This window comes from Schistocerca americana, chromosome 3 (assembly GCF_021461395.2).
Source record: "Schistocerca americana isolate TAMUIC-IGC-003095 chromosome 3, iqSchAmer2.1, whole genome shotgun sequence".
Lineage (NCBI taxonomy): Eukaryota > Metazoa > Arthropoda > Insecta > Orthoptera > Acrididae > Schistocerca > Schistocerca americana.
The window spans coordinates 726,450,957-726,523,045 of record NC_060121.1 but is presented as its reverse complement, the minus strand read 5'-3'; the positions used below and the strand labels follow the sequence as shown (position 1 = coordinate 726,523,045).

The following is a 72,089-nucleotide window of genomic DNA, read 5'->3' as shown; positions in this document are numbered from 1 at the left end:
TCTCTACCCTAGGCAGCCTCCCTTTAGAAATCAGTCCATCCCTTGGGCTGCCTCTGGTGCCTGTAAATGGATTCCCACACCACCTGGTACAGTTCTCCACCACTTCCTCTACGGAGATTTGCAACTCATTAAGTCAAGAACATGCAACTTAATACTTGGGTGAGGAATCAATCTCCACAATTATCATCATTACTATACATCAACTATGTAAAAGAGAAATATGAAACATATTAGCCCAACATTTGGCTGATACGTTTCATCACCTGTGACACTGGGATAAAATAATTGTGTACCTGATGTCGCACATAGGAAGATCCTGGCAGGACAAATCATGCATTTTTTTTCTGTTGTAGGAGGCTATTGAAAAACTGGGAATGTGGCACACCAATACATCACTCGCTTAACAACACCTGATTCACTTAACCCTATTGCCACCAGTATTCATACATAATGCTGGTGTGTAAACCTCTAGGCTTTATTCCTGTTAACAAAAAAAGAAAACCAGCTTGCACATCTCATTCACTCCTTTAAAGAAACTTTACAGTGATGGTTACTTTAATTCATGGCCACTCTTTGATTCTTTACAATCATGAAAATTTATATCCCACAATCACTCTATCAAACACTCTCATAACGGCTTCAGTGACTTCCAGACTATCCTATTTTTGTTGTGACAAGCCAAAATAGATCCAATTCGTTCAACGATTATACAATTTGACTTCTTTCTCAAGCAGGTGCAAATGGCTTTGAGCACTATGGGACTTAACTTCTGAGGTCATCAGTCCCCCAGAACTTAAAACTACTTAAACCTAACTAACCTAAGGACATCACACACATCCATGCCCGAGGCAGGATTCGAACCTGCGACAGTAGCGGTCGCGCGGTTCCAGACTGTAGCGCCTAGAACCGCTCGGCCACTCCAGCCGGCTTTCTCAAGCAGGCACATCCACAGTTGCACTTGAGCAGACCAATTCACTCCTTAGTTAACAATGCACCATTAGAAATTCTTCTCATTAAAACATAAAAATATTAAACATACTCAAAGTAATTGGCATATACTTCAGAAAAAGTATCTATTGTCTTTTACCTTTAATTTTCTAAAGAAGGTAGCAAACACAAACAAACAAGGCAAAGATCAAAGTTTTCAAAATTCGTTAAAAAAACTTGTGTTTAAACAGGAAACATGCCTATAGTCACACATTCTTTTTATTGAACACTGTACATAGCATTTGAACATACTAATTGAATTTAAGTATTATTTCTTGTACAGAGATGCACATCTTCAGGATTTGATCTTCAAGAAATCTTTATGTATGTAAACTATAAGTCCATCTCCTATAGTGGAGAAACACAATTAATGATGAAATAGATCACAAAAGTTTTCCTATGTGCATCATCAAAAAGATGTGTAACATTTAATCAGTGTTTTATTACCAATAAATGTAAATTCTTGTTAGACATGCCAGAAGTTTTACAAAAGAAGTTTAAAAACCAAACTAATAAAAGGTATACATGCACATGTGAAACATACTTCTGCATCACGAATTTTTGTCTGTCCAGCTGAAAGAGTAAAAGCAAGTCTAACATTTCCTTACACTCTACCTACAACCAAATAAAGGCTTTCAATGTTCTTCAACCAAATTTCGACACTTAACCATAGTCTACTAGCACAGACAGATCAACTATGGCATTGTAGTTCAGTTCAAAAGGTTTTATATTACAATTACCTCTTCTTGAATTAGAAGATTTGCATCAGGAGGTTGGTATCAAAGTTCAAGTTCATGGCAAGGTCCTCCGAGAGGGGAACCAAGAATCTTGTCGCTGTATTTCCAACAACGAGATTGGGGTTACTGGCACTGTGACCATAATAAGACATAATAAGAAGGGCCTCTGTGACCAGTATGACAGTGGTTGGACGCTCATAATTCTCAACAAGAGAGAAGTATCATGTATGGTGTAACTCTACTATGTGCAGTAGGCTGCACAACACCACTGATAGAAAGGAAAGGCTTCTGTGTCCTTTCATTAGTGGTTAGAAGCTCGTAATTCCTAAGAAGAGAAAAACATCATGTACAGTATAACTTTACCATGTGCAATAGGTAGTAAAAAAGCGTTGATAGAAAAGAAAGGATGCTCAGATGATGCATGACACAGCCGTCATCCACATTACATTTATCTGCAGTGACATAGTTTAATGTACCTGCTCTCTGTTGCCAAGGGGGCTCAGGACAAGGGACCTTGACCTCTGCAGTACGCACCTCAATGCGTCTAAAAGGGTTGCAGTCACCATAGGTGTAGCTCACCAATCCCTCATGAGCACACACTCCAGTTGCGACATGTTGCTCGCTGCAGTGAACGGGTTGCCATGTTCTCGTCCATTCAAAGAATCCACCAACAGAGGATCGCCTCCCCTTTGTGACTCTGCTCCTAACACAGACTGGATGGCCCATGGATCGCTAAGCCCTTCTGAAGAAAAGTGAGAGTGCACATTATCGAATTCTTAGTGTGGCCAGTTTCTATCTCTGTGAACGCAAAGCAGTGGCCCTAGACCCTTTTGAAGAACTGATCTATTCATCATGATAGGTTGACCATTAATACAGAGTGAGTCAAAAGGAAACGTACATGCTTTGAGGAGTGATAATATTGGTGACTTTGAACGAAAAACTTCATATGGGCATCTGGTCTACTTGGAAAGATTTTTGAGACAGAAAATGTTTAAGGCAGTATACTGCCATTGTTTACAAGGTACCACAGTATTACACAGGAACTCGAGATAGACAATATGATATGGAATACTTGTGGTCCATCAAGCTAGGAAACTACCTCAAACCTGCCTACAAAAACTACCTACGCTATAGCGCTCGCACGTCGCTCGAGATTTTCAGTACTCTCTCGTTCTCTTCACGCAAGCTATTACCATGAGAGAAAAAATGAATAAGACATTTCTTGTAGGAAGTCTAATGTAGCTAAATATTGCATGCTGTAACGTGTTCGCTAGAGGCCAAGGGTTTCTAGTTACACACGAAAAACGTACAAAACTGAGAGTAAAGATGTTCTATCTTGGAAACCATTTGGAATTGGACGTATGCCCATATAAGGTTACTTGTTCAGAAACACCAGTACTATCAGCCCTAAAACCATACATCTTTCCTCCTGACTCACACTGTATACATATTTACATAGAACGTTTAAAGGAAAAGAAAAAGCTACATTCTTGGCACTAATTACGGTGGCTTATCTGTGTATGTACATCATATTAGCAAGCAACATAGTTGTCATGACAGTGACGTGACTGATGGCTTGACAGTAGTCTCAAAAACCGTTTGGATTACAAACACATGTTCGTCATTAACAAAAAAATAAAAATTGAGTTGGTTAGCCACTCTGTTACCGAACTACTTTCTCCAGACTCAAGCCCCGCACAACATATTTTAATATTTACAAACCTAAGCAGGATGATACCCAAGCTACAAAGGAAATTCTACATCCAAACCATATTCAAATCACGTCCATTGCGTCCTTCTGATTCCCTACTTTCGTTCTCCTTCCTTGATTGCCCTTCTCTGTTACTTTTCCTAAAAAAAAAATGATCAAATGTGTGTGTGTCTTCCTAATGCACCAAACTGCTGAGGTCATCGGTTCCTAGACTTACACACTACTTAAACTAACTTATGCTAAGAATAACACACACACCCATGCCAGAGGGAGGACTCGAACCTCTGGCGGGAGGGGGCGCGCAATACGTGACTTGGCCCCTCAAACCGTGCGGCCACTCTACGTGGCTACCTTACCTCACATGTGTCAATTCAGTCACCTCTCGTTTTTTCTGTTCCTCCTTTCGCTTTCTATCTACACTCCTTTCCGCCCCTCGGAGTCCCCTGTTGTGTTGGACGGTGGTGTCACCTTAGGCCAGTTTCGAGTAATATTCTTAGGAAAAACAAGATACAAGATTTCGATTGTTTTTTACATTTAGTAGTAAATACGCCTGGTAATGACACTGAAAATTCTGATACTATTGTTTCGGTACAGGACGTACTAACCTCTTCGTTCTGTCGATCCCATGGCCCCTCTCGCCGGAGGTTCGAGTCCTCCCTCGGGCATGGGTTTGTGTGTGTTTTTCTTAGCATAGATTAGTTAGTTTAAGTAGTGTGTAAGTCTAGGGACCGATGACCTCTGCACTTTGGTCCCTTAAGAACTGACACACATTTGAAAATTTCTGTCGGTCCACAAATGTGGACCTTTGGTCATTATTTTTTTTTCTCCAACAATAGACGTGTTTTTCCACGTACAGGCCGATGGGCAGCGAGCATGGATCTTCCTCATTTTAAAACGAGAGCGCAGCACCATGCAAGGAACGACTCGTATGTTAGTTTACATTTTGGCGTGCACTTAAAATGACTGTCTCTACAAATAAGAAAGGTATTTAAATAATTGTTATGCCCAAATATTAGACGAGTAATCTGTGTTTTTTCCTAAAGTGTGGTAAGTGTTCTATATATTGAAAATTAGTTCGGATCTGAACAAATTTTGTTTGTTACCCATGAAATAACACATTGTATGAGAGTCCTCGTACACGGACCTGAGTTCATAATGCATATGTGCTAATTACAATTTGATCTTCATAATGTAATACATATAATACTGAAGTAACAGTCATTTTTATACTTTACAGAAATGCGTGAAATCTTAACAGATGAGCAACTAGAAGTTCTTCTTAATGATAGCAATGGAGATTTATCTGATGGGGAAGATGACGAATTGTGGTTTTTGACTGAAGATAGTACTGTTCAGCTCGAAGACAATGACGAAGATGAATCTAGTGTAGACGAGATTGGGGATTCTCGTGATGAATTAAATCATGGAAATGGTGAGTTTATTGTTTACAGGAATTATTAACAATAATTGAAAGTTATGTAGTCCCATTACTAATGTTTTGTTTTAGATGCCCCAGACGAAATTCTCGTTCCACCTCATCTGCCAGTACGATCCATGAAGTGGAAGAAGAAACAAAAGACCGCATATGAATCCTTGTGGGAGTAAAATTCATCTTACAGATTATCAAGAAGAGAAAGGAATTTTTGAATCCTTCCTAGAATACGTTCCAGTGTCATTCTAGGAAGAACATGCCCTACAAACAAATTTATATTCGATTCAGAAACGAGAGCTTAGAAGAAATTTAGCTGGGATACATTTTGTAATGGGAGTCCTGGGTTATGCACAAAGTAAGCTTTACTGGCACATGGTACTCAGTTCTAGCTATTGCTAAGTGTATGGCAAGAGTCAGATTCTACAAACCGAGTAACTACATGCATTTTGTGGATAACACCACTAAGCATCACGAGAAGCTTTGAAAGGTAAAACCTTTTCTCGATTGTGTGAAGAAGAAGTGCTTGACCCTTCCGAAATCTCATCATCTTTCCATTGATGAACAGATGGTGCCATTTTCTGGGAAGTGTGGCTTTCTGACTTATTTACCATCTAAACCTAAACTGTTAGGTTTAAAATGTCTCATTTTGGTTGCACCTGATGGTCTTGTGTTGGATTTCATGTTTATACTGTAGCAGCTACTGTGTCAACTGAAGATCAGAAGGAATATGGTCTTGGTGTAGCAGTTGTTAAGATGATGACTGAAAGTGTTCCTAGAGACAACCAGCATTGTGTATACACTGCCAGATTTTTCACAATCACAAAATCTGTAGACATTTTACTGGAGAGAAACATTTATCAGAGAGGTACAGTCATGAAGAACAGGGTGGGGCCAATTGTGAAGAAACTGAAAAAGACAGACTATCTCATCAGAGGGAATCAGAAGAATGTGCTAGTGAAGCTTACAAAATTTGTCTTATTAGGAGGAAAGATAGTAAAAGTGTGCTGCACTTTCATCATGCCTTTGGAAGCAGCCCTTCTACAACATGTAAGAGTTGGTCAAGAGAAGAGAAAAAAAATTAGATGTTCCACAACCAATGGCAGTGAAACTCTATAATGAAAATATGGGTGGTGTTGATCTCTGTGACAGATTTCTGTCATATGACAGATGCTACATTCGCACAGGAAAGTGGCCTTTAAGAATGTTCAGTCATTTCATAGTCCTTGTGACTGTCAATTGTTGGGTTATGTACTGCAGATAGTGTTCAAACAATCAAATACCGAAACAACAGAGTATGTCACTGATGGATTACAATATTCATGTTGGCAAAGCTATGATTAATTACAAATCTGTTGTGTCAGTGGCTAGAAGAAGACACCACCCTTGTACAGTGAATTCCTCTGACAGTGAAGATGTAGATAAAGCAGAAAATGTAAACAAAACGCCAAGAAGAGCTCTGTCACAACAAATTGCAGAATGCATCAAAGTGCTGGAAACCTGGCTGCAATTCCAAGACAAGAGTCATGTGGATCAAATGAGAAATTTACTTATGTGTTGAGAAAAATAATTGTTTTGAAGCCTATCATAAAAATTAAAGATGTGTTCAGTGTCAGTAGAAAATTATTACTTGCCAGAAATTATTGTATGATTTTTATTTTCTTGCATTTATGGAATTGTTACAGAGGATCAACAAATACCTGATTACAAACCATATTTTTCAAAAAATTAATATTAAAATACACATTTTCCATTTACATTAGCATATGTAGTTAATTGTTAAACATTAAATAAATATTTTGCTAAAAAAAGCTTTTGTTGAAGAAAGGGGAGAGAAAATACAAAGCAAGGACTAGTATGTTTTCACACATGTGAACCTCCATTTATGCACTAGAGAATAATCAACAATATTTCTTTTGCATTTTTGTCATGCTTGTGTACTCGTTTTTTGGAAAAATTTCCTCTGAATTTTTTTTATGTCAAGAGTGAAGAGCCTACTAAAAGAAGAAAGCAGTTTAGAATATACAGGGTGATTCAAAAAGAATACCACAACTTTAGGAATTTAAAACTCTGCAACGACAAAAGGCAGAGCTGAGCACTATCTGTCGGCGAATTAAGGGAGCTATAAAGTTTCATTTAGTTGTACATTTGTTCGCTTGAGGCGCTGTTGACTAGGCGTCAGCGTCAGTTGATGCTAAGATGGCGACCGCTCAACAGAAAGCTTTTTGTGTTATTGAGTACGGCAGACGTGAATCGACGACAGTTGTTCAGCATGCATTTCGAACGAAGTATGGTGTTAAACCTCCTGATAGGTGGTGTATTAAACGTTAGTATAAACAGTTTACAGATAATGGGTGTTTGTGCAAAGGGAAAAGTTCTGGACGGGCAAGGACGAGTGATGAAAATGTAGCATGCATCCAGCAAGCATTTGTTCGCAGCCCAGGAAAATCGACTCGCAGAGCTAGCAGAGAGCTGCAAATTCCACAATCAACTGTATGGAGAGTCCTACGAAAAAGGTTAGTTATGAAACCTTATCGTCTGAAATTGGTTCAAGGCAGGCAGCCCATGACAGAGCACTTCATCACTGGCCTCCAAGAAGCCCTGATCTTACCCCCTGCGATTTTTTCTTATGTGGGTATGTTAAGGATATGTTGTTTCGGCCACCTCTCCCAGCCACCATTGATGATTTGAAACGAGAAATAACAGCAGCTATCCAAACTGTTACGCCTGATATGCTACAGAGATCGTGGAACGAGTTGGAGTATCGGGTTGATATTGCTCGAGTGTCTGGAGGGGGCCATACTGAACATCTCTGAACTTGTTTTTGAGTGAAAAAAAACCTTTTTAAATACTCTTTGTAATAATGTATAACAGAAGGTTATATTATGTTTCTTTCATTAAATACACATTTTTAAAGTTGTGGTATTCTTTTTGAATCACCCTGTAGTGTAGTTACAAATGCAGAAACTGTTATGGTATATACCAACCAAATGGAATATTTGCTAGAGGAACTACAAGCCATTGTGGTGCCATCTGGTAGAGTTACAAAACAAATCATAATGAACATTTAGTAGATAAGCCACTTTTTTCTATTAACACAGGTAAGCTACGATCGTCAGTTACTGCTCACAAATTCTTAATTTATTTTCTTTCATAGAACTTACTAGTATCTGTAGTTAATAAGAGTGTGCCAGCTTCTGTCACTTTTGAAATTTTATCATCATCAGTTTCTAATGAAATGTTGCTACTTTGTTTTACTATTAAGAATTTATCGGTTCTCTGACTACTAAGAATTTACACACATTCGCTATTATTAATAAGTTACTATCTTCAGTTATTACTGACAGTTTCTCTTTGTTTACCGTTAGTAATAACTTACAGCCAACAGAATGTGCTATCAAAATACCGTGTTATCCTATGAGAGTAACAACTACAATTCTTTACTTCATACTAATAATGACATCTTACATTAATGATATCTATGACAGTAGCTGAGGTTGATAGCTCATTAATTACATTAATTATGATAGAAATAAAGAAAGTAACAACAGACTATGAAGATCTTGACACTTACTTCACCTTTGATAATGTTATGTGTGAATTAAATACACAGATAACTTATATTTGAACATAACATTATTATAATAGATTGTTATTAGTAACATGAAGAAAATAATGAGAACATTTAGTATGTTGTTGTTGTGGTCTTCAGTCCTGAGACTGGTTTGATGAAGCTCTCCATGTTACTCTATCCTGTGCAAGCCTCTTCATCTCCCAGTACCTACTGCAACCTACATCCTTCTGAATCTGCTTAGTGTATTCATCTCTTGGCCTCCCTCTACGATTTTTACCCTCCACGTTGCCCTCCAATACTAAATTGGTGATCCCTTGATGCCTCAGAACATGTCCTTCCAACGGATCCCTTCTTCTGGTCAAGTTGTGCCACAATCTTCTCTTCTCCCCAAACCTGTTCAATACTTCCTCATTAGTTATGTGATCTACCCATCTAATCTTCAGCATTCTTCTGTAGCACCACATTTCGAAAGCTTCTATTCTCTTCTTGTTCAAACTATTTATCGTCCATGTTTCACTTCCATACATGGCTACACTCCACACAAATACTTTCATAAATGACTTCCTGACACTTAAATCTATACTCGATGTTAACAAATTTCTCTTCTTCAGAAACGCTTTCCTTGCCATTGCCAGTCTACATTTTATATCCTCTCTACTTCGACCATCATCAGTTATTTTGCTCCCCAAATAGCAAAACTCCTTTACTACTTTAAGTGTCTCATTTCCTAATCTAATTCCCTCAGCATCACCCGACTTAATTCGACTACATTCCATTATCCTCGTTGAACATTTAGTATATGACAGAAAATAAATATTTGTACCAGAGGTGAATATCATATTTTGTACTTAATCAGATCAGAGGCACTTTAGAATTTTTTGGTCCACACCCTTCTGGCCAGATGGTGTGACAATTGTGAAATTTTCTGTGTGATCTGCGGTTACTGGAAGGGATAGAAAAATTGTTGACTGCTAAGTGCGAGAAAAATAATTTAATAATTTTGAAAATCAAATATTCCCACAGTTTGAGGATGTTTCTCGATGGAATCGTTAGTCACAGCACACAAAAGGGATTTACATTAGCGACAGAGGTACGAATAGATTATTTCCTAATGCCCCATTTCATGATCATGGTTAGTTTCACGATCCAGAAAAAAATACCTGTCTCGTTTTAGATTGGCATGCAGGAGGCAGAGGGCTAACCTGGAGAAAACTGTTATTTCTTTTATGTTTTGACCATGAAATTGGAAAGTTAAAGACCATAAACTTTTGAAAAGGATGAGAATTATACTCGCTTGATTTTTATTTACCACTCAAGTGCCCATTTTGACACAGTCCAAGCCAGGGAGGATTAATCCATTTTCACTTACCTCCTTTAAGAGCGTCGAAGAACAGCTAAACTTCTTCGCCTTCTCCACAGTGAAAAGTGCCTCAGGACAATAATTGTGTACACTGACTTCTTCACTTTAATTGTTATTATTAAATAATGAACAGCATACTCCCATCAGCCCAAGCTCTAGTCAACGCTAAAAAGGTAATGATACAAGAATATGACAAAACAAGATCAACCTTAACATATGTACTGTTTTTCTGCAGAGATCATAATATTCCACCTGGCACTGAGATTATTTATTGTAACGCTTCACAGCCCCATTGGGCGAAGTCTATACAGTTCACACTCACACGGCTGAGCCCAAAGATTCACTTCACAAAATGTTTGAAATGTTTGTTATATACTGTCTCTCACTTGTGCCAGAGTGTTCTCAAGGACTTTATAATCTTAGTATTCATTATTGTTCATGTTGCTTTGAGGTTCAATGACCCCACATGAGGTTCTTTCACATTCTGCCATCCCAGTGACAATTGCGTCATAAAGACATTTAAAACAAACAAACAAACAAAAACTTGGAACGAGAAATGCATATCACGACGGAATAAATGTACAAGAACCTTATGCGTTTCACCAACCGCATTGGTGGCGTAGAATATCCATGTTTTATCGTAAAAATTAAATCTAACCGTAGTATGAAGAAGTAAACTCTTATGTAATAACTTCTATGATATTAATAAGGGAGAGAAACGCTCCTAGATTGTTCCTCTCTTCCTCTTCCTTTGCTTGTTTCTGGTGTTAAGAAGCAGACATCTTGTAGCACGAAAGGAATTTAAGCTTTTATGCTATTAACCTTGTTAATATACACTCCTGGAAATTGAAATAAGAACACCGTGAATTCATTGTCCCAGGAAGGGGAAACTTTATTGACACATTCCTGGGGTCAGATACATCACATGATCACACTGACAGAACCACAGGCACATAGACACAGGCAACAGAGCATGCACAATGTCGGCACTAGTACAGTGTATATCCACCTTTCGCAGCAATGCAGGCTGCTATTCTCCCATGGAGACGATCGTAGAGATGCTGGATGTAGTCCTGTGGAACGGCTTGCCATGCCATTTCCACCTGGCGCCTCAGTTGGACCAGCGTTCGTGCTGGACGTGCAGACCGCGTGAGACGACGCTTCATCCAGTCCCAAACATGCTCAATGGGGGACAGATCCGGAGATCTTGCTGGCCAGGGTAGTTGACTTACACCTTCTAGAGCACGTTGGGTGGCACGGGATACATGCGGACGTGCATTGTCCTGTTGGAACAGCAAGTTCCCTTGCCGGTCTAGGAATGGTAGAACGATGGGTTCGATGACGGTTTGTATGTACCGTGCACTATTCAGTGTCCCCTCGACGATCACCAGTGGTGTACGGCCAGTGTAGGAGATCGCTCCCCACACCATGATGCCGGGTGTTGGCCCTGTGTGCCTCGGTCGTATGCAGTCCTGATTGGGGCGCTCACCTGCACGGCGCCAAACACGCATACGACCATCATTGGCACCAAGGCAGAAGCGACTCTCATCGCTGAAGACGACACGTCTCCATTCGTCCCTCCATTCACGCCTGTCGCGACATCACTGGAGGCAGGCTGCACGATGTTGGGGCGTGAGCGGAAGACGGCCTAACGGTGTGCGGGACCGTAGCCCAGCTTCATGGAGACGGTTGCGAATGGTCCTCGCCGATACCCCAGGAGCAACAGTGTCCCTAATTTGCTGGGAAGTGGCGGTGCGGTCCCCTACGGCACTGCATAGGATCCTACGGTCTTGGCGTGCATCCGTGCGTCGCTGCGGTCCGGTCCCAGGTCGACGGGCACGTGCACCTTCCGCCGACCACTGGCGACAACATCGATGTACTGTGGAGACCTCACGCCCCACGTGTTGAGCAATTCGGCGGTACGTCCACCCGGCCTCCCGCATGCCCACTATATGCCCTCACTCAAAATCCGTCAACTGCACATACGGTTCACGTCCACGCTGTCGCGGCATGCTACCAGTGTTAAAGACTGCGATGGAGTTCCGTATGCCACGGCAAACTGGCTGACACTGACGGCGGCGGTGCACAAATGCTGCGCAGCTAGCGCCATTCGACGGCCAACACCGCGGTTCCTGGTGTGTCCGCTGTGCCGTGCGTGTGATCATTGCTTGTACAGCCCTTTCGCAGTGTCCGGAGCAAGTATGGTGGGTCTGACACACCGGTGTCAATGTGTTCTTTTTTCCATTTCCAGGAGTGTAGTACGTTAAAGTTCATGTGTGTATTATTTCGATGTACAGTGAGCTCTCTGTCATGTTCCTTGCATTGGTTTAATTTTTCTTAAGATGTTTACAGCTCCACAATTACAGCGGCTACTGCTTCAAACGCACGCCATTACGCGTCAATCTAAAAAGCGAAATCATAGCGGAAGCGCAGATTGTGCCCGCTTTAACATTTAACGAACATTTTGTCACAGCTGTGAGCTGTAGCAGAGAGCAGCATTAGTTTTAAGATTTTACTTTCCAGCTTACACCGAGAGCCAGGATTCGACTACCACAAACCGAATATGATGGTAAGAGGAGTATTCATCAAGTGTTGTGTAGGTCCACCATAACTTCAATATTTGAGTCCATGTTCTTTAAAGTACAAACACGCTGAGGCTAATTATCACTCTGTTATAATTTCATTCTCACGTAACATTCTTAGAAGTAAAAATCAGTTAACAATTTTTTCATATTGGACCACACAATTACATTTACGAGTGTTTTTAACAACATTTAACAAATAAATAAATAAAATAAATAAATAAATATGCTCCTCTAGAACAGCCACTTCAACATATCAGTTTTTCCATTAATATGGTCTTTCATTCTGGTCTTTCAACTGTAGTAACACACACAGTATTGTCTTTATATATAAAAACTCATTCTAACTTATCTAATTACATAGCATAACTTATCTCTTATCACATTAGCTTCATTACAAGATGATTTCGCTCTTTATACGTATCTTACACGTTCGTATTTCAATAACACAGTAAAACAAATGTTAATTAAAATCCTTTGTAAATGTAACGGAAAAAAATACAAGACGAGATTCACAAATGGATGTATGGTCTCTTCAGATGACTTATAATGGATGTTAAAGTCGTAGGATGAATCAGGAATGGGTTGGGTATTTGGACTGTCCTTTGAGCCATCCATGAAAAGGCCTTCAAAGCATACTTTTTTGGTACAAGAAACGCCCCATGGTACTCAGTGTTTTTGAGGAATGTCCACCTATTTCTCAAATGATATTCACATGAAACAGGAATTAGATAACTTCTTATAGAATGCATATATATACATAAAAATACTATGTTCTCCTTTATTACATCATCATTTCATTTACGGTAATCTTAGGTGTGGAGTGTCCCGAGATTCCTCCTTTCGTGTCAATGTATGAGCTATTAGTGAGGATACATTTATCCCTTTCTCTACAAATTACCTCAATGTGTACATACATAAGTTTCTTTGTGAAGTTCACTTCTTATTTTTAAATTCACATTGTCTGTTCGACGACAAGAATGCTGGTGCATACATGAGTGCATATGCAACAATCAGTACAGTACTACACTACAGCGTGGCAACTGGTCTTCTTATCCACCACAGTGGAGCAGTGTGGCACACTTTATAACCATACATGTGTTACGAGCGGGGGTTGCCGAGTGCTTTCTGGTGATTTTATGTGCACAGGGCTTCATCAGAGAAGAGTATCAGGGTCTTTATTATTTACAAGACAATTTTTTGAGATATTGCTCCTTCTCACTATTATTCAGGGCGTAAGGAAAAATATATTACACGAGACATCCTTGTGTTTCCAGCATACCGAAAGGTGAATCACATGTATATGCAAGTCATATGGAAAGAACGCCTTGTAAAATTGCGGTGCTCATTTTCCTCATCGTAAACGCGCTTTGCTTAATTGTTTGGTTACATTCACATCAAAATTTCGGAGCTCCGTCAAGTGCTCAGAACCGTCTCAAATTTAAGACGTGAATGTTTTTGCCGTGAATTTACAGTAGCGGGGGGGGGGGGGGGGGGGGGGGCGACCACTGTATCTATGTTCACACTGACCATGTTGTTTCAGTTATGTTTGTGATTCATGTACCTTTCATTGTGTCTTTTACTTAGTGTTATGATAGCCCGATGTCTTTGACTTGCAGCGTAGATCTTACTGTTCTGTAGGTTGGAAATTGTTTTTCTTTCCAGTTCCAAATTTTGTTCCTGAGCACTCTTATAATTCTCCTAAAAATAAAGGTAAAATTGAACTCTTCTACACTATGTTGAATCCTGCTTACTCATCAAATATGAGATGCCTAGGAAACCTGCTGTCTCGGATCGCTAGGCAACAATTCAAGCAAATCGTATTAGTGAATTTTATTGCAAAAGGTAATGGCAGAATACTTAACTTTGTGTCAAATAGATGTGTCGCAAGCGAAGCGCGACAGACAAAATAAACAATGTTCGTTGGTATATATAATTCGTAAGTCGCTGGTCTTGAAGTGCGTAATCTCGATGCTTCTGTAGAAGTGGGCCACAACCAGTCGGCGCGACGCTTATGTCCTCTTCCCATAGAGGTCGCGTTGTCATTCTGGAGAGGGGTCGGTCAGCGTGCAGTTGGCGACGTCTTCTTCACAGCCCTCTCTGCTCTCACGTTTCCGACTGGCTTGCTGGCACTTGGCTTTGCGCCCTAACATACTACAATCCAACATCATTTGTCACGTAAATGTACCAGTAGCAATTTTTTGTTTTACTTAAGTACTATGAGCACGAGTAAGTTTGTGTTGTGATTTTGTTCTTTAATCTTGTGCTTCGATCTGTAGCGTTATTTTCTTCTTACTATTTTTTGGTCTTAGTGTTATCTACACAAACACTGTCTCTGATGTTAGTTTTCTTTACGTTTTCCTACTGGAAGTCCTTCTTCAGGTGCGATATGTGTACAAACATTTTTCGAGTAAATAGCTCCCATTGTGCGGTATTTGCGCAATACAAAAAGGACCAGCATACATTAATTGCCATTTCTTTTTTCCCTTTGTAACAATGATGGTTTATAGTGTTTCTTTAGCAGTACACTTACCCACCAGAGAACTGATTACCCCACATCGCTGCTTGTCATAATGAATCTTTCACACCTTGGCACTTTCTACTAAGGATATTAATACTTGCCTTACCTCTTCCTCCCAAGGCATACTGGAGGCAGTGTATCCCACTTGTTCTTTTCCAAGTGTTTGTGCATTACATCTGATGATGAATTATACAATGTAATGTTGTTAACGATTTTCTCAAAAACGCTAAGAAACTCCACCCATTTAATCTGTTTGTTGGTTGCGTGCATTCTCATGAATCTATTGAATTTGCGAAAAATTCTCGAGATAGGGTTCGACTGTGGACTAAATTTTGGGATTTAAATTTCCTCAACTTGCTGGTGCCTCGAAAACTCCTTTCATGTCTTGCTGGTAACATTTGATGCGATATCTGAAAGCATAACCACAGGTTAACCGCCCCTTGGGGTAGTAATCACTTGCAATGCACTTTATTGTCGATGCAGCAGCAGTAGATTTTGTAGCCAATAATTTAACAAATTAGAAAATACATTATATCATTCAACTATTTCACTTTTCTCTGTGCAGGTGGTTGGAATCCAGTTATGTAAATACATAATAGATCCAAGGGGTTTCTTGGGATGATTGGATGTAGCATTTTTTACAGTTCTGATTTGATGGCTTAGCCTTCTGACAACTGATGCAGGTTTTTAATTTTTGCAATGTATGCCAAAACATGTTTGGGAAGTAACACCAAACACTAATTTTCTGCAGCATTTACGAGCACCCTAGTGTCCCCAGGTGTCATGTGTGTGGCAGATTAGTTTATTTTTGCAATATGCCTGTGTACATACACACCAATGATTGTTAGCTGGGTTCTTTCTATAAAACAATACATCTCAATATAGTGCAAAGTATAGTGAAATTTTTGCGTGATTCTTCTCATTCAAGATCGATCTCATACTGTATTCTTCCATCAGGGATCCTCTGCTTGCAGATGAACCATGTTCCTACACATGCCTAAAAAATATTGTCTGTGCTTTGTGTCTTCCTCTAACCTAATTCTAAATTCTGATGTTTGTTCTTCCAATTCCTTGAATAAGGTATCCTTCGTGGTATGTGTAACAATGGATCAGTTACAACAATATCTTTGACTCTCACATGAATTATTTCAAAATCGTGATTGTAGGAACATAGTCCAACATGTCTACCAGCCATGTAACAGTTGGCACAATAATAAGAAAATTATGCCCTGATGGTAACAGCATACCTTATTGTGTTTTCCAAATAAATAATTAAATTTCTTGAATGCCCAGAGAATGGCTAATGCTTCAAGTTCAGTTGTGGAACAACCTCTTTCACATTTCAACAGTGTTCTACTTACGAAATTAATAATTCTATTATCTTTCACGCCCTCTCCTTATGGAGTTGGAAAATGCATGTCCCTAGTCCAGAAAAAGAGTGTCAGATGGCACACAAAAAGCTTCTATCTTACCAGGGTGTTCCTATGGTCACCAGAGCATATTCTGTATCGTCAAAATTCCTCTAGCACTATGGTGACCAAAACCACTGTTTGTCCTTTTTCAGTAGCCACTATAGTGCTTCACTGTTTAACAGCTGGTCTGGGATGAGCTTTTGAAAAAATGAGCATAATGCCAAGAAGCCCTTTAACTTTTTTCTTGTACATGGAACTGGAAAGTTACTAACTGCAATTTGCTTACCCAGATGAGTTGTTATACCCTCTCTCGAGATAACATGTCCAAGAAATTTTATTTCATCCTTTACAAATTTCGATTTTGCTAAATTAGTTGTTACACCTTTTGATGAAAATTTTCCCAGCATCCACTCCAGAAATTCTGTATGTTCTAGCCAAGCAGACACAGCTACTAAGATATCATCTACATATAGTGGGATACTGCCAAAGTAGATTTGCTCCAAGTATTGTGGCGAGAGCACTTGTTTCTTTACACCACTGATGACGCTCAAGCCAAATGGTAGAACACAGTATTCATAGAGCCTTTCAGAGAAAATAAAGGTGGTACATTTCCTACATTGTTTTGTCAGAGGTACTTGCCAATGGGATGCTCGGTGGTCTGTAGTAGACATGTACTGTACTCGATACAATATTTGCAATTGTTCTTCTAGATTGTCCACCTATGTCCAACCGGTACTATCATTTTGTTAATCTCTCGTGAATCGAGCACAAAGTGTACTGTTCCATCTGCTTTAAGTGCAGCTAGCAGTGGAATATAGTGTGGAGCTAGTAATGTCTCTATAACGTTTCATGCTAACAATTTAATCTCTTTACTTATTGCCTCCTGCTTTTCCTGTGGAATTGAGTATGTGCTCCTACAATTTGTTTCACAGGGTTTAACTTCCATGTGATATTGATATGTTTTATTACTCCTGGTTTCCTATCAAAGACCTATTTGTCCTTCAAAAGTAGTTCCCTTACCTCACACTTCTACTGTTAAATTTCTGTGTATTTGTATCTCCTATCATCACTATTAGTAGTGGTTATTTCTCCACAAAATTGTTCAGGTGCCTCATCAAGGTTCGGTTGCTTTGCTTTTACACACTTTGCCTGCATACTACGACAGAGTTTCCCATGTATTGCCTTTAACTTGATCATATCCTCAGTACATTCATGCCTGCTAAAATCTAAATGGTATCTTCCTGTCTGTAGGTTAATCTTTGTGTTCTTTTCTCACTAAAGATCGTATCTGTATATATAATTTTCAGTTAATCCTTCAACTACTCACAAAATACATTCAAATGTCATTCCTTGCAATTGAACTTCAACTGGAGTCTGAATTTTAATCTGCTTTGATTTCCCTCCTATTGCTCCTACCACACAACAATTCTGTACCAGATATGTAAGCAACCATTTAATTTCATTGATTTCTTTGAACAAGTAGTGTTAGATCACATTCACGATCACTCCTGTGTCAACCAAATTGGCTATGGGTAGAATCCCTACTATTGCTTTAACACTAACTTGCAGAATCCCCTTTGACTTCATTGGACACTCACAATACTCCTTTGTCAACTCCTCTCTAGTATCGGCATCATTGTTATACCTTAACAGGTTAATATTGACATATGGAGGGTCCCCACTCTCTTCCACGGTCAGGATCAGAGGATGTAATATCACCAATTCTAGTTTGACACATTTGTAGCCACTGAATGTGTATTATCAGCGACCTCGATTATATTCACTGCTGGACTTGGATTTCCCCATTGCAGCTCTTAGTTTGAATTTGGGGCTGATTTCGATTGCTGGTAAGTGTACATGGTTTCCTTCGTGGTATAGCCACTGTGGATTCTGAAAATACCAGTCTGTGCAGCACTATAGGTGACTATTTGGCGCAGGTCCCCACTGACTTCTATTGTTCTGATCATTCCAGTCATCATTCTTACATCTTCTTTTACGATTTGAAGAGCTGCCGCCAGCTGGACCAGGCACTGACATCAGGCAGCTTGCTGTGTGTTAACAAATGCAGGATATTCGTCAAGTACTCACCCACGATTGTTGCCGTTATACTGCAGCCGGGTGGGGATAGCTTGTCCTCCGCCACCACCATTACAATACCCATTCTGGTTGTTATTGTTACTACCAGTCTTCATATCTTCGTTTATAAGATCAGTAGAACCGAGTACAGAAAAAAATTTACTACGTTAGTTTATGGGACCTGCAGCAGGTTTCCTCTAATGCAAAATGGAAGGTTTCCTTTCAAAACGTGTAGAACATCACTAAGAGCCATGGATTAATCCCAGAAACGAGCCTTATTTATGTTCTTCTCGGAATATATTCTTAATGTTCCCTGCAGCGCTTGACACAGTCACGTCGATTAAATATTTGGGCGTAACATTGCAGAGCGATATGAAGTGGGACAAGCGTGTAATGGCTGTTGTGGGAAATGCGGATAGTCGTCTTCGGTTCATTGGTAGAATTTTGGAAGATGTGGTTCATCTGTAAAGGAGACCACTTATAAAACACTAATACGACCTATTCTTGAGTACTGCTGCAGCGTTTGGGATCCCTATCAGGTCGGATTGAGGGAGGACATAAAAGCAATTCAGAGGCGTGCTGCTAGATTTGTTACTGGTAGGTTTGATCATCATGCGAGTGTTACGGAAATGCTTCAGGAACTCGGGTGGGAGTCTCTAGAGGAAAGGAGGCGTTCTTTTCGTGAATCGCTACTGAGGAAATTTAGAGAACAAGCATTTGAGGTTGACTGCAGTACAATTTTACTGCCGCCAACTTACATTTCGAGGAAACACCACAAAGATAAGGGAGATTAGGGCTCGTACAGAGGCATATAGGCAGTCATTTTTCCCTCGTTCTGTTTGGGAGTGGAACAGGGAGAGAAGATTCTAGTTGTGGTACGAGGTACCCTCCGCCACGCACCGTATGTTGGATTGCGGAGTATGTATGTAGATGCAGATGTAGATGCCTGGTGTTCTATGACTCTGTACTAAATATTTCTTTTCTTAGTCTTTCCTGCACACTGCATGACCAATATTTTGCAAGAAATGCATTTTCAACTTGTGCTAATGTGACAGCTCTCTGCCATCTCAAATGCTCAAACTGCGGCCTCATCTTGTATAAAGCTGGATACGTACTGTATCTTTTGCTGTTCTTGCCAAGCTTTAGGCAATGCAGTTCTAAAAGCAGTATGAAAATAAGTGTATGAACACATTTCGTTTCTGTGATGGACACCTGGAATTATAGGTTTCTTAGAAGACTTTCTTCTATAAGTATACCCCAACATTTCATGTAATAGCGTTTGGTGGTACTATGTTTGTGCTAGTTACTTCTGCACACACGTTTGCATAAGAAATTGGATTGTGGCATTCATCATAACTTTTACCTGCATAGCTACTACCATTCTTTGCTTGGTCCTTAATGGTATTCCATTCTCCTTCAAATTTCTCCAATTGTGTTCCTTTTTGAGTCTACACATGGACCTTCCACTTACATAGATCCTGTATAAACGTTCTTTGTATCTGACCCAACTCAATTTATATCCTTAATGCTGATGTATTCTGCTCTGTGTAAACATTGGCAATAGTTTGCTCAACAGCCTGCTGTAGCTCTGTCACAACCTGTTATGAGTTAAAGTCTCTTTCTTTTGTAAAAAATCATCAACTTGTTTTTCATGTTTTATTGCTATGTCATTCACTTGTTTGAGTAAATTTTCAGCTGAGGACTGTAGTGTTGTGTGTTCTAACTGCATTCTATCAAAATAATTTGTCGGATTTTTAATGTGTTTTCTGGCATGTCTCTTGCTATAATTTTCAGTGTTGAAATGCCATTAGTTATTCCTTATAAGTAGCTGTGTATCACTTGAGTGACATTATTCGCAGCGTCTGTTTTCAAAGTTTTCAGCGTCTGAGTAAGATTACTAACATCATTAGTCAAAGCCTATAATTTTGCTGGAGTGTAGTGGTGTAGCTTTGATTGTTTTCGTCAAATCTTTTATCAAGTTTTTCATTGTTTTCATCAAATTTTTGATTGAAAAAAGCGTCTATCCTTTGATATAACTGTACCAAAGGGTCAGGTTTGGGATTTGCTTGTCTGGAACTGGTACTGCTCACCTTCTGTGGTGATGTATCACTTGGTGGTGAGGCAACATCGACACTGCAACGATCGAAATTTTCAATATTACTCTCAGATATAGTATCTAAAGTGTTCTCTTCCTCTGAACTTTCCATGATTGTTGTTTCAAACAGTTTTAACCATAACAATGTGTATGACTTTCCTAAATTACATAACCTTCCCTTTTTTATTCGTCTTATGTTCACTATGTAAGCAGTCCAGAGACGATGTTTAGCTGTAACTTACTTGAGCTACTGAAAAATATTTCTTTCCAGAACACTTGTGTAACACTAAGCATGTTTGCATCTCACTGCAAGAATGTTTCCGCTATCTTGTGAAACATTACACCAAAAATAATAATTTTCGAAACTACTAAAAAGAAACAAAATTCTGTGTGTAGCACACAGTGGGCCTCATAAAAAACAATTCTACCCTCCAAATTAAACTTTAAGGAGAGCTACGAATGACTACTGATGTTTTCTACCTGATGTGCTGCTTTTCTACTGTTTGTAAAATATTTCAGAATCGGATTTTTTCGGAATTTTTCTGTTCTGGTTTTATTGTCTCAGAATTTTGGAAAACATGTCCTTGTTATTTTTGTAAACATGCACAAGCCTCCACTGGCCATCGCTGGATTCGAACATAGGTTCTCTGCTGGGTGTAAGGAAGAGGATGGGGAGTGAGAGTGTCCACGGATGGCTCCTTAAGACAGAATAACAACATTTATTGGTCAACTGCAATACATTGATTGTTGCCCCTCTGGGTAAGGTTTCCTCCCACTCATAATATTCTCAGCGGTGATGAAGATGGTCGATGGATGCTCACGTGTGTGCCAGTTGCTGAGACTGTAGCTGCACTGACGCAACTGGAATCTCCTGTCTCGGCAGTGGCGCTATGGTCTTGCTAGGCCATGCTGCAGTTGATAGATACATGCACCATGTGTCTCTGCTGTGGTTGTGGTTGGGGGAGGGGGAGGGGGTGTGGCGGAGACAGCAGTGGGACAGGTCAGCTCCCTGTCTCAGCAAACATCCTCGGCTGTCACCCTCTAGTGTCAGCAGACCAAGGTCCCTGGTTCTGGCCCCAGTCATGGTGTTTGTGGAGGTAGCATCCCAGGATGATGGCGACAGTGTGATACCACAACACACCCCAGGCAATGACTCCCATTACAGGCGGCTGCTTGCTGACATCGTTCTACAATAGTGACAGTGATGACTGCAGTGGTTGCGTCACTCTGGCGCCTTTTAGGCGACGACCTGCATCACGACAATGACTGCAATGACAGTGACGAGGCCGCGAGGAGTAGCCGTGCGGTTTGAGGCACCATGTCACGGATTGCGCGGCTCCTCCCGCCTGAGGTTCGAGTCCTCTCTTGTGCATGGGTGTGTGTGTGTGTGTGTGTGTGTGTGTGTGTGTGTGTGTGTATGTGTGTGTGTGTGTGCGCGTTGTTATCAGCATAAGTTAGATTAAGTTAGTCTAAGTAGTGTGTGAGTGTAGGGACTGATGACCTCAGCAGTTTTATCCTTTAGGAATTTACACACATTTGAACATTTGAATATTTGACAGTGACGACTCCAACCTGGCGATGGCACTGAGTGACACATTCTCTGTGTCACTCCAACGCCTCACGATGGTTGATAATGATGAACCAGCTGCTGGTCCTTAAATATGGCTTCCTGCCACTGATGTTTGCTGTACTTCCTCCCAAATAGGTCAGAGTAATATTCTGGTGTTGCCCAGCTGGCTGCCCTCGATGTTGAAAACCAGGCATGTGGCAAGCTGCTTCTTGTCACAACCTCCCCTGTTTGGTGACACAGCATTCTCCTTCATGTTGCTTAATGCGGCCTTCCACCGACCCACTTACATCATGGTACCATACCACTGAGCTGCACATCAGAATGAAACACACATACGACATCTGGCTCCCAATATTCCTTCACAATTTAACTAATCTGATTACTGTAAAACTCCTTCCTTTAATTAACTTAATCACTCTAACTGTTTGACCCTCTACATATGGTTCCTGATGACAGAATAACAACCAATGTACTGCAGCTGGTCAATAAATGTTATTATTCTGTCGTCAGGAGCCATCTGTTGGCACACCCCACCACTATCTTCCTCAAGTACAGCAGCGGATCCATGTTTGAATCTGGCGATGGCTAGTGGAATCCTGTACCTGTTTACACTATAGTTTGCTCGGTGCAATGGGCTCAGTTGCATATAGCATGAAACAAATAAACATTTATGCAACGATAGTACAGTTGCTTTATACATATGTATATAGCAAATATGATAAATATGTATTTATTTATTTCATGTAAACGGTCGCTAGTCCTTCTGTGTGATTTGCATTTACTGAGGGGGATAGAAAAATTTTTGATGGCTCTGTGAGAGAAAAACAATTTAATAATTTTGAAAATCTGATGCACCCAAAATTTGAGGACAATTCTCGATGGGATTGTTAGACAGAGCACACAAAAAGGATTTACAGTAGCGAGAGAGATACAAATGGGTTATTTGCTAGTGCCATATTTCATGATCATGGTTGGTGTCACAATCAAGAAAAAAAATACCTGTCTCGCTTTAGATCAGTGTGCAGGAGGCAGAGGGCTTCTCTAATGAGGTGACCTGGAGAAAAATATTATTTCTTTTATGTTTTGACCATGAAATCGGAAAGTCAAAGACTGCAAAGTTTTGAAAGGGGTGAAAATTATACTCTCGACTTTTATGTACCATTCATGCACCCATTTTGGCATAGTCCAAGCCAGTGAGGAATTAATCCCTTTTCACTTACCTCCTTTTACAGTCTCGAAGAACAGCCAAACTTCTTCGCCATCTCTACAGTAAAAGGTGCCACAGGACAACAATAATAATTATGTACACTGACTTCTTCACTTCAATGATTGTTATTAAATAATGAATGGACATACTCCCAACATCCCAAGAACTACTCAACGTTAAAAAGCTAAAAACACAACAATGACAAAACAGGATCAACCCTAACATATCTACAGTTTTTCTGCAGAGATCATAATATTCCACATGGTATGAAAGTTATTAATTACAGCGCTTCACAAGCACTCTCACTCCCACCCATTTGTGTAACCGACTCACAATTAATGGCAAGAGATATTATAGATGTCATTGACATAAGACATAATTTCAGATTTATGACAATTGTTATGAAGCCTTACTAAGTGATAAATTTACCCAGTTTCAAAATTTTAGGGTACTAATGTACCTCCAGGATCTTCAAACTATAGTAGGTCATTTGAGTAAATAAACATTTGACAATGATATGATTTAGGAAAGTAATTTTGAAGAACTTTTATAAATAACAATATAATTTTCTTTAATTGCTTGGCATTGCTAAAGGACTAGAACTTACTGACTAATCATAGTGATAATAATGTAAACATTAATTAGAAATAAATGAAATGCCAATGGTTGTTTAAATGTTACAGGGAATAGAACATCTTCTATGTCTGCACTATAAGGGTCATACAATACAATCCTGGTTAAGCCAAACTACAGGAGGGAAGTCATTTTGAATAACAATTTTTTCGGTTAAGCAATGAACATCTTCTCTGCACTACACTACCTTGTATTGCAATTACAGGACATATTTTTGAAAGGTCATATGCATTCTAAAATCTCTTTGTAGCTTACACTTACATTCTTTATTAAACTTAAAATTACATTTATGGGATTATTGTGCATGGTACAGTATGTAATGGTTTGTAGCAAATCAATAGTTTATTCAGAAACTCGGTATTTTCGATTATTTTTTGTTTTTCTCCACATGTTCTTGAGCATCAATGTCCCATCATCGATTCATTAGAAGTACGGCAGCCAGTGCTGACTCACTGGATTGTTCAACAAAGCTTATGGAAACCTATAAAAATAACAACACATGTACTATAACAAATCTTATGGCACTCTACAATAACAGTAGCACATGTATTGTAATTTCTATGTTGTACTATAACGAGTAGGTTTTTGAAAGATAAATTCTTAATATAGATATACTACCAGTGCTTGGAAACCATTGTCGACTGTCACTCTGTCATCCATTTCATCCACTTTGGGTTCTTCGACTGCATCAACATTTGACTGCAACACTGTTTCTACAGTTTCTTAGTTTGTGGTTTCTTACGCACCATCCATGACAGCCCATTCATCCATATCCCATTTATCCCTGCCATCACATGCAGAAATTCTTTTTACAATACCTGTCAACTTTTCCAAATTTTCTGATCCATTTTCTTCAATTTCGTCATACAGTTTTCTCCAGCACTTTTGATGCGTTTCTGCCTTCACATTACCCAAGGCTTGCGCATAGCAATTAATTATTTGTTTCATGTTTACTATCTTCAGAGCATCATTTACGTTCTTGTTTTGCATGTCACTATCTTGCAGTATGGTTCTCAAAAATATCGCGTGGTAGTGGTTTAAATGTCACTATTACACCCCGTATCCAGCGCCTAAATTAGAATGGTATTGCTTGGGGCAATGAAACAGGCAACAACATAACTATTTTTTTACCCCACAAGGATGTGGAAGAGCAAAGATGGCTTTTTTTAGGCAGACCTCTTGCAGTTAAAAACTTTTCAACTTTCAGTACAAACTGATCACTACACCATTTGGCAAAAGGTTCCCAAGACATCCAGGAACTTTTCTGGGCTCTATAAAAAAACTGATAGCTCATTTCGGGCCACATCCTTCAAGGGTCAAGATTTTTTTACTTGCTGATACACAATGGGGACAATTGTGAGTACCAGAAGTGTTTGATGCCAGAAGAACAGTTATCCATTTTTTTTTTCATTTTCTGTCCTGGGAGCAGACATTTCTTTCGAGTAGCTAAGGATTTTGTAGGCAAAATCTTGAAATTAACTACCACTCCATCGACAATGTAAGTTTGGTCCTTGGTGTAGCCTAGGGTGTATTCTTCAATACACTGCTTTGAACACATCACCTATATCTGGAGCTGCAGATATCGTTTCTTCACATACATTCAACTACCAAATGCTGTATCCGTTTTTGAGTCTGTCCAACCATGCAGAGCGTCAAGAAAAATCTTTTCCTTCCTCACCTATCAACTCAGCTAAAAGAGTAGTTTTTCTTGCCGTATCTGGCCAGTCAAAGGCATGGGCTTTTCTCATTGTTGGTGAACAGAAAGATAGAGAACTTCACCTACTCTATTAAAGTCAGGTGTTTTCAGTGTTCCGCTATGAGGTTTTCTCACAGATTGCTCCAGAAATTTAGATTTCGGCTTCACCCATTCTGGACCGGTGGAAACACCAACAACATAATTAACCACAACAGTTTTCAACAAACTTCCTTTTTCAGCCACCTGACTACATGATTTTTGACAGTGTACTTTTAGCATTGTTCAGACTGCTAAATCGCTGGGTGGGGTAGAAAGTCAAGGGCATGTGTTCACCTCTGCATGTGTTCACCTCTCCTTGCTAACAGTGGTCCAGCACATTCTCACCTCTAATTTATTTCCCTGCAGTATAGTTTTTGCGATTTTCAGATGCAGTTTGGAAAACCCACCTTTTGGTTAACCCGAATTACGTTAATAGGGGTTTTACAGTACATTTTAGTGAAACTCCCCCTACAAGTTTAAATTAAGACTGTTAGCTAAATAATTGTTATTTATCCAGCAGCAGCACTTTATTAATTGCCAAAAACAGGTGAAGTTTCATACTTTTTCCTACTGGGTAGTAGTATTATCAATGTTAAAGTGTTTTGTATGAGCTTATTTGTACTGTTTTGAATATAGTAAATCCTATAGTTAGGTTTGTACATAATTTTTGTAAATAATCAAACTCATTACTTACCCTGAGTCATCTAAAGTACTTAGGATTAAACTAGTTGTACAGTTTTCTATCAGCCCTTATTGTAATTTAGTCCAAATATAGGATGGTAGGAACACTAAAGTGACTAGCATACAATTTTTTTGGATCTACTTTTGAATAACAAACTCAGGAGAATTATGTATATGGAATGGATTATACCAAAATACTATTCAGATCATCACCATAGGCAAATACTTTATTACAGTAAGTAGGACTGAGATAATTTGAATGTGGCCAGTACCTCAAATTAAAATATATTTATTACAACAGGTGATCTGAATGTGTGGGAATATTATTACATTAAACAGATTAATCCAATTAACAGAACTCTTTAGTTGAAAACTATGATACAAAATATGTACAAATTCACCTAAAATATTGAATTTGTAATCTTTAAGAAACAAGACACATGGATACAAAGGTTTTAAATAGATAGACAAATATCTTGTAACTGGAAAAGGGAAATGTATCTGACAGCAAGAAAGAGTAGTGACCCAGAAACTATCAAACATTATAAAAACTGCTGTGCTATATTTAGAAAAGTTATTAACAAATCCAGAAGTATGTGTATCATGTCTGAAATCAGCAACTCTGATAATAAAATTAAAACAATTTGGAATATTATTAAAAGAGAAATAGGTCAACCAAAAGCACAGGAAGACAGTATTACCATCAAATTGAATGAAAATGTTACGAACAAAAAGTCAGAAGTTGAAAATATTTTTAATAATCATTTTCTAAATGTTGTGGATACAGTAGGATCCACGTCTTCATTAGAAGATGCAAGGCTGTTAATGGAAGAGGCGATACCTATGCAATTCGATACAATTGAAATCTCACCCACTTCTCCCTCTTTAATTAGGAAAATAATAAAGTTGCTTAAACGCAAAAACTCACATGGAATTGATGGCATTTCCAGCAAAATACTAAAAGCTTGCTCTCAACAGATCAGTAAGATTCTCAGCCACCTGTGTAATAGCTCTCTGGAACAGGGCATTTTCCCTGATAGACTGAAATATGCTATTGTTATAGCTTTGCATAAAAAAGGGGATAGATCTGATGTCTACAATTACTGTCCATCTCCCTTCTAACAGCTTTATCCAAAATTTTTGAGAAAGTAATGTATTCAAGAGAAGCTTCACATATCTGTAAAAATGAAGTACTAACAAAATGTCAGTTTGGTTTCCAGAAAGGTTTTTCAACAGAAAATGCCATATATGCTTTCACCAATCAAATTTTGAATGATCTGAATAACCGAACACCACCCATTGGGATTTTTGTTGAAAGGTCTCTGTTGGATTCCTTTCATGTTAATTTCTTAAATCTGTTGTCATTTATGGCATAAATTCCTCTTCTAAATTTACTGTGGTGTTTCTGACTATCTGGGAGGAGACAGCAGTGAAACGTGTTACTTTTACACATAAACAAGAACGAGCTGTCACACTACTACACTTTAAAACACAGTTTATATGTAATTCATGTCACACAGTCTCATACGGAACCTACATCCGCTTTCTTTTATGTACTGTATATGATAAGATACTGTCATCCCCCTTCCCTTCTGTGTGAGAGGATGAATGAGCAAATGTATTTCTAGTTGCATGCTGGATGGTAGCAGAGAAGCCTGTCTGCTAGAGAACAGTAGGACCAACATTGGAACAGGTAGCTACGCTTTCTAAAAGCAAAGAGGTTTTTATCCTTAGTATGGCCCTGTCCGTCCCTTGTCGTGTTGGTATAGGAAGCTGCCTCTCTGGTCACTTGTTTTTGTATACGGAAGCACCCTTGGTAGGACCCCAGGTCAGTCTGTCCGCGGCGAGCATCTGAAGTGGTAAGATCTCCGGCTAAGTGCGTGTCTGCTAAGTCCATAGGACAATGGATTTCTTAAATTCAGCCTAACTAAAAATTTAATCACCTTTATTTCAGGTTTAGCTCTAAAATATCTAATGTTATCTTAAATTGCAATGCAGTGTAATTCACGTGTGAAGTTCAGAATATCTTCCGGTAGTTGCTTTGTCACTACTTTGTGAGTAATGTGGAACCACATGTTGATCAGTAACTCTAACTAAGATCATCAATCTTAAATGCGAATGCTCGTGTGATTATAATGTCTCGTCTTGATAATATTTTTCAATATAGCAACTTTTCTTTATGTTCAACCCATGTGGGGTGTACTTTATGAGACCATTACCACGTGCTTATACAACTGTTAGACCCATCAGGTTAGTAGTAAGACGATAGTAACCAGTTCGAGGTTTTTCTTTAGGAAATTGCGTTTAGATGTAATTTATTTTAATTATCAAAATTATTGTGGAGCTACACTCTTTGTGTAAACCAAGTTGACCACGTGAAGCATGTGGTGAAATCATTAAAGTAGCCCTCAGCTATCCTTTTCGGGAAGATTTCACAGAGAGTTAGTTTGAATTTAGTATACCAGTGTGTGGTAATTACATGACGGACAGGATTGTGCTACGAACGTAACTTCTTTGGGTGAAAATTGAATCGGTTGGTTGTGGTTAATTTCCTCTTGTATATGTTTCAACATTCTTCGTCTGTTATTTTATGAATGCAGTGCTGAATGCAGTCTCCCAATCTTTGCTCCATATTTGATGTGTTCTGTAAGATTACAAATTCACATTTTTACAGTCCTAAATAAGGCACCAGCTTAGTTATGACTCAAGTTTAGTATGCTGAAATTTCAATGATCAATGTTAAAATAAATTTCCAAATAAAAACTGATTTATTTCCTTTTATTTAAATTCTCTTATATATATATATATCACCAGTTGTCGTATGACTATTAAAAGATTATAATTAATGTTAGTCTGGTTGGGAATCTGGTAAGCTAGACTGGATACCTGGTGAAACAGTTGTTCAGTAATGCAAGGTTAACTTCCCCTGAGAGCTCACAGCTTTTAACCCGCTTTTATTGAATATAAGCACCGCTTTCATAGAAAATTAATGCAACAACGTTACATTGTGACCTCTCAAAGGCTTTTGATTGTGTAAATCATGAAATTCTGCAAGACAAGCTCAAGTATTGTGGCATGAGTGGGACAGTGCACAAATGGTTTAATTCGTACCTAACTGGAAGAGTGCAGAAAGTTGAAATGAGCAGTTCTCATAATACGCAAAGACCAGCACATTCCTCAAACTGGGGAACTATCAAGAATGGGGTTCCACAGGGGTCGGTCTTGGGTTCTTTGTTGTTCTTAATATATATTAATGACTCGCCATTCTATATTCATGAAGAGGCAAAGTTAGATCTCTTTGCTGATGATACAAGTATAGTAATCACACCTGACAAACAAGAATTAACTGATGAAATTGTCAATAATGTCTTTCAGAAAATTACTAAGTGGTTCCCTGTAAATGGACTCTCACTGAATTTTAATAAGACACAGTACATACATTTCTGTACAGTAAATGGTATGACGCCATTAATAAATATAGACCTTAATCAGAAGCATATAGCTAAGGTAGAATATTCAAAATTTTTAGGTGTGTCCATTGATGAGAGATTAAATTGGATGAAACACATTAATGATCTGCTGAAACGTTTGAGTTCAGCTACTTATGCAATAAGGGTCATTGCAAATTTTGGTGATAAACATCTTAGTAAATTATCTTACTACGCCTTTTTTCACTCATTGCTTGCATATCTAGCTTTGGCACAGAAAGGGGTGAACTATACTGCCACTAAAGTCTTTGGTCACTTACCAAATAGTATCAAAATTCTGACAGATAACCAACAAGTATTTAAGAAGAAATTAAAAGAATTTCTGAATGACAACTCCTTCTACTCCATAGAGGAATTTTTAGATATAAATTAAGAAAAAGGAAAAAACCAAATAAAAAATTAAAATAAGATAAAAAATAAAAAAGTTGTTATATTAACTTAATTATGTTGTTAAATTAACTTAATTACGTCATGTATTGGAAAATTTGACTCGTTCCACATCATTACGAAATATTGTATTCATGATCCATGGAACTAGTATTAATCTAATCTAATCTAATTAATTATTGAAAAATGAATGAAAAATGTAATTTCTGGAATATAGTATTTAGTGTTCGAGTTCAATTACTTAAGAAGGAACAACAACATACTTATTCATTTATTTGTATATGGGGTGGAAATTGTGAGAGTCCAGAATTTTTATACAGGGTGTTATAAAAAGATACGGCCAAACTTTCAGGAAACATTCCTCACACACATATAAAGAAAAGATGTTATGTGGACATGTGTCCGGAAACGCTTAATTTCCATGTTAGAGTTCATTTTAGTTTGTACTTCCACCTACGCTCAATGGAGCACGTCATCATGATTTCATATGGGATACTCTACCTGTGCTAATAGAACATGTGCCTTTAAAAGTACGACACAACATGTGGTTCATGCACGACGGAGCTCCTGCACGTTTCAGTCAAAGTGTTCGTATGCTTCTCAACAACAGATTCGGTGACCGGTGGATTGATAGAGGCGGACCAATTCCATGGCCTCCACGCTCTCCTGACCTCAACCCTCTTGACTTTCATTTATGGGGGCATTTGAAAGCTCTTGTCTACGCAACCCCGGTACCAAATGTACAGACTCTTCATGCTCGTATCGTGGACGGCTGTGATACATTACGCCATTCTCCAGGGCTGCATCAGTGCATCAGGGATTCCATGCGATGGAGGGTGGATGCATATATCCTCGCTAATGGAGGACATTTTGAACATTTCCTGTAACAAAGTGTTTGAAGTCACGCTGGTACATTCTGTTGCTGTGTGTTTCCACTGCATGATTAATGTGATTTGAAGAGAAGTAACAAAATGAGTTGTGAGGTTCTCTGTACCCTTGTCATCTTACATGAATGAGTAACTACATATTTTATTAACGATAGGGTAAGGGGGAATGTTTCAGGAGGAGAGCAGGTCTGCATTTTTTAATATTATGTTATATGTTAGTACAACTACTTGTTTGCATTGTTTTATTATGTGCTTCAGATACTCTTTGGACAGAATGTGGTGTTTCAAGGTCATCAGAAGACGCCTTTACATCACAGTATGTGTGAAACAGAGCTTCCAAGTATGTATGGACAGCATAAGAAGTGCCTTGGAATTAGAGACGTTGAGGGTCATCAATGAAAACTATACACAAAAATGTGTAAGTAAAAACTTGCATAGGAAAACTGTGAGTTTGTCTTAGTATTGAAAATTGTATTCAGATACATACGCAGGCAACATGTTGTTCAAACTAACACAATTAATATACACTATTATTTAATCCTGTGAATAATTATTTACAGTTTATGAAAGGGTATAATAATAAGGGACATATTCACAAGGCAGATACCAGAAAACTGTGCACAGATTGTATACATTTTAAAATTGGTGGTATTCTTACATGTTTCTGAGTAGAAGTAAATGATAGCGGTTTTTTTAGACTTGTTATTTATTTTGTTGTATGAGTTTATGTATTCTGTGGTCGTTTGTTTAGAGTGAGTTTATTTTGTGGCGTAGTTTTCCACAACAAGCGTCACTTGTGGCCACTGTAACCAGATCCAATCTCTGAGCAAAGCAGTTTTCAGCAACAGCAGCTCATCATTTGTTCACAGAATGTATACATTGTTTAATATAGCGGCATTCTTACATACTTCTGAGAAGAAGTGGACAGTAGCTGTTTATTTAGCTGGTTTTAGTATTGGTATTTATTTTCTACATCTACATCTACATCTACATGACTACTCTGCAATTCACATTTAAGTGCTTGGCAGAGGGTTCGTCGAACCACAATCATACTATCTCTCTACCATTCCACTCCCGAACAGCGCGCGGGAAAAACGAACACCTAAACCTTTCTGTTCGAGCTCTGATTTCTCTTACTTTATTTTGATAACCATTCCTACCTATGTAGGTTGGGCTCAACAAAATATTTTCGCATTCGGAAGAGAAAGTTGGTGACTGAAATTTCGTAAATAGATCTCGTCGCGACGAAAAACGTCTTTGGTGTAATGACTTCCATCCCAACTTGCGTATCATATCTGCCACACTCTCTCCCCTACTACGTGATAATACAAAACGAGCTGCCCTTTTTTGCACCCTTTCGATGTCCTCCGTCAATCCCACCTGGTAAGGATCACACACCGCGTAGCAATATTCTAACAGAGGACGAACGAGTGTAGTGTAAGCTGTCTCTTTAGTGGACTTGTTGCCAATGAAACGCAACCTTTGGCTCGCCTTCCCCACAATATTATCTATGTGGTCTTTCCAACTGAAGTTGTTCGTAATTTTAACACCCAGGTACTTAGTTGAATTGACAGCCTTGAGAATTGTACTATTTATCGAGTAATCGAATTCCAACGGATTTCTTTTGGAACTCATGTGGATCACCTCACACTTTTCATTATTTAGCGTCAAATGCCGCCTGCCACACCATATAGCAATCTTTTCTAAATCGCTTTGCAACTGATACTGGTCTTCGGATGACCTTACTAGACGGTAAATTACAGCATCATCTGCGAACAACCTAAGAGAACTGCTCAGATTGTCACCCAGGTCATTTATATAGATCAGGAACAGCAGAGGTCCCATGACGCTTCCCTGGGGAACACCTGATATCACTTCAATTTTACTCGATGATTTGCCGTCTATTACTATGAACTGCGACCTTCCTGACAGGAAATCACGAATCCAATCGCACAACTGAGACGATACCCCATAGGCCCACAGCTTGATTAGAAGTCGCTTGAGAGGAACGATGTCAAAAGCTTTCTGGAAATCTAGAAATACGGAATCAACTTGAGATCCCCTGTCGATAGCGGCCATTACTTCGTGCGAATAAAGAGCTAGCTGCATTGCACAAGAACGATGTTTTCTGAAACCATGCTGATTACGTATCAATAGCTCGTTCCCTTCGAGGTGATTCATAATGTTTGAATACAGTATATCCTCCAAAACCCTGCTGCAAACCGACGTCAATGATATACGTCTGTCGTTAGATGGATTACTCCTACTACCCTTCTTAAACACTGGTGCGACCTGCGCAATTTTCCAATCTGTAGGTACAGATCTATCGGTGAGCGAGCGGTTGTATATAGTGCTAAGTAGCGAGCTATTGTATCAGCGTAATCTGAAAGGAACCTAATCGGTATACAATCTGGACCTGAAGACTTGCCTGTATCACGCGATTTGAGTTGCTTCGCAACCCCTAAGGTATCTACTTCTAAGAAACTCATGCTAGCAGCTGTTCGTGTTTCAAATTCTGGAGTATTCCATTCATCTTCCCTGGTGAAGGAATTTCGGAAAACTGCGTTCAATAACTCCGCTTTAGCGGCACAGTCTTCGGTAACAGTACCATCGGCACTGCGCAGCGAAGGTATTGACTGCGTCTTGCCGCTTGTGTACTTTACATACGACCAGAATTTCTTCGGATTTTCTACCAAATTTCGAGACAATGTTTCGTTGTGGAACCTATTAAAGGCATCTCGCATTGAAGTCCGTGCCAAATTTCGTGCGGCAGTAAATTTTAGCCAATCTTCGGGATTTCGCGTTCTTCTGAACTTCGCATGCTTTTTCCGTTGGCTCTGCAACAGAGTTCGGACCTGTTTTGTGTACCACGGCGGATCAGTTCCATCTCTTACCAATTTGTGAGATATGAATCTCTCAATTGCTGTTGCTACTATATCTTTGAATTTGAGCCACATCTCGTCTACATTTGCATAGTCAGTTCGGAAGGAATGGAGATTGTCTCTTAGGAAGGCTTCTAGTGACACATTATCCGCTTTTTTAAATAAATTTATTTTGCGTTTGTTTCTGGTGGATTTGGAAGAAACGGTATTGAGCCTAGCTACAACGACCTTGTGATCACTAATCCCTGTATCAGTCATGATGCTCTCTATCAGCTCTGGATTGTTTGTGGCTAAGAGGTCAAGTGTGTTTTCGCAACCATTTACAATTCGCGTGGGTTCGTGGACTAACTGCTCGAAATAATTTTCGGAGAAAGCATTTAGGACAATCTCGGAAGATGTTTTCGCCTACCACCGGTTTTGAACAAGTATTTTTGCCAACATATCGAGGGAAGGTTGAAGTCCCCACCAACTATAACCGTATGAGTGAGGTATTTATTTGTTACGAGACTCAAATTCTCTCTGAACTGTTCCGCAACTATATCATCGGAGTCTGGGGGTCGGTAGAAGGAGCCAATTATTAACTTAGTTCGGCTGTTAAGTATAACCTCCACCCATACCAATTCGCACGGAGTATTTACTTCGACTTCACTACAAGATAAACCACTACTGACAGACACAAACACTCCACCACCAATTCTGCCTAATCTATCTTTCTGTAGTTGGATGGATTACTCCTACTACCCTTCTTAAACACTGGTGCGACCTGCGCAATTTTCCAATCTGTAGGTACAGATCTATCGGTGAGCGAGCGGTTGTATATGAGTGCTAAGTAGGGAGCCATAAGTAATACGATAATTTCAAATGAGATTAGTATAGATTGAATGAAGACAAGTATTTATGGTGGTTCAAACATGGTAATCGGAGCAGTTGTGGTGGAACATTTGGAGGGAAACTTGAATACAGTTGTTTGTGTTGAGTGAGTTCAACTTCTTAGGTTAGCTGAAGATTGATAGAGACTGAGCCTGTTGCATGAGCATGATGGAGGAATTCGGGAATTCGCGACTGTTCACAATCAGGTGGAAGCTGTGCTGGCCACAGTCGAAACACTTCACGCTGCCGCCCTGGGCTAAGGTGTCCTGGGGCACCTAGACAATTACTTTGGCATCTCTGGAGCGTATGGAATCGGCAGAGGTCCCTGGTGCCGCTTCACCTTCCAATTTGCATGTCCTAGGCGATGAGTCTCTCTCTGGGTGGAAGGCAGAAGTGGGTACCAGCAGCTTGGCTGAAAGTAAATCTGATGCCTCGCCTATTGGGATAGTGGCCAGTCTTCCTGAGAGGTCCGGATAAGTGCAGAGGGTGGGATTCCTTGCCATTTGGAAATATAATGTTGGGTAGGTGATGGAGCACCTCAGGGAAACAGTGGACAGCTCAGCAAAGAGGCCATTGTCCTCTCTGTTTGCTTGCTGTGCGAGTCTCATCCCAGATGTGGAGGAGGCTCTGCTAGCAGCTGCAAATCGCGACTCATGTAGACACAAATGACATATTCTGCCTTGGCTCAGAGGCCATCTTTGGTTCCTACAGGAGTTGTTTGGCGAATACAGCTAGCCTCGCCTGTGTGGTGGAAGCAGCGTTACCGTTTTGTAGCTTAGTTCCCAGAACCAATCGTGATCCTCTGATTTGGAGCTAAGCAGAATACTTAAACCAGAAGCTCAGACTATCCTGAGATGATCTTGGATGTTGATTTCTCGATCTGCGCTATCAGGTGGATAATTGTTGGACACCCTTAATATATAAAGTGTGCAGTACACGCAGGAAGCAGCTGCTAGGTTAGCGGTATATATGCAGCATGTACATGTACCTTTTTTACGATTGCGAAATTCCAATACAAGCCCAACAAGATTTGCTCTGATTCCAGATAGGGTGGCATACATCACAGCAGTTTGGAGAAAGAAAATGTTAGTATAGTATCAGTTAAATGCAGGAGCATCTATTGAAGAGTTCTGGAACTAGCCTTGCTTATAAACGTTAATAATACACACATAATACTAGGAAAAGAAATCAGATTGAAACCAGATGTCAGTAGTAATGAAATTCTAATTTCCGATTGGAAATGTGTATTGTAAGGATAGCTCGAACACTGGTGCTAGAGGTGTGTTTATAGTAATACGATAATTTCAAATGAGATTAGTATAGATTGAATGAAGACAAGTATTTATGGTGGTTCAAACATGGTAATCGGATGTTTAACGGACCCATGCCTCTGGAGCAGTTGTGGTGGAACATTTGGAGGGAAACTCAAATAGAGTTTCGCATAATTTTCCTGGTCATGTCGTAATATCAGGTGAAGATTTCGTCTTACCAGCTACAGACTGGAGGACAAGTGATTAGGGAAAGGGAATCATGCGAAGTTGTTTTAAATGCCTCTCCTGAAAATTACTTTGAACATTTAATCCGAGAACTTAATCGTGAAGATAACATCTGAGATCTTCTGGAAGCAAACATACTCAAATTTTCGACTCACTGTAGAACACAAAATCAGAGATCATAAGGCTGTTCCATCATCGCTAAATATGCCTATAAATAGGAATACAAAGAAAAGTGGGAAGATTTTCCACGTTAGCGAGAGTGACGAGAAACAGATTTCAAATTACCTGAGCAGTCAGCATGAAAATTTCTTCTACAACACTAACGACATTGGGTACAGTACGTTTTAAACAGTTATCTGCCTAGTAAAGTTATGAATTATGGAAAAGACCTGCTGTGGTTCGACAGTCTATTTAGAAAGCTGCTACAAAATCAAAAAGGGCTTCACTGCAAATTTAAATGTAGCTAAAGCCTCAGAGATATACAAAAACTGAACGAAACCAAAATTACTGGAAAGAGAGCCATACCTGATGCGTTCAGCGATTTCGAAAGAAACGTTCTTTCTATCGACTTGACAGAAAATCCTAAGATGTCCTGGCTTCTGTTAAGTCAGTAAACAGGTTGAAGCCATCTGTCCAGACACTCTGTGACCATAATGCCACTGAAACAGAGGACTACACAGAAAGACCGAAATACAAAACGTCTTTTTCCAAAACCGTTTCACAGAGAAAGATAGCACTGTAGTACTTTCTTTGAATTGTAGCATGAACAACAAAATGACTGGTATCGAAATGAGTAACCATGGACTAGAAGAGCAACTGAAATCGCTCAATAAAATGAAGACCACTGGAAACAGCAGAATACCAATATGATTCTGCTTCGAGTGTGTGAAATAACTTGCCTTCTGCTAGTGCAGTGTAGTGTAGCTCTATGTAGGAGTGATCTTGGATCATATGATTTTGGATCATATTAGGTGCTCACATATTCTGGAGATCGAAAATCTCATCTGCAGGAATAAATGTGGGTTCTGATAACAATGGTCATGTGAAGACCTCTTTGCTCTGTTCATCCATGAGACCCAGAAGGCTGTAGATACTGGAGCCAATGTAGGTGCCATGTTCATTGACTTCCATAATGCACCAAATACAGTTCTGCACTGCCTCCTAAGTAACAAAATTTGAGTTTATTAAATATAAGATCAATTGTGTGATTGGATTGATCACTTTTTAGTAAACAGAACATGACATGGCAGTTTCAACGGAGAAAAGTCTTCAGACACAAAAGTGACTTCAGATGTACATCAGGGCAGTATTATAGGTCCATTGCTCTTCACAGTATACATAAATGACATAGCAGACATAACAGAAGTTCCCTGAGGCTTTTGTGAACGAGGCCATTGTATAAAGAGAAGTCGCAAACCAGGAAAAAACAGGAAGATCTTCACAGGATTGATACTTGGTGTGGGGAGTAGAAATTTCTCTGAGACTGTTATTGATAATATCTTTGTAGACAAATGTAGGAAAAAAGTCATATCACAAAACCAATAGTTAATGGGCTCTCTGATCATGACATGCAGCATCTTGTGTTAAATGTTGAAACTTGTCAGGGAAAAAAGTCTGTTAAATCTGAGTACAGGAGGGTAATAAATCACTCAAAAATTGAAAATTTTAGGAGATTGCTCAAAGATAAGAACTGGATAGATATTTACAGAATTTCTGACTCAAATGGAAAATGCAAAGTATCCTTTAATAAAGTTACTTCTTCTTTTGAACATTTTCCGCTAAAGTTAACTCAAATCAAACAGAAATCTAAAAATAAACTATGGATTACACATGGAATGAAGATATCATGTGGGACAAAAAGGAGACTGTATCCACTATCTAGGAACAGATCTGATGCTAGCATTGTAATGCATTAGAATGAATGCTCTAAAATATTGAAGAAAGTAATATAGAAATCTAAGCAGCTTTATTATGAGAAAAAGATAATTACATCAGGCAACAACATAAAAACTATGTGGGATATACTGAAGACAGAAACAGGTGGGACCAAAAAGGTAGTGGAAAAGAGACGTTGGTAACAAACACATGTATTGGTGCATACTTCCTAAACAAGTACTTTGTTGCTGCTACTGACAACTTGGGGTTATCAGGTTCAGTAAACAGAGCAATGGAGTATCTGAGGCCTGTCTTTGCAAATAACTTCAGTAAAATGGAAATGACACACACACCTTCCAAAGAAGTAATATTCATCACAAAATCCTTAAAATCTAAGTATTCTAGTGGTTATGATAACATTTCAATGAAGTTAATCAAAGGGTGCTTGTGTGAGTTACATTTTCTCTTGTGTGACCAATCTCTTATCAGTGGAACATTTCCAGACCAGCTAAAATATGCTGAAGTCAAGTCTCTTTATAAGAAAGGTGATAAGGAGATACCATCAAACTATCGATCAGTTTCACTTTTGCTGGGTTTTTCAAAAATATTTGAAAATGTTGCGTTCAGGTGTCTCCATAAGTATCTGACCGCAAATAAGATATTATCCAAGGCACAGTTTGGGGTTCTTAAGTGTTCTGATATAGAAAAAGCTATGTACATTTGCAGTGAGAATGTACTTAATTCCTTAAAGGCTACTGGCATTTTCTGTGGCCTGTAAAAGCCTTTGACTGTGTGAATCGCAGCATTCTCTTCAGTAAATTAGAGTATTATTGGTGTCACCAGCAGTACTGTGAAATGGTTTGAACCTTATCTAGCTAAAGAGAAATAAAGGGTGTCATTGTGAAGTATCTGTGCAGTAAGCAGTAATTCTTCATCTGGTTGGGAATTAATTACATGCGGTGTTCCTCAGGATTTCATCTTGGGTCCGTTGCTTTTTCTTGTATCCATTAATGGCTTCTTGTCTGTCACACTGCCAGAAGCTTGTTTTGTTTGCAGATGATACAAACACTCTCAGGATTAAAAATCCTGATAAGCAGCAAATTAAGTAAACATTTGGAAATGGCTGCTAATCAAATTTTCATTGACATTATTAGATGGTTTAAAGCTAATTCACCGTCGTTACATTTTGAAAAGACCTACTACATGCAGTTCAGAACCTGTAAGAGATTTCCTTCCAGCATGCGTATAACATATGAAGACGTTCAGATTGAAGAGGTTGACAGTGTTAAATTTCTGGGGTTACAACTCAGTAATAAATTCAGTTGGAAAGGGCATACCACAGAATTGCTGAAGCACCTAAACAAGTCTGTGCTGTAGTGAGAACAATGTCAGATGCAGAAGACATGAATATCAAAAAACTTGCATACTTTGCTTGCTGTCATTCTATTATGTCATAAGGGATCATATTTTGAGGTAACTTGTCGAACCGAGCAAAAGTTTTTGCAGTGCAAAAGACTCACTTGTGGAGTAAATTCGAGAAAATCATGTTGAAACCTGTTCAAGGAACTTTGTATTCTAACCACTGCTTCTCAGTGTATTTATTTCTTAATGAAATTTGTTGCAAGTAATATATCTCTGTTTCCAACCAATAGCTCAATACATGGTAGCCAATACTAGGAATGAAACAATCGACATAAAGACCTAAAATCACTTACCTTGGTCTAAAAAGGGGTCCAATATTCAGAAACACACTTTTTCAATAAATTGCCAGCATTCATTAAAAACTTGGTTTTAGATAAATCACAATTTAAACAGAGTTTGAAATACTTTTTGATAGGCAACTCCCTCTACTCTGTAGATGAGTAGTTTAACCTGGACTGTTTGACCAGCTTAAGTAAAAATGTCTCTTAGATTTCAGTTTTGAGAACACTTGGTCGCAACAGTCAAAATTAGCTATTTTGTGTATGATAAATTTATCAAAAGTTTGTAACTCTGTTTCATTCTGACAGTGTATTAATTGCGTAAATATCAGCAGTTCCAGATTACTTTACGCATTCACCTATTTTGACAATCTCCTGACTTATGATCAAGGTAGTGAGTATTATATTCAAATGTTTTTTGTTTTTTATGTTTCACTTTCTGATTTGTTCCACATCCCATGAGAATCATCTCATTTTTGGGTCTATGCAATGAAAACTGAATCTAATTTACTCTAATCTCGATGTAAACAGATGTAACATATTGTGCACACATAGACTGAAAGACTTATTATTGTATGATTACATAACGGCAGAACAATCGCTGGAAGCAAATATTTCCATAAAATATCTACATTATGTGTATACAGTGATTTAAAGTGGAACGACCACATAAAACCAATTGCAAAAAAGGCAGATTCAGCAATGAATTTCATTGAAAGAAACCAGAGGGAATGTAGTCCATTAGCGAAGGAGGTACCTTACAAAAACCTTGTTCAATCAATACTTGAAGATTGCTCATCAGTCTAGGAATTGTACTGCGTAGGATTGATAGAGAAAATAGAGAATACCCAAAGAAGCGCAGTGAATTTCATTACAAGTTCATTTAGTAGGCACAAAAGCATCACAGAGATAATCAATCAACGCCAGTGGCAGGCAATGCAAGAGAGGCATTCTGCATCATAATGTGCTTTACTGTTAAAGTTTCGAAAGTGTATCTTCCTACAAGAGTCGACCAATACACTGCTTTGCTCTATGTATATCTCGTGATAAGACCATAAAGATTAAATTAGAGAGTTTCCAGCTCACCAGAGGCTTATTAACAGTTGTTCTTCCCATGACTGTCACAGGAAAAAGGGGTGGGGGGGGTGAAGTGACAGTGGTATAAAAAATACGCTCCACCACACACCGCAAGATGCCCTGCGGAGTATAGATGTAGTGGTATATATGTAAATAATGATTTATCACGAGTTGACATGGCAGAACCCTCTCATAGCTAACTCCTCCCACGTGTGGACAGTTTTAGCCTGTACAGAGTGGTCAAAGTGAGGTTATGAGAATCTAAAGTTTGTAACATAAGCTGCTGAAAAGACGAACAACAGGAAAGGTGTTGCACATTCATTTCGAAACATCGACATTTATATGCTAGAGAAATTGTGTATGTAGAAATGCATCAAACAATATTTACAGGCAACACATAAAAACTGTTTACATTGTTCATTGTGTTTTTTTCTAAGTACCACATAACGTCAAAACAACTGTATTTTTCTTCTTCGGTAGACATGATTTTTAAACTGTTAACAAAAGGTTATTTGCTTGAACACTGACTGGGCTGGGACTCACAACAAACCACAATCACACTGTGGTTTGGTGAAGTGAAAAGTGTTTTTGCTACGTTATTTGTGGAAAATACTTGTTATAGTTACGTGTGCATCACAACACCTCAGAATGATGCTGGGAATGGAAGTGCTTGCCGCACTAAAACGTAAGTAAAAACGAATATATGCGCGAAAACATCACGACAAACTAAATTACATTCTAGAAGATAGGTTAACACCCAGCAAAACCCTTTCTCATAAACATCGTTTGGTTGCAGATGACAAGCTACCTGTAGTAATTAACACACAAGTGATCCAGAAAATTCATGCACGCCAGATGTAAAGGTATTTACAAAAAGAAACCATCTGTTGTTTGAACAAAAGATGCACATAATTTTATAATCATTTGACAAAAATGTTTCAGAATAAATAAAAATGACAACTCACTGATGATGGCACAGTGGTGCCAAAACACGTTTGGGTACTGAGAGAAAATGGTGTTTTGCATAACGGACCTCACATCCAACAATTTTAACTGCGAACACGGCCAACACAAGGAGCTGCAAAACAAAATGATGAATAGGCAGAGTACTGTTTACAGTTTTGTGCCACCTTGATGACTGTAGTTTAAAGCTTTTTCATTTGTACAAAAGATACAAATCTAAAGATTAGAAAATATTTACAATTTATATGACACACATTAAAGCCCGGTCCACACGCAACGATCTGTCTGCGCAGACATCGGCGCAGATGTCTGTACATGCAAAAGATCGCTGCAAATGTGGTGTGTTCACACGACACAAACCCCAATCTACTACTCGCCCGCCATCTGTCGGTGTAGAAAAGAAATATCAGTGGCAAGCGACTACGCTCCCCGAAAACGTCAAAATATAATTCAGTTATTTTGAAAAATAGAAATGGAGGAAGTTCTGTTGTGGTCTGTGTTCACAACATGTGTTGCAAAAAACATTCAGACCAACCGCAGGAAACAGAGAAAGCGGTCAAAATGGTGCAGACAGTGGCTGCTAAAGCGAAAGCAGTTTTGTCACGTAAATTTACTGCGAGAGTTGCAGGGCGAACCGGTTTTGTTTTACATAACCTCGTGTTCCATTTCCTCGCACATTGGCACTCCAATTTCATCTTCAATTGTACTCCTGCTTGGTCTTGGCGTTTCTTGATCACTAAGATAGCCAAGTAGATCAAAATACCATAACGTTGGCTGGTATACTTGATCTACTCCTACACCAGATCTTCTAGATTTCTGAACTTTGGATAACTCTTTTCGGTAAACAGTTCGCTGACAGACTAATTTACTTGACTTGCCTTCATGAACTCCTCTTTCAGGAAAGCGTAAATAGCTTCACATGTGTCGGGTATTATTTCACTCAATGCTTGTTTCGATATTGCAGATGAAAATTCCAAATCATTGTAGCTCCTTCCTGTTGCTAGGAATCTTAATGTTACTGCCAGGCGTTCATGAGGAGAAATTTCCCTTCTCATACAAGTAGTTTTCTCATAATATGAGGGGTTACATGCTTTAAGAGATAATTATAAGTTTCGACATCCATCCGCAAATAATTTCGCCAGTTCGCAACGAAATTCTTTTTTAATTACCGTTTCTCTGTTTGCCGAGGCGCCAACTGCCCGCAATTTTTCAATTAGAGCATTGTATGCTGCTGTCTTTTTGTCTCGGTCACTATATTCTTTACTTTTAATCTTCCACAAACATGGGTGGTTTCTGTATATTTCAATGAATTCACTTACAAACTCTCGAGAACACTGACGAGTATCAGCCATTTTAATGCCCTGTGCACACAAATATAAACACTAGACTGCGCAAACAGCTGTTTCGCGCCAGATTTGCGACGATCTCCTGTCCACACGCTCCAACTTGTCTGCGCAGATGTGGTTTGAACCGACAGATTTTAGAGGTTTCGCTCAAACCTCCAACTCCAACTTCCAGGTTTGCACACACCTCAGGTTGGTGCAAATCTTCTGTTCACACGCAACGATCTGTCTGCGCAGATGTGATGTGCGCAGACATTTGCGCAGACAGATCGTTGCGTGTGGACGGGCCTTAACACTGATTATGTTACTGACTAAGGTATTCTACCGAAACTCATCCAGATTTTTGGAGCAGCTAGCTTCACTAGCTTCTATATAGTTTAAGATTGTACATATTCATCAACTCCCATAGTACAGTTTCTTTAAAAGACACATTTTTAGAGCCGTTTTAAAATTCATTAAATTTTTTTGTGTCTTAATGTGTTGTGGTATCTCGTTCTAAAGTTTCTTCCCTGCTGGTAAAGGCCCATCTTGTTTAACTTTTGTTTTTGCATATTCACTATGCTGTTCCATTTTCTATTGAGTATTGTACTTATGAACTGTTTCATTTTTTTGCATTAGTTGGTCTTGAGTATCTGTTTTTTTTTAATGAAACATGTTACTTCTAAAATGTATGATTAACACAAATGCCAAAACACATCACAATGCAATGTCAGTGCCTAGTTTTTCTCCGGAATGAACGAAGTTTTGACGTTGATGGCGAAAACTGATGACTGAATTGGCCCTCACGTTTATATATTTTTTTGAATGTGTAAGAACATCAATCATACATGAATATTAAATAGTGGTTTACATGTTTCTCTTTGCTGTCTGAATAAAACTGTTCTGGTGACTTTTTTTAATTTGAATAACTTCACTCAGAACTTTGACCCTAAAAAGTAACAGATTAACACGGAGCCCCAGAACATGCCACAATGCAATTGCAATAGCGGCATTCACACAGTCCGTCAATAGCACAGAACGGGACGGAACACAGCGGAATGAAAGAGCCACGTTTTCTCCGAAAAAAAGAAAGTATTGACGTTGATGGGGAAAACTAATGACTACTCTTGCCTCACGTTTATATAACTTTTTGGATGTGCAAGATTGTCAATCATACATGAGTTTTATGAGAACAAAGTTTTTGTTTATTAAATATATTTTTATTAGTTACATTTTTTTGTGATCTATCGATGAACTAATGCTTAGACCGCAAAATATGAACTGATAGTACCAAGAAAAAAAATTCTGGCGCAGATGATACCTTTTTGTAGAAAAACCAAAAGTGTTACGTCTTTGGTGATGTTTTGTGTATAGAAACTTTGACACAACAGTGTCAATGTGACGTACCAACATGTGAAATGTGTTCATCTTCGGAAGCTGTTCGATGTAGTTGGTGTTAGCACGAATTGTGGGGTCAGAAATTGTTCGCCAGAGTTACTTCTTAAATTGTTACTATTTTGGCTGCTGTCTAGTTTTCCATTGTGTCTTTTGTTAGCTAAATTGTTATAGATAGTGTTGTGGGAAATTTTTCTTTGAAGAGGAAGTTTTTAATCAATTTGAAAGTGGAAATTGTAACATGTGGATTACATTGACGAGACCTGACAAGAGAAAACGAGAATTTTGATACTGTTTTTACATATTAATGTCTTGAACAATTGACGCAAACGTTATATGCTGCTTTAATTAAAGTACGAAAATATGTCTAAAGCAAGAGTTCATGAAAAGAATGGTACCGCTGCTGTTAAACAAACTGAATCCGTGTGGGTTAGGGCGTTTACATCGAATTCGGAATGGCCAGATAAGGTGAAATAAATTATGATTTAAATTATTGTCGTGCGTTTGTTGTTTACAGAGCCATAATAGTGAGTTCTTTCAGGAGGAATTTTTAGACGTGATCTATTGGGGAAGACAAGCCCTTGGAATCGTAATTGGATTGCTTTGGGGGCTAATACCACTGAGAGGATTTATTGGCCTGTTTTTGTAAGTTGCGTTGTCAGTTTTGTAATCAATCTTTTTTTCAATATGCATTACCCGAATGTTTAAATACGTTGTGTCTTTTGGTGTGCCTTCAAATATTTCATTGCTGTTACAATGACAGTAACAGTAGTATATCATAGTCGTTTACCTCATTAACATAGAGAGACTGAAGTGTTGCCAGCAGTATAAATCGACAGAAATATCTCATGTTGTGAGATGTTGGTTAACATTCAATTTGCTGTGTATGTGCTGCCATCTGCTACTCCTTGGTGAATATTGCTGTGTGAAGCACTGAGGCTGAATCCATTTGAAATATCAAACAACAGCTAAAACACACAAACATGAAGGGTAAAGAATTATCAAGTTAGTTGAAAAGTGTAGCCAGCTGACATCTAGGACAGGGGTAAGGGGAGATTTAGTGGAATGAGATGTTAAATATATGCTATTTGAAAAACATGTGTAATACTGTCCCTTTTTCCCACAATAAGTCTAGTTATACATATATTATTGACATAACATTTATCCCCTATAACTGTGGAAGTTAACACCATGTTATATTTTCAAAATTTCTCTTTAATGTATGTCATTCACAGTGTAGTTGTTTGCTGTCTGATGGTTTGTAGTGCTTCAGACACATGCAGTGGAGGAATGTAGTAACTGAAAATTGACAAAGCGTAGAACTAGTTGCACATTATGTCTTCAGTGGCTGCTGGTACAGTCCCATCATGTTTCAATGAAATCCCTGTTGCACATTTCTGTTCTTCCCATTACTTGCTGTGCATTCCCCAAGAGGTTCCATTATTTTGTCAGTTTGACTGCACATCAGATTCGTAAGTGGTAAATGTGTAGCAAGCTGCAGTCGTGTTCTGCATGTACTCGTCCAAAAATCATATCATATATTGACATCACAAGGTAGCATTGTAGTTTGCAACTTAGAGTTACATAATTAGTGTGGCTTTCTGAAAAAATTTCAACTTACATTGTTGTTCAGATTCCACTTTAAATTCTGTTTCCACTTCAGATATTCAATTCACATTGCATTAAGATTGCTTGTATTTTGTCTAGTGACATCATCAACATGACTTTAAACTGAGCACACCACTGTGGTGGTCAAACCAACATTTGTGTTAAAAACAGATTTACATGCCCGTTGCTGGTTGCAAGTACCCGATAAGGCAGCGAAAGAGTAACAGTTTATTTCCTAGCAATGACTGGAAACAATTGTAGCATCCTGTACGTAACGTAATGAAGGAAAGTCTGTTGTGTGCAAGGAGGAGTGTCCAAAATTTCTGAAGTTCACATTATATTTGTGATTTCAATTATAATAATACTAAGAAGGAAAAAAAAAAAAAAAATTGAGCCACTTCATGGAGCCGAAATTATAAAAGAAAGTAAAGTGAAAAACATGTGTCCTCTGGTCATTGTTTGTAACTGAACCACTACTTCAGCTGCTCAGAAACATTGCCAAAATGCTTCTCTTGACATCTTATACTTCGGTTAGCCACGTTTCCACCACAACCTTTGCACCAAAACACGTAGTAAAGAAATTATAAAAGATACGACAACAGCAGTTTAAGGCACTGTCGGAATCCACTATTCTAATGTCAAATGATTTCAGTTTAAACTTTCAAATACAATTTTTCTTTTCACACCTCTTACTGCTTACTTAAAGATATCCCCTCCTTGCTCCTTGGTGACTCTAAACAGTTATCTTACCATTTTACGTACTGTAGAGGACAAGAGCCTTTGTTTAGCCATTGTGTGTGCTGTTTGTGTTGTTGAATGTGTGTGCATGGCGCTTTACTGCTTTAAAAGTCGGTCTAAGGTCTATACTGTTACTCAATTATTATTTATAAAAGGTCTTTCTTTAGTGCAAAAAGTGAACACATTCATTTAATATTGTCTAGAATGTGGAGTTCCAAAGAAGACCTAGAGTGCACTTTCTTTTGATGATTTGTCTTTGTATCAGCAAAATTCTGAAAACATCCAAATTCAGTTTTCAAGACCAGCTATTTTCTCCTACCAGCAGCCTGTCCTGAATTTGAACAAATTTTTTGGGATTACTGTTATTGCTTAGTCAGTGTTCACAGATATGGTGATCAGTGTTACTAATTACACACAAGAGCACACATGCATAGTACACAGAATATGAAACTAATGGCACAACTGTGGGAATAAAGGAGTTTTGGGCAGGGATAAATTAAGTACGATAATCCTAATAATGATTTACCAAAACAAAAACTAATGAAACCTACAAACATATCATCGATCGGTCATCGAAAATCTTACCTGTCCAAAAAACAATGCACTCCAATATAGCTGAAAGTAAAGCAGTCATCAGTCTGAATGATTGTTTTGATTGCTGTACTAGACATGGTAGTGTTGAAGATTGTTTGCTGTTGCCTTCCTCTGACCTTTGCACTGACTTAACCAGCCAGTAGTGGGTGCCGTAATGTGCATATTGAGCCATGGTGCAACTCAACGTCCCTCACAGCAACAAACATTGTGCAAGGTGAAAGAAGTGATAAGTGACATAAGAATCGTAAGACTGGAACAAACCCAGGATCATAGGATTTGAAATCTGGTGTTTTAGCACTGAGCCGCCAATACTGACCAATATCAGCAAATAATTAAGATCATCAAGTAACAACCCAATCCACAAAATCATAAAAAAAACTATGGAACCCACCTAATTATGTCCCACATACTTAACAGCAACTTTGGTCAATTTCATTCGTTCACTGCAGTGCTACCATTTCACACATTCTGTTACTAGGCTATACAACTGCAGAAATTTAATTCTGATCATCATATTGTCACCCGTAGTGACAACCAATGTACGACTCGTGTATTTCGATGTAGGGTTCAAAACTAGTAACAGATGGAAAAACAAAAATTAAATTTTCAACCATTAACAACACAGTGAATTAACAGTTCCAAAACTGAAAACAAAATTAGTAGCTTATAACTAATGGCATTAAAATAACTGTCTGACAAGCAAACAAAAACAGACATATAGAAAAAACAGTCCTCCCCCCCCCCCCCCCCCCCCCCCCCCCATAAACCATGGACCTTGCTGTTGGTGGGGAGGCTTGCGTGCCTCAGCGATACAGATAGCCGTACCGTAGGTGCAACCACAACAGAGGGGTATCAGTTGAGAGGCCAAACAAATGTGTGGTTCCTGAAGAGTGGCAGCAGCCTTTTCAGTAGTTTCAGGGGCAACAGTCTGGAAGATTGACTGATCTGGCCTTGTAACACTAACCAAAATGGTCTTGCTGTGCTGGTACTGCGAATGGCTGAAAGCAAGGTGAAACTACAGCCGTAATTTTTCCCGAGGGCATGCAGCTTTATTATAGGGTTAAATGATAATGGTGTCCTCTTGGGTAAAATAGTCCCCCATTCGGATCTCCGGGCGGGGACTACTCAGGAGGACGTTGTTATCAGGAGAAAGAAAACTGGCATTCTACGGGTCGGAGTGTGGAATGTCAGATCCCTTAATCAGGCAAGTGGTTAGAAAATTTAAAAAGGGAAATGGATAGGTTAAAGTTAGATATAGTGGGAATTAGTGAAGTTCGGTGGCAGGAGGAACGAGACTTCTGGTCAGGTGAATACAGGGTTATAAATACCAAATCAAATAGGGGTAATGCAGGAGTAGGTTTAATAATGAATAGGAATGCGGGTAAGCTACTACAAACAACATAGTGAACGCATTATTGTGGCCAATATAGATACGAAGCCCATGCCTACTACAGTAGTACAAGATTACATGCCAACTAGCTCCACAATTCACGAAGAGATTGATGAAATGCGTGATGAGATAAAAGAAATTATTGAGATAGTGAAGGGAGACAAAAATTTAATAGTCATGGGTGACTGGAACTCGATAGTAGGAAAAGGAAGAGAAGGAAACGTAGTATGTGAATATGGAATGGGAGTAAGGAATGAAAGAGGAAGCCGCCTGGTAGAATTTTGCACAGAGCATAACTTAATCATAGCTAACACTCGGTTAAAGAATTGTAAAAGAAGATTGTATACATGGAAGAAGCCTGGAGATACTGGAAGGTCTTGGAAATTGTAAGACATTTCCAGGGGCAGATGTGGACACTGACCACAATCTATTGGTTATGAACTGTATATTAAAGACGAAGAAACTGCAAAAAGATGGAAATTTGAGGAGATGGGACCTGGATAATCTGAAAGAACAAGAGGTTGTAGAGAGCTTCAGGGAGAGCATTAGGGAACGATTGACAAGAATGGGGGAAAGAAATACAGTAGAAGAAGAATGGGTAGCTTTGAGAGATGAAATAGTGAAGCTAGCAGATGATCAAGTACGTAAAAAGGCGAGGGCTAATAGAAATCCTTGGGTAACAGAAGAAATATTGAATTTAATTGATGAAAGGAGAAAATAGAAAAATGCAGTAGATGAAACAGGCAGAAAGGAATACAAACATCTCAAAAATGATATAACACAGGAAGTGCAAAATGGCTAAGCAAGGATGGCTAGAGGACAAATGTAAGGCTGTAGATGCGCATATCACTAGGGGTAAGATAGATACTGCCTACAGGAAAATTAGAGACCTTTGGAGAAAAGAGAACCACTTGCATGAATATCAAGAACTCAGATGGAAACCCAGTTCTAAGCAAAGAAGGGAAAGCAGAAAAGTTGAAGGAGTATGTAGAGGGTCTATACAAGGGCGATGTTCTTGAGGACAATATTATAGAAATGGAAAAGAATGTAGATGAAGATGAAATAGGAGATATGATACTGCGTGAAGTGTTTGACAGAGCACTGAAAGACCTAAGTCGAAACAAGGCCCCCGGGAGTAGACAACATTCCATTAGAACTACTGACAGCCTTGGGAGAGCCAGGCTTAACAAAACTCTGCCATCTAGCGAGCAAGATGTACGAGACAGGCAAAATACCCTCAGACCTAAAGAAGAATATAATAATTCCGAGATCAGTTTGGATTCCGTAGAAATGTTGGAACATGTGAGGCAATACTGACCCCCTACGACTTATCTTAGAAAATAGATTAAGGAAAGGCAAACCTACGTTTCTAGCATTTGTAGACTTGGAGAAAGCTTTTGACAAAGTTGACTGTAATACTCTCAAATTCTGAAGGTGGCAGGGGTAAAATACAGGGTGCGAAAGACTATTACAATTTGTACAGAAAGCAGATGGCAGTTATGAGAGTCGAGGGGCATGAAAGGGAAGCAGTGGTTGGGAAGGGAGTGAGACAAGTTGCAGCCTATCCCCAGTGTTATTCAATCTGTATATTGAACAAGCAGTAAAGGAAACAAAAGAAAAGTTCAGAGTAGGGATTAAAATCCATGGAGAAGAAATAAAAACTTTTAGGTTCGCCGATGACATTGTAATTCTGTCAGAGACAGCACAGGACCTGGAAGAGCAGCTGAACGGAATGGACAGTGTCTTGAAAGGAGGATATAAGATGAACACCAACAAAAGCAAAACGAGGATAATGGAATGTAGTCGAATTAAATCGGGTGGTGATGCTGGAATTAGATTAGGAAATGAGACGCTTAAAGTAGTAAATGAGTTTTGCTATTTGGGGAGCAAAATAACTGATGATGGTCGAAGTAGAGAGGATATAAAATGTAGACTGGCAATGGCAAGGAAAGCGTTTCTGAAGAAGAGAAATTTGTTAACATTGAGTATAGATTTAAGTAAGTCGTTTCTGAAAGTATTTGTATGGAGTGTAGCCATGTGTGGAAGTGAAACGTGGACGATAAATAGACAAGAAGAGGATAGAGGCTTTCGAAATGTGGTGCTACAGAAGAATGCCGAAGATTAGATGGGTAGATCACATAACTAATGAGGAGGTATTGAATAGAATTGGGGAGAAGAGGAGCTTGTCGCACAACTTGACTAGAAGAAGGGATCGGTTGGTATGGCATATTCTGAGGCATCAAGGGGTCACCAATTTAGTATTGGAGGGCAGCGTGGAGGGTAAAAATCGAAGAGGGAGACCAAGAGATGAATACACTAAACAGATTCAGAAGGATGTAGGTTGTAGTAAGTACTGGGAGATGAAGCAGCTTGCACAGGATAGAGTAGCTTGGATAGCTGCATCAAGCCAGTCTCTGGACTGAAGACCACAACAACAGCAGAACAAAAAGTAACATACAGCTTTAAAAAGAGTACTACACCTATTCATCACTGATTTTGTTTGAATTTGTTGTACATGCAAGCTTTGGCAAGAGATGCAAGAGACAGAACTGGAGCTCCAGGTGGTCATGCACTTAGAAAAATAGCATTTTTGGTATTGGTTGGGTGAAGTACAAGCAATTTATATTAGCATAATTTCCAGGCAGTGGTTGGTGGAATAGAAAGAGTACAGAACAGTAATCCAAAGATCGTGGAGTCTAGTCCCTACATGGAACCTTTTTTTTAACTGTCAGTTTTTATTTTACTACACTGCAAACAAACCAAAACATGAATAAAGTAGTCACTCATATGCACCACAATATGCTCTCTCTTTCTTGAAAAATTATTGCCAACAGTCTATTCATGTCTACAAGAGTACTGTTTCTTTTGGACTGAGGATTCAAAAGAACAGTGGCTGAGTATGCAGCAAAAAAGAGGTGGTCATCATTACTTCATAAAAATTCTAGGAAATGTACAGTAACACTAAGCAAATAATTTTTGACTGATTTGATGAAACTCTACAGGTAGAACTGACAAATTTCTTCTGTTAATTGACTTGTGCAGAAGCAAACAAATCAACAGTTATAAGAAAAGATTTCTCAAGATGGAGGAGGATTGCCATCATGCAGTGTTAAATGACTTCCCACCAACTGTACTCTGCTAGTGCAACCCTGTGGTGTATACTTCTATCATTAGGTAAAGAGTGTGATGAAAAACCTTCAAAACTCCTCTACCTCTTCGAGAAAGAAAAAGAAATCACATCCTGAGAAGACTGCATCAAAATACATTCAATTGTACATCTCCAGCTATCCTTACCAATACTTGGCAAAATGATGTTTTGTGATATTTGCTCCTATAGCAAATGGGAGAAAATCTTTATGAATGTGAACCAAGTTTGTTTTTCTATAGAAACTGTGAAACAATGATGATGTTGTAAAAATGCAGCTTTGATAATGTTAAAGAGGCCAAGAAAATTACATCCCCTAGTATTGTGGTGAATATCACCCCAGCATATGTAAATCAGCTTTAAAATACTAAAAGTATTTAATTATATGCTCAAATTCTTAAGTACAACCTATAATCCTGGTAATTTATTTCCAGTCCCAAATTTTCTTTGCCTTTTCTTTTCTTGTCTTTTATAAAAATATTACCAAATACAGTACATTTAACATTATTCTGATTTATTTGCTGCAATGTAAAAGTAGAAAATAGACAGCACTTTCTGCATAACAACTCAGCCTCACGACCCTCTGATTAGTGTTCTGTCCTTTCTGCTGTGCCCATCGCTATCTGGAAACTACACTAATGTAAATGGCTGATGTATCGCCTGACCCGCACAAAAAAACATGCTCATTTGGAGCTCCTACTTCAGTCACTTTCATTTCTGGCCAAGCACTGCATAAACCACAAATTTGGATGAAATTGGTGGTGATGAGTAGCCGCTGCCCCCATGTAAGTCCAATGCCTTGCCAACAACAGCTACATAAATCTCACACACATGGACATCAAAACACTATTTGTGCCACCACAGACAACAGAACACCATCTTCAAGCATTATGCATTCCAAATATGCCATGCAAACATGACCTCACACAACACAACATAGCTAGTTACAGGTATATAAACCGAGGGGCGATACGGGAACTTCAGTTGACCCCTTTCCACAGTTCTGTTATTAATAAGTGTGTTACTTGTAAATTGTAAGTGTGTGAGGGCAACTCGAAATAAATTCATCCTTTTTATTGTCATGTCATTTTCTTTTCCAGGTTTGTGTTGATAAATGCTGGCCTCATATACATATATTTCACAAATTTTCAAAATATAGATGAAGAGGAGTATGGTGGTGCTTGGGAGATAACCAAAGAAGGGTTTATGACTTCCTTTGCTGGATTTTTGGTTAGTATATTTTGGTACATTTTTTTATTACTTCTGCAGAAGATACAGCTTAATTGTACAAGTGTTCCTGTTTTTGGTTGCTTGTTTGCTGGTTTTTAATTCATAATCCAGTTTTAGCTGTCAGGTTTTTAACTAAGTGCCATAAGAAACCCTTGCTTTCATAGACAGGATCTATTAGAATGCTGGATGAGGGAATTGGCAAAGAATGATGCTCACTTTTCATGTAATTACATTTTATTCTGTCATTGCTTCTATTGTTCCATCAATTCAACAGTTTCTCATTCTCTTTCCATGATTTAGATGGGTAGTTCTGGAATGTAGCTGTTTCTTAAAAGCTCCACCCATATTGTGACTATTGTTGGCATCTTGTGACTTTTAAGATTTTGGTGGTGGGGAAGGGTGGAGTTAATTAGCTAGTAAGTACTGTAAACTGCCTCTGTCTTATTTCTTCCCATCAATTGAGAACCTAACCTACACTAACCTCAGAAAAATAGGTACAGTGAAAAACAAGAAGTCAGGTCAAAAGTTGCAAGAATCAATAGAGGAACTTGGTCTGCTAGAGCCACAGCGAAAAAAAGTCAACTAACAGCAGGCAACATTAAAATTCTGGATTGGTTAATTTGATGCTGTTACATGTAAGTTATGTATGGAAATGTTTAAGGCAGTACTCTTGCAAAGAGGTTTCTGGATACTAATTACTTGAAGGAATTGGTTTGTGTGATTTTACTTCCTACGTGGTGAGTGACGGAGTTGATCACCTACCTTGTGCTCAACCAGTACACCCAAGAAGGGGAGCTTGCCTTGTCTCTCCGTTGTGGTAGTGTATATATGTTATAATGAACTCCATTCTTTGATTCATAACTGCTGAAGAGCCGTAATGTAGTGCCCAGTGTACCACATGTTGAATGCTGTTTGATCTGTCACCTGTTTCACCAGTGGATAATGAGGGAGCAATTAGGAGCCCCACTAATTAAAAAATATGTTGGATATAATGGCAACAAACAGACCTGACCTCTTTGAAGATGTCCACATCGAAATTGGTATCAGTGACTGTGACGCAGTTTTGGCAACAATGGTTGCCAGTGTACAAAGGGCAGCTAAAACAAGCAGAAAGATATATATGTTCAGTAAACTAGATGAAAAACCAGTAGTGTCATATCTCAGTGAGGAACTTGAAACTTTCATCACAGCATAGGAGCATGTAGAGGAACTATAGCTCAAGTATAAAAGAATAGTTGACCACACACTGGATAGATATATACGTAGTAGAACAGTTCGTAATGGGAGGGCATCTCCATGATATACAGTCACTGTAAAGAAACAGAGATTACTGCATAATAGATGTACAACAAAGTACAAGGCTATAGATAGAGAGGTGCTGATTAAACATGTTTGGATGTCAAGATAGCAATGTGTGATGTCTTCAGTGACTACCATAGCAGAGTATTGTCAAATGAACTTCCACAAAACCCAAAGAAATTCTAGTCGTATGCAAAGGCCCACAGTGGCACCAAAGTTAGTGTCTAGTCCCTATCGAATGAGATAAGAACTGAAATTTAGGGTAACAAAGCAAAGCTGAAATGCTTAACGTTGATTTCAAAAGTTCCTTTACAAAGGAAAACCCAGGAGAATTGTCCCAATTTAATCTTCGTATCACTGAAAACATGAATGAAATAAGTATTGGTGTCAGTGGTGTTGAGAAACGGCCAAATTAGTTCAAATTGAACAAAGCTACGGGATCTGATGGAATCCGTATCAGATTCTATACTGAATTTGCTGCTGAGTTAGCACCTGTACCAACTATTCCCTAGAACAAGAAACTGTGCATAGTTCCTGGAAAAAAAGCACAGCTCACACCTGTTTACAAGAAGGGCAGTACAAGTGATTCGCAAACTACCGTCCAATATCCTTGACATCCATTTATTGTAGAACCTTAGAACATATTCTGAGTTGAAACATACTAAGGTATCTTGAACAGAATGACCTCTTCAATGCCAGCAAGCATAGATTCTAGAAACATTGATATTGTGAAACTCGGCTTGCACTTTTCTCACACAACACACAGAAAGATTTGGATCAAAGCTGTCAGGTAGATGCTGTATTTCTTGACTTCCAAAAAGCATTTGACTTAGTACCACACATATGCTTATCATCAAACGTACTGTCATATGGGTCTCAATTTGTCACTGGATTGAGGATTTTTTTGATAGGGCAGACGCAGCATGTTATCTTGGCTGAAGAGTCATTGTTGGACATAAAGTAACTTCGGGTGTGCTCAAGGGAAGTGTGTTAGGTCTTTTGCTGTTCATGTTGTATATTAATGACCTTGCAGACAATATTAATAGTAACCTCAGACCTTTTGCAGATGATGCAGTTATCTATGATGAAGTCATGTCAGAAAGAAGCTGCATAAATATTCTGTCAGATCTCAGTAAGATTTCAAAGTGGTGCAGAAATTGGCAACTTGCTTTAAATGTTCAGGAATGTAAAACTGTGCACTTCACAAAATGAGAAAACATAGTATCCACGGCTATAACATCAATGAGTCACAGTTGGAATTGGCCAACTCATTCAAATAGCTGTTTGTAACACTGTAGGAATATGAAGTAGAATGGTCACATACCCTCAGCTGTGGGCAAAGCAGGTAGCAGTCTGGGTTTATTGCTAGAATACTGCGGAAGTGCAATCAGTCTACAAAGGAGATTGCTTACATATCAATCATGTGACCGGTTATAGAATATTGCTCCAGTGTGTGGAACCTATACCATATAGGACAAACAGGGATATCGAAAATATAAAGAGTAGCATGAATGGTCACAGGGTAGTTTGATCTATCACGGAAATACTGAAGGAACTGACATGGAAGACTCTTGAAGAAAGAAGTGAACTATCCCGAGACAGTCTATTAATGAACTTCCAAAAACAGTGATTTAAGTGATGACTAAGAATATACTACAATCTCACATATATTGCTCACATAGGGATTGTGAGGATAAGATTAGAATAATTAATGCACACACAGAGACATTCAAACAGTCATTCTTCCCACACTTCATACGTGAATGGAATGGGAAGAAACCCTAATAACTGGTGCAATGGGATGTGTCCTCTACCATGCACTTCATAGTGGTTTGCAGAGTGTAGATGTAGATGTTGATGGCTGTAACAACAGGTCTAAGAGGAATCGCTCCCATATAAAGTCCATAAATTGTGGGAGGTTGGCAGCACATGGCATTATTATTTTGAATGATTTGATTGATGATGGATCAGATGTAATTTGTTTGATAATGTTCCTGGTGACCCAGATTCTTTATACAGGTTCTGTCTTCATGAATGAATGTGGCAGAGTTCGTTGATGGTTGCAGAGCAGTAGATCTTCTGCTTCATCTTCATACATGAAAACAAAAATACAGTATTACATTTTGGCCGAAATTTTACTGAATTTTGTTGTTTTATTTTCAAATGTGGTTATGAAATGCAAGCCAGTTGTTAAAAGTATTGTCTTTGTTATCTTGGGAACCTCAAAAGGCCCTTATATATGAGTGCCTGATTATTTTGCAGTTTCCGAGTGTGCTGTTAATAATGAGTAACCTTGAACATTAGTGCACATTTATTAAATGATCTGTAAATGCAGGTACCATGTAAAGTTCTAACTAGTAATACTACTTTCATTTTAAGGTAGTGCATTAACTGCACTAAAATTTTCCCTAATAGCCGGGTGTATCTGCTATCACTGAGAGATATACTGAAAGTTCTTAAAGTTATACATTGATCAATGTCCTCAAGTATCTATAGCAAGAAAATGCTTGCCTAGTTTTGATAAAGTCAATTGTACATGAATACTCCAGATGCTATGATTGTATCTCCCCTCCTCCTCCCCCCCCCCTTTTCTTCTCTGTTCCTTTTGTGAGTGGTGCGCAGGAAGAATGGCAACGGATAAGCCTCTGTATGAGGCTTAAATTACTCTTATTTTTCTGTCATAGCATTTCAAGGCATGCATACAAGCACAAGTAATATGTGGCTGACTCTTCACGGAATCTGCACTCTTGTTACAAAAAATCTCTCCATGATACACTACACTTATCTTTTAGTGTCTGCCGCTGGAGTTTTGTGAACATCTGCATAACATCGTCGAGCTTATTGGATAAAGCTGTGATGAAACACACCTTTTTCATTGACTGTTTCTTCTATCACTCCTACCTTTGAGGGTGAGGCTCGCAAATAGTACTAAAGAATAATTCAAATAAGCATTCAGTAAACTATCTGTTTCATTGCTGAAAAATATATATATATATATATAAAACAAAGATGCTGTGACTTACCAAACGGGAAAGTGCTGGTAGACAGACAGAATAAAACACACACACACACACACACACACACACACACACACACACACACACACAAATTTCAAGCTTTCGTAACCCGAGGTTGCTTCATCAGGAAAGAGGGAAGGAGAGGGAAAGACGAAAGGATGTGGGTTTTAAGGGAGAGTGTAAGGAGTCATTCCAAACCCGGGAGCGGAAAGACTTACCTTGGGGGGGGAAAAAAAGGACAGTTATACACTTGCGCGCGCACACACACACACACACACACACACACACACACACACACACACACACACACATATATCCATCCGCACACATACAGACACAGGCAGACATATGTAAATGCAAGGTTGGGCAGAGATGTCAGTCGAAGCGGAAGTACAGAGGCAAAGATGTTGTTGAATGACAGGTGATGTATGAGGGGCGGCAACTTGAAATTAGCGGTGGTTGAGGCCTGGTGGGTAGCGGGAAGAGAGAATACATTGAAGGGCAAGTTCCCATCTCCCACCAGGCCTCAACCTCCGCTAATTTCAAGTTGCCGCCCCTCGTACAACACCTGCCATTCAACAACATCTTTGCCTCTGTACTTCCACCTCAACTGACATCTCTGCTCAACCCTGGATTTACATGTGTCTGCCTTTGTCTATATGTGTGTGTGTGTGTGTGTGTGTGTGTGTGTGTGTGTGTGTGTGGGCGCGCGCGCGTCTGTCCTTCTTTCCCCCTAAGGTAAGTCTTTCTGCTCCCGGGACTGGAATGACTCCTTACCCTCTCCCTTAAAACCCACATCCTTTCGTCTTTCCCTCTCCTTCCCTCTTTCCTGATGAACCAACCTCAGGTTGCGAAAGCTTGAAATTTGTGTGTGTCTTTGTGTGTTTTTTATTGTGTCTATCTACCAGTGCTTTCCCGTTAGGTAAGTCACAGCATCTTTGTTTTTTATATATATTTTCCCACATGGAGTTTTTCCGTCTATTATATTCATATCTTTCATTGGTGAAGTATATTTTAGTAGCATATTTCCAATTAATTGCATATGATCACTCCAGATTATTACTCCTGGGTATTTTGAACTTTCCAGTGACTGATGGTCAATTATGTAATTGAACTGCACAACCTATTTATATGCATATTTATCTTGAAGGTCAGGAGCCTGTGTCTGCACAAAGTGTCTGCGCTCTGTAGGTTTCCCTGCATTCTACAACTTTTCAATATACAACAATCCACCAGATGATTTACGTACTTCATGAACAGTAATGGCTCTATAACACTTACTTGAGGTGTACTGTAAAGGTACTTCCATGTTCAACAGAAATGTCCTTTTAGAAGTTATAATGTGTTTACAAAGAGGTTTAGTTGGAATTTTAAAACTTCTTTTGTTTAATTTTTACTTTAAACATGCCAATTGTTAAATTGATAGTGTTGAAACTGGATACCCAGATAAAACTTCAATACAATGATATGTACTGCAGAAAAACTAAAAAAGGATTGTTATATGAAAATACATCCAGGAGAAAGGACCCACAAGAGAAGATAGTATTTAAGGTATTGTTGGTAAATAAAGCCTTAATAATGTTATAAATTCCATCAGATCTACCTTTCCATCCATACTCTTCAAATCAATGTTTAGTAAATGGCAGAGGGTGCTTCCTATTGCAGCAGTTGTCATTCAGGTGAAACATGGATAATTGTTTATAAATGATGCAATTACTTAAAATGAAGTACTGTCTGAAAAAAAAAAAACTTTACAAATATTAAGTCCGGTCTTGATAAAATTTCAGAATGGTGCCAAGATTGTTCAGAAATGTAAAATTGCAACTTCACAAAAAGGAAAACATAGTATCCTTTGACTACAGTGTAAAAAAGTCACAGTTGCAATCAATCAATTCATACAAACACCTGGAAGTCACACTTTCAAGTTAAGTGAATTGGAATGGTCACATAAATTCAGTTGTAGGCAGACTTTAGTTTACTGGTAGAATATTTGGTAAATGCAGTCGGTGTACAAGGGAGATTGCATACTAAACACTTGTGACCCATCCTAGAATATTGCTCAGGTGTGTGGGATATGAACGAAATAGGACTAACAGGTGATATTGAACATATACAGAGAAGAGCAGTACAAATGGTCACAGGTTTGTTTGACCTGTGAATATCTGCACAAATATGCTAAAGAAAACTGGCAGACACTTGTAGATGAAAACTATCCTGAGGAAAGCCTAAATGCAAAGCTTCATGAACCAGCTTTAAACCTGTATGTTGGCAAAAAAGAAAAAGCCTCAGTTAACAGCAATGGAAGACTGTACAATGTCTGGCTCTTACTTATTTCCATTCTGCAACAAAAATCAAGAATTTCTGTATATATCTGCTGTAGTTGCAACTTTCCATAGCTTGAATCTAAAACAATGCAGCAGCTTATTCTTAGACCTCAGATTTGCTAGTTCTGCCTGCATAAAATTGTCAAAGAAACATTTCTCTCCCACTCCCCGGTTCTTCATGCAGGAAGTGGGTTCGTATTTTAAGATCGTGTGCAATTCCCTGAGTTGAGAAAAAAGGTCAAAACCTTCTTTCAGTAACTATCAGTTAACCAATATTAGTAAACTGCCACTCTCAGATTTACAGCATTTTTACAAGGGAACATTGAATACTCACGTGAATTTCCAGTACATATAGCTGTCATCCAGAAACCACAAATAAAACATAAAAAAGGAAGGCATCACTTAGCAGCTAAGAACCTATGTCTATCTGAAATTTACAAATAGCCTTAGAGTTCCTGGAGCTGCTACAGTCCGTAACTACTACAGGTATGACATAGGTTTCAAACAAACATTACCATGGGCGAGTATACCTTGCTGTGTTCAGTGACCACTAGGCTCTTATACCTGAATGAGTATGTAGGCCTGCCTTCCAGCTTCATCATGCCACTGCATAGTACAAAACTTCTTCATCAAGGCAATTGATGAGGGATGTGTTACTCATTCTGTTGTCAAGGTGCATCCATAGCAGGTTTCCCTCATTGGCCTTTAACCCAAGAATAATAGAGACTGAGTTTAAAAATACCAATTGAGACCCCCCTAGGCCTAAATGAACCGTCACACAGAGCTCTGTCTTTAATGATTATAAATCTATGTAGCAGTCAAAGTGCACCAACCTCCCATCCCATTCCAGAATGAATTTTCATTTGGTGGCAGACTGTGTGCTAATTTTAAACTTCCTTGCCCCTGTAGATTAAAACTGTGTGCCGAACTTGGCCTCTGACTTGGGACATTAATTTTCTTCCTACAGCTTTTATCAGTACCCCAATCTAACATGATATTTTCTTCAATGCCCCTCCAAAGCTTCTCTTTTTATTGCCGTTTACTCATATGAATTTGCACCACAAACATGTTTTTCACTGTATATGGTTACCAGTACTGTCTGTCACCATCCATGTACGTAATTTTTTCTTGGTCCAGTCAGATTAATGTGACCATGACCTATTTTGGAAATTAGCGTGTGATAATACCTTGCAGAATGCAGGTGGCAGCACTAGCAGTGGAGGGTATATATAGGGCATTGGTGGATGCTAGAAACAGTGCAGTCGTTGTCGTAATGTGGAAATGGAGTGAATTATCTGATGGATGTCCATAATGGCATGATCATTGGCTTTTGGGCCAAGGGAGGAAGCATTTCCATTATGGCTAAGTTTGTAAAGTGTTTGCACGCCACTGTCGTTAATGTATACCTTGAATGGCAAAATGGTGCTATCCAAAACTGGCACTGAGACAGCTGTGGTGCACCATGGGCCATTGATGACAGGGATGGATGAGTGTGGAGATGCGTACAGGTGAACAGACATGCAGTTGTTGTGCAACTGACTGCCTAGATGAGCCAAGAGGCTACTAACAGTGTCACCTTCATAACTGTTCAGCAAATGTTGCTGCGTGTGGGCCTCCCCAGTGGGCACCTGGCTCATGCACCCATGCTGACTGATGTTCGTCTGCGATGAAGGCTGGAATTTGCATGCCAGTACCGCAAGTGGATGTCCATTGAGTGGCGACAGATTGCCTTTCCTGTTGACTGAGATGCCATTGGCATGTACAGCGTGAAGCATCTGAAAGCAAACACCATGCAATTGTAGTCGGAATTGTCCAGGACAGAGGAAGGAGCATTATGGTCTGGAGAATGCTTTGATGGCATGTCCTGTGTGATCTCATCATTCTGGAAGGCACAGTGAATCAACACAAGTATGCATCTATTCTAGGGAACCATGTCCATCCCTACACGTAGTTTGTTTTTCCCTGACATGATGGCAGATACTATCAAGACAGTACATGTTACACAGCTCATGGTTTAGTGCATGGTTCAAAAAGAAACAGGATGAGTGTATCGTACTCCTCTGGTCACCAGACTCCCCAGATTTAAACCCAGTCAAGAATCTGTGGGACTGCCTCAATCAAGCTGTTTATGTCATGGATCCTCAGCCGAGAAACCTATGGCAGCTGGCCAGGGCACTGGAGTCACCATGGCTCAGCTTTGCTTTTGGTACTACTGAGGACCTCATTGACACTCGTCTTGCATGTCTCAAAGTAGTCTGCACCGCAAAAGCTTTTGACAAGTACTCACATTCATGTGACTGGACAGAGTAGATGTTTGAATCAGGCACTTTACTTTTCCAGCCTCCTCCTAGTCTTCTACCCCTGTTCCTCATACTGTACTGCTTTGCAGACATTTCACTTGTTGCATAGTGTAATGGATTGTACCACATATCACTAATATTTGTTTGATGTGCCAACATTAATTATTGTTTATAATTTCTTATTTACATATTTGTTTATTTTCTAGGTGACGTGGATCATAATTTATTCAGGGTTAAATTTTGACTGATTGCATTTGTGTGAACATTACTGTAATGTTCTGGGAATGTTGTTACAAAATAGTGAACTAGAAAAGTACACTTTGCAGCTGTTTGGCCTGTAAAGAAGTATGTAAGTTATTTATCTTGTTAATAAAAAGATGTATGGTGTCTGTTTTAATATATAATTACATGTATACAGAAGATTATTGTCAGAGGTTCCTGTACAATTGATTTAATCTGGGTATATGCCATTTATCTACTTTATGTTGTAACTTTAAATTGTTATTTGAATGAAAGATTTTGAGGAAAGTGAGAAATGCACTAACACCTGCACGGACAGCTTCACAAAAACTCACTGTCGAAACCAACAAAATGGAAATACTTCTCTCCATACAGTAGTGAAAGCAAACTGAAAATCGAATTAACAACTCCACATTTTAGTTCCATTATTGGATATTTTATAATGTGAAACTTTCTTGGATCTGATGGTACCCAGACAAAAGTGTTTCATCAGTATTCAAAAGTTAATAATGAATAGGAAAACCTACAGTGCACATTGGTTGTTAACAAAGACAATGGACTACAGTCTTTTACCACAGTTTTGAAGTTTTGAATTCCATAATGGGGTAAATTGTTGGGAAAAGTCAACAGAGAGTGAACCAGTCGCACATTTTATAGAGGTATAAAAATAAATTTATTCTCTTATAGTGAAAAACAAAAACAATATTAACACATAAACAAAAGTTTATTCTAGGTCTGTAACTGGATACCAGTGTGAAATGGAATACAATGTTACTATAGTTGTTGCAGAAAGTTTTCTTCTGGAAGAATACTCGTAGTTTCACAACACTATTACTTAAAGCAGATGCCGACTGTTTATTCCAGTGCAAATCAGTTTGTGTAAATCTATATTTATTTTATGTTGATGTTTATCTCAAATACATGAAACAGATTTCAAGACAATATTGTATCATCTTCAGGTATGTTAGGCGCACTTCATTCATCATATGCCATAAATACTTAACCGCTGTTCCATCAAGGGAGGTGCCTGTAGTGCATCTGCCACACAGTTGAATAATATGTATCAAAGACACTCCTCTCACTGCATTAAAACAAGTGTTCTAAGACCAAATGAAAGAAATTTCATTTTGACACAGAATATGGTTTGTTACCAAAAAGTGTGGCAGCACTTATAGATTTCTCACTTGGTGGAAAGACGGTTATGTTACATGCAGCATTTGATTCAAAAAATATGCCTAACAGGTGTCTGCAGATTAGACAATATTGTCTTGAAATCAGTTATACATATATAAGATATCATCAAGGAAAAATTGCAGCTGTAAATAAATTTACTGTCATAAAAACCAGCTGAAAGCTCTATGGATAAGCAGTACATAGCCAACTCCACAAAAATAGTTACTGATTACATAGATTCATTGGCTCAGTTACTATAAATAAAAAGGGATTAGATAGAAAGCAAAGAACTAGATAATGTACCAAGTACTAAGTTTGTTCTAGGACAGAAGGTGATTCCTTCATAATGAAAATTTTGCTTTTTATGGATGATACAGGGTGTCCCAGGGGGAATAGTCAATGTTTAGGAATGTTACAGGAACAAAAGTTTGAAACAGAAAACTTCAGAGACATATGTCCTATTCTGAATGGTTTCTGAAATAGAACACATTTAATGTACACTTGTTTGTGGGCTAGTGGTGTGCATGTATGTGTCGTATGCAACCAATCTCTTTGACATATTGTTAACCCAGCCAGCCTCATTGCTTTTGACCTCTTTGCTGGTATTGTTTTTCTGCCAATAAACTAGCCCCTTGAATACACAGTTGTTCATGGTTTGTTGAGTGAACTAGTGCAAGGGATAGAGTGAATGTGAGAGAAGGAATAGTTAACTTTGTACATGTGTTGGCAAAAATGCCACATATGGAGATTTGGAGTATGTTTACGGCTTCTGGAATGATGGTGCTCCCCCTGCTGTCGAAGAATGCTTACAGTGCTTTTCAATACATGTAATTCGTAATCATTGCATGTTTACCAGAGTTTTCAGCACACACAGTGAAAAGCCTATCCTTCCAAGTTCCCATTTTTTTTTTTCTGGCCATGTTGCTCAACAACTTGTGCAGGAAAAGCAGTATATTGTTGAAATGGTGCAGCGTAGTCCTACTACCAATGTACAGTGACTTTCTGCATGTATCAATGTCACAATGTCTAACATTACATGGGGAAAACTTGTATCCATGTCACATACAGTGTCTGCACAATCTTCACATTGGCGGCAATACCACACAACATGAATTTTGTTACTGCTTAAATGACAATTCTCATTTGCTTCTATAAATACTATTGGCTGATGGAGTCATGTTTGCACAGAGTGGAATCAACAATAATCATCGATGCTCACAGGAAAATCCACATGCTGCAGTGGAAACCAATTTCCAAATTTGTTTTTCGATCAGTGTTTGGTGTGGCGTGATTGGTAACGTGTCAATAGGTCCAGTCATTTGAGAAGGAATGATTGGCAAAGAATTACTTGCATTTATTGGAAAATTAGTTTGTTGAGCACCATGAGGACATTCATTTGGCCACACGGACTGCAGTGTACTTCCAGCAGAACGGAGCCCCTCCACATTTTACCAGATGTGTGAGAGAAGATCTCAACCACACATACCGTAGTTGCTCTATTGGTTGTGGTAGTATAATTAATTGGCCACCAAAATTGCCAGATCCTATGCCGTTAGCTTTTTGTTTATGAGGTTGGATGGAGTCATGTACAAACAGAAGGTGAATATACAGGGTGGCGCAGATGGATTGGGTGGTTTTAAAATACTTGTCAAACTGTCAATTGTAAAGGTATTGGATTGAAATAAAGTGCAAAACGTGTAGTTACAATGGAAGTTTATTAACAAAAAAAATAGTAATGTTAGTTTTTAAAAATTACATCCATCAAATGCCCTCCTTCTCGAGCGACGCATTCTCGGAGTCGGTCCTTAACGTTCCGCATTGCCCGCTCAAGCACATCACCAGGAATTGATGTGATTTCGGTGTGAATTGCTGCCTTCAACTCCTGAATGGTCCGGGGTTTGTTCATGTAGACCCTTGCTTTTAAATAGCCCCATAAGAAAAAGTCACATACCGTGAGGTCCGGCGAGCGAGGGGGCCAATGGACATCTCCGTTACGGGAAATCAAACGGCCAGGGAACAGAGCGCGTACAGCTTGCATTGATATCCTAGCGGTATGTGCAGTTGCCCCGTCTTGTTGGAACCACATATTGCCCATGTCGTAACTGTTCTCTTCAAGTTGTGGGAGAAGAAAATCTTCAATCATGTTCACATAACGCTGCGAATTAACAGTAACCGCCTGCTCCCTTTCATTTTCAAAAAAGTAAGGACCAATTATCCCTATCTTAGAAACCCCACACCAAACCGTCACTTTGTCACTATGGAGAGGCCGTTGGTGTAGATCTCTTGGGTTAGTGTCGGCCCAGTAACGGCAATTTTGCTTGTTTACGTATCCGTTAATGTGAAAGTGAGCCTCGTCAGACATCATGATAATCAGGTTTACATCTTCCAATAACTCCAACATCTGTTGGCTAAACTGAAGCCTTTGAAGATGGTCTGTTGGGAGAATCTTCTGTACCAACAGGATTTTATAGGGGTGGAATTTCAGTTCTTCGTTAAGAATCCTTTGAAGGCTCCGACGTGACATTCCAAGAGCTTGAGCACGACGTCTCGTTGATCGACGTGGGCTCGCAGTGACATCGCGTCTCACACGCTCCACGTTCTCAGGCGTTGTTATTGTTGGCGGTCTAGGCGTCCATTTTGGAGCACATGAACCAGTAGTGCGGAAATTATGCACCCAACTCAATATCGTATCTCGCTTAGGAACACTACCGCGAGGTGGGATGTTGAAACGCCGGCGAAAGGCACGCGTCACAGCAACAATTGACTCGTTATTGCGTATGAACTCTTCCACTGCGAAAACACGATGCTCAACGGACCACGTAGCCATCGCGACTGACTGCAAGCCTGCAACTGAAACTTCCCGTCCCCCCCCACCACAGGACGAAGTTGCCGAACACCTGGCTCCCCCCCCTCCAGACGTACAGTCCACTTCAAAACCACCCGATCCATCTGCGCCACCCTGTACGAGATGAACTGCTGGATTGTATCATAGATGCTGCTACCCTTGTAGGGAAAATGCAGAGACAGTCAGACAGGCAACATGTTCTCCCAAGAGTGAACAAAGGAACTGACATTGGTAATGGGAAATTCATAAACATTTATTGTGAACTGTAAAGTGCAGTAATGTGATGTGTACTTGAGACTTTGTAAAATGCATGCTACAGAAAATAAATAACAATGCACACTAAATGTGTTCAATCTCGGCAACCATTCAGAACAGGGGACATGCACATATGAAGTTTAACGCTTCAAGTGATCATTCGTGTCGTCCCTGGGACGCCCTGTATAGAAGATGTGTTAGTTAGGGTACCTACATTGAAAAAGAGTGCAGAATGGATCCTTATCGATTAAAGCAGCTAATGCAACCCAGCCTCAAGTACTCGATCTTGTATCAAGCTGATGCTCCTTGTCACTGTTCCACCCACACAAAAGCCTTAAGAACAAAGACATGTTTCACAGAGATCTAATGGAATGTCACAGTATTTATTTAGTATGTTATGTACAGAGAGGTCTAAAAGAGAATCAGTTGGACACAGGGCCTCCACATTAGCATTTAAACAACAAATCCTACTGACAAACATCAAGGTTATATGTTGATATGATGTTGAGCCCAACATCCTGCCACCCATGAGGAATTGTGGTTGTATCATTCCACAGTGCAGAACTCCACAAGATGACCAACCTTGTAAACAGTCAGTGTGTAGAAACTGCCCAAACCAACACCGTCCTCAGTAACAGGTGTTTTTTTGAAGGCTTGAATATGTAACCTTCAATGTTCTGTCATGCATTGAAGCCTGCAAACAGTAAGCATGTCTCGCTGACATTATCACAAATTTTGCAGAAGCTACAGCTAGCATGTCCCCCATTCAAAGCTCTGAACTACCAACTATTCATGAGAGATGTTACTCTACCACCCCTCTTAAACTCCACTCATACCACCCCTGTGTTGATAAAGCAGGAGACCCTATGTCCTCGAATAGCATCACTGGAGAAAACACAGTATGCCCATCCTGAATTGTAACTAATCCACACACAAGTAACAAGGGCATAAAAAAATCAGAGAAATCTTTAAAAGAAAAAATACAGTAAAAGAGAAAGATGTAAACAAAAAACCACTTTGGTAATAACATTTACCCTTGGATCTCCGCCGACACTAGAACAACCTGTAATTATAAATTTTACGCTTACCCCCAGGAAGGGTGGGAACAAATAGTGACTTAACCCAGCCACCCACTGTCGATGCTCCAGCTCCCACTCTCTGAATGATAATATAATGGAACTACCATTGTTATAACTATCACTTGACTGAACTTGAGCAGTTGATGTTCCACTTTAAATCATTATTTGAGCAGTATGCTGAACTGTGCATGAAGCTATCTGAGGACAGAGAAGAGGGTTGTTCACACGTTTGTGGAAGAAACATTGCTTCTCACTCGGACGTGTCATATACAACATAGTTTGCATCTGAATTGTTCTGGCAAAATGCTACTGTCATGGCTAATTGCCAGAAGCACATAGTCTGACTGAAGCAGTATCCAACCTATCCCACTGGCTTACCTATATAAATTTAGAGTAAATTTATGTAAAAGAAAAACTGTGGAAAAAAGTTATATTTGCAAAAGCTAATATAGTATGGAACAGTGAAAATGGTGGTTAGAGGGGCAAGTATGGAAGGTACCCCATCTACCTTTTCTGCACATTTTTCCCTACAAATCTTCTTGCTGCAACAACAGTCAGGAGTAAGCAGAAGCCTTCATCAGACCTGCGACAGTGTGTAAACTTTCCAGTCAAAGAATGGTGCCAAGGAAGCTGTGTGACACATTCATAATATGGCTATGCAGATGGTCACTTGAAAATGGTATGATTACCAAAATTGGCTAATAGCACATTATGGCAAAGATTTTAGAGCTAGAAATGGAGAATGACATAAACAATTTATGATGACTGTGGCACCATACATCAAAAAATGTTTTGAAATACTGTAGTAAAATGGGCAGCCATAGCTCCAGTCGTGAGCATTTCCAAATTAACGTATTCTCATATGATTATAAGGTATATTGTAGCAAAATGCACTATTACTGCTCTCCTGTTAAAATATATAGCTATTTCAATTTTGATTGTGTAGGTGTTACAGCATTCATTAGCTCTGCACGTCAGTTTTAACATCAGTACCAACCAAAAACTACAGGTCTTCTGCTCCTCAGCTAACAGTACCAAAGAATGAAATTTTAACTCTGCAGTGGAGTGTGTGCTGATATGATGAGTGCAAAGGCAGTGTGTGAGCAGAAAACTATTACGCTTCATATTGGCAAATTTTGGGAGGCGAGAGAAAAGGGAACAGTGATAGGAAATGGTGCTTACAGCTTTGAGGGAAGAAAAGAACAAAGAGCATAACAGTAAATATAATTTGTTGTTGGTTAGATCTCTAAATTAATTATTTATTAATTATCATTTCTGTGTGGGTTGCAGGGGTTCTGACCCCTGGGGAGGTGGGTGGGTCTTCATGCATGGCTGTGTGCGCCGCCATATTGGCGGGTGACCTTGAACGGGACTTAGTCGCAGCACGAGGCACCTGGGCGGATCGCGCTCTAGTTTTAACAGAGCATGATCCGCTGGAAAATTATTCTTATCAGGGCGCCATGTTGGATTATCAGCGCGCTACCTCCTGCCGTGCCCAGCTCGCTGCTAATTATCTGCAGGAAACGTGACGTATGGCGCTGCTCTTATCAGTACTTGCAGGCAGCTGAGCTATGTTCTGACTACTTGTACTGCCTTTATATTACGAGGCAGCAGCAGTGTATGTGAAAATTCAGTGTCAGAGGACTCAATTGATGCTGTGATGATGCTTTCAACATCATTTTTGCCATTGCCTTCCTTCCAAAAGCAATTTTCTTGGACATTTTTGTGTAATCTATGCTCTTAATTCTGCCTTCCACCATTTAATCCTCAGTGGCTTCCTCAAGTAAATTCTCTGCATCTATAATTGGCAGTCTCTGAAGTAACCTTCTCTTTGTCCATATATTTTCTATTGGTATGTATTGTCAGTGGCAAGGGGGAATTCTCGTAGTCTCCTAAGCTATTTCTGATGCTAAGCTGTTTTCAAATTGGTTCCTCTTACAACCACTGCATAATTTCTTCCTCTCCTGTGTTTGGATTAGGAATTTTCAACCCCCTTTTTTTCTTTTTTTTCCATAATGATCACACAACCTCCTCTAAATCACATAACTCTCAAAACCAGTGTTTAAGCACATCACTTTTCATCTCCTCATGATCATTGCTAGGTTTGTTGGGTGTAAATATGAGGCGTATTTTTTAAATAAGTACCGTTTTGAAATTAAAAAAAGAAGTGCTAAGATATCTCAATAATTTTATTCTTACATGAAAGGCTGTACCTTAATCTACTTTTCTACATAATTTCCGTCAATATTGAGGCACTTGTCATAATGTTGTACCAGTTTTTGAATACCCTCATAGAAGTCTGCTGCCCGACTTGTTAACCATTGCATCACCACTGTTTTGACTTCATCGTCTTGAAGACGCTGACCGCCCAGGTGTTTCTTCAAGTGCAGGAACAGATGGTAGTCACTGGGCACAAGATCGGGGCTGTACGGAGGATGATCGGTAGTTTCCCATCGAAAAGATGTGATGAGATCTTTGGTCTGATTCGCCACATGCGGATGGACATTGTCTTGCAGCAAAACGATGCCCTTGCTTAACTTGCCACATCTTTTGTTCTGAATTGAACGGCGCAGATTGTGCAGTGTCTTACAGTAAGCTGCTGCATTGATTGTCTCATTACGAGGCAGAAATTCCACAAGCAATACTCCTTTTCTGTGCAAAAAAACTGTGCACATGATTTTCTGGGCAGAAATTGTTTGCTTAAACTTCACATTTCTGGGTGAATCTGAATGACGCCATTCTATGGACCGTTGCTTTGATTCTGGTGTGACGTAGGCCACCCATGTTTCATCGACCGTAACAATTTGGCTTAAGAAATCATCCTGGTGGTAGTCCAAATCAGTGACTCTCATGCCATGAATATCTTTCATTAGTAATTGAAATTTACCATCTTGATCACAGGTTTTCATTCTTCATGCTTGAGCAACATATTCTTTGTACATTTTCCAGTGAAATGCCACACACCTTTGCTGTTGCAGCTTGAGGTGCTGATAAGATTTCATCTGTTCTATAAGATTTTCTGTGAAGTCAGGAAGAAATTCATACACCTTGCATGTGACTCCCTTGTTGTATTAACTATTTAACAAGAACAGCGATGGTACATGATGAAAGTCATAGCTCTCTTTGTAAATAAACAATAATTATATGCAGCAAAAAATAAATGAATGATCAGTCAGAACAAAGTGAAAAAGCTGTGTTGGTGATGGCATGAATGAAGTACAGCGATGGACATCTGCTTGGTAATCATTGTTCCTTGTTGTGCTATGTGGATAGCAGATTTGGTGGAAATGGTGCTGTGGGAACAGTGCGTACTGGCAGTGGTGGACTAAGCCAGACTAGGCCAAAGGCTTTTCATTGTAACTTACAAGGGAACCTCCCCATCGCACCCCCCCTCAGATTTAGTTATAAGTTGGCACAGTGGATAGGCCTTGAAAAACTGAACACAGATCAACTGAGAAAACAGGAAGAAGTTGTGTGGAACTGTGAAAAAATAAGCAAAATATACAAACTGAGTAGTTTATGGGATGATAGGCAACATCAAGGATGCTGTAAACGCAGGAGCGCGGTGGTCTCGTGAGCAGCTGCGGAACGAAAGGTCCTTGGTTCAAATCTCCATCGAGTGAAAATTTTAATTTTTTATTTTCAGTTTATGTGACAAACTCTTATGTTTTCATCACTTTTTGGGAGTGATTATCACATTCACAAGAAAACCTAAATTGGGCAAGGTAGAAGAATCTTTTTACCCATTCGCCAAGTGTACAAGTTAGGTGGGTCGACAACATATTCCTGTCATGTGACGCACATGCCGTCACCAGTGTCGTATAGAATATATCAGATGTGTTTTCCTGTGGAGGAATCGGTTGACCTATGACCTTGCGATCAAATCTTGTCGGTTCCCATTGGAGAGGCACGTCCTTTCGTCTACTAATCGCACGGTTTTGCGATGCGGTCGCAAAACACAGACACTAAACTTATTACAGTGAACAGAGACGTCAATGAACGAACGGACAGATAATAACTATGCCAAAATAAAGAAAGTAAAATTTTCACTCGAGGGAAGACTTGAACCAAGGACCTCTCCTTCTGCAGCTGCTCATGCTACCACAAGACCACGGCGCTCCTGAGTTGACAGTGTCCATAATGTTGCCTATGTCGCCCATGAACTACCCAGTTTGTATATTTTGCTTATTTTTTCACAGT

The 72,089-nt window shown here is 39.1% G+C and overlaps 1 protein-coding gene across 1 annotated transcript; it reads left to right on the top strand.

The window, feature by feature from the left end:
- Positions 1 to 44,640: 44,640 nt before the first annotated feature.
- LOC124607198 (respirasome Complex Assembly Factor 1) lies at positions 44,641 to 62,701 on the top strand. Its single transcript, XM_047139421.1, has 4 exons — positions 44,641 to 45,120; positions 45,194 to 45,297; positions 53,228 to 53,357; positions 62,504 to 62,701. Exons 1-4 carry the CDS (start codon positions 45,016 to 45,018, stop codon positions 62,543 to 62,545), a joined length of 381 nt encoding a protein of 126 aa, XP_046995377.1. The 5' UTR covers positions 44,641 to 45,015; the 3' UTR covers positions 62,546 to 62,701.
- The last annotated feature ends 9,388 nt before the right edge of the window (positions 62,702 to 72,089 follow it).

Bases quoted from the DNA above. Each gene is read 5' to 3' on its own strand.
- LOC124607198 (XM_047139421.1), top strand. From the start codon at position 45,016: ATGTCTAAAGCAAGAGTTCATGAAAAGAATGGTACCGCTGCTGTTAAA. The intron at 45,298-53,227 runs GTAAGTTGCGTT...TTTCTTTTCCAG, and splicing joins GGATTTATTGGCCTGTTTTT to GTTTGTGTTGATAAATGCTG. The intron at 53,358-62,503 runs GTTAGTATATTT...TTTATTTTCTAG, and splicing joins CTTCCTTTGCTGGATTTTTG to GTGACGTGGATCATAATTTA.